Below are 72,089 nucleotides of genomic sequence, written 5' to 3'. Positions count from 1 at the left end.
GTTAATGTATTAAGATTCTGATCATGTGTGCTAATTTTTTTTTTTTTTTATAATACTAGATAATTCCCAGATGCTTCCCATAATTACATATCGTCAGTTAGTGGTAGCAGAGGAGAAAGGTTTGCAATTTTTTTTTGTATTCACATCCTGTTGAAACAAGGTCATTGGATAAACCCAAGGACAACAGCTGACAGTAAAATTTCCTCATTCCATTTGAGATTTGTTGCTAGCTAAAAAAATAATCATAACATTATTTTCTTCCTGAGAAATATCTGAAAATTGCACTGTTCTATTATTTCAGGCTCTTTCAGGATATTTGAAAAATTAGAGTTTTGCTTCTATTCTTTTTTTTTCTTTTTCTTTTTTTTCCCAAAGTCTAAAAGTGCAGTTTTTTCATGGTTTTAATGAGATATGATTCTCTATATCATCAGGAACTTGAACTCTACAAAGTAGGCCAAATATGCAGAAAGTGAAATACATCAGTAGAGAAAATGGAACTAGATAATAAAACTGATTGATTTCAAATGCACAAAGGTAACCAGAATTACTTTTTTTTTTTTTTTTTTTTTTTTTTAAAGTAGAAAGTAAATAACTTAAAGGTAATATCCCTGTCCTAGCTTTTGCAAGATGTTCTGTCTTGTCCTGAGATAGAATTGGCCACCAGACATCTAAATCTTAATTTAGTCATACATATTTAAGCAAGGAGATTTTTTCTGATCATTATGTATAGTTTTAACTTGACAGTCCTTTAAACAAAGAAGTTATGCAGTTCATTAATTATTGCAAATGGTCATTTATATGACTTATTAACATATAGTGGATGATATATGCTCTTCTTAATACTTGGAGATTAACAAGAATCAGACTCATCAGGATTAATGACAATTATGGAGGTATATCTTCTGCACTCCCTATTTTTACCTAGGTCATAATAACAGGTTATTAATACTAGGACACTAAAGGCAAGCACCTTACAGATTAATGAAGGTAATTAATATGGAAAAGAAATGGTTGCCTTTCGACCTTAAAACAACACAAAGCGTTAATATACTTAGTGCTTTAAATTCTCTGTATGTTCAGAATTCTGTGTAAAGCTTTAGTTTATTAAGTTCTTAGTTGTTCTTGTCATTCAATGGGATTCTTTTCCAACGAAAAATCAGATGAGTTGAAAATACTTTGAGATTTAAGGGAGAAAAATGGTGGGGAAAACGCTTAAAGAACAAAATAGGTTCCTTCAGTTAAAAGATGTACAGAAAATTGAGATCTGTAAGTGAGAATAAGTTGATGGATGCCCATGAGAGAGAAGGGGAAAGTGAAAGGAAAGGAATGTTGTCACATATAGTTAGGATAGGTGGAGCAGTCTGGGGTGAGAATGTCATAATTAGAAAGGTAGAAGCTATTTTGAGGTGATTTTTTTTTTTCATATTAAAATTGTGGTGAATTTGTTGATGTATCATTAATCTGTTTTATTGCTCTTGGTCCTGCCTTCTTCTAAGTTTTCTTTGTCAAGTCAACTGATGACAGAAACACTTTGTTGGCCTTACCATTAAACGTTGTCTTTTTATATCCAGGTGTGCCATTTCTCTGCTGTAATCCTTGTCTACAACTGCATTGAGACCCATATCTTGTTGCTGAAAGTTTTATCATTTTTATGTGATTGACCACATCTCCTTACCTGAGCATAATCTTGTGTCTTTACAGTTTTTATTTCTGTAAGGGCTTAAGAAAATGTGGGAAGATAAAAAATAAATTAGACACACATATTAAGAGACAAAACACAGTGAGTAAATCCTAATGCAGTGGGGTAGGATGGAGATGCAAACCATCACACTCTGTCAGCTTCCTAAGGATGCAAAAGACAAATCCAGTAGGGACACATGAATCCCAGCCAAAGAGGAACTAGGAGTGTGATGAGGACTCCATACCCTGTGTTCCTTGTTTTCCATGTCATTACAAGGACTTTTGACCAGACCACATTCTTTGGTGCTGTTGATCATGCAGATATGAGAATCTGAGACTGAAATTTGTTTAGTTTAAAAGTATATTCACCTTTCTTTTCCCAGGTTGCAAGTGAAAGGCAGGTTATACAGCTTCAAGAAAAGATTCCTTAGCATTTCAAGTTAGGGCACCTATGGCACCAGCACTACAGATTCTGGCCTCTTTCAGATCTGCCAAATGGGGGTGGATTAGTTCCTTGCACCCTGACTCTTGCAGTTTAAGATGCTTATTGTCTATAGCATGATATCCATACCGCACCTCTGTGATTCCCCTCTCCTTCCTCAGCTGTGCTGTTGTAGCGTGCTGACTGGAATCACTCTTGTTTGAAACAGTCACCCAAGCATACATTATAGACAGTCGGCCTTACTTGGCCTACTCATCACTCGTAATGTCTCTTCTGGACATTTTTATTCTAATATCATACCATTAGAGCCTTGATCGCTCACATTAGAATCCATTTGAGTGCATTTAGTATCTTTGGTATCATCTTCAGCCTCCTTTCTTGTAGCTGATGATCAGATTGCACACCCTCTTTGTGTCCAAAGGTGAAGTGAGTCATTCTCATCCAACAAGTACCATAACTTAACATACCTCCCCACTATGTTCATCAGGGTTCAATGAAAAAAAAAAAAATGCATTTTGGCTTTGCATCTGTGCTTTTTCAGAGGCTACAGCTGCTCTTCTGGACAATAAGCATTTATGTTGTCTTTGCACTCTAAAGAGTGCGTTTTCAATTTCTATTTCTATGTGTTAACTGCCTCAGGATTCACAGGTTTCTGGGTGGGTGAGGAATTAATATACATTACCAGGCCCTTTTACTCATTTTTGATACTGGTAATTCTTAAGGGATCTTAGAATACATGGAAAACCCATATATACTAGATATTGTTTCCTGCCCATTCTCATCATGCTACTGATTTCCATCTTTCTTGTTCTCTTCTTCTGCAATAAAATGAAATGTTTAAGGTTATTAGAGAATCAGTGTGCATAGAAATATGCACAAAGCCGAGGAATAAAGAGGTGAATTCAGCCATGTGTGCCAGAAATCATGTGTTCCTGTGCAGCTGACTGGACCATTTTTGTGGAGACCCTCCCTGAGTAGTAACCAAATAAGAAAGATATCTATCATCAGTTGACAACCTGTTGTGAGGGGTTTGGGCTTCAGTGTCCTTTGCAGTTTTAAGTAGTTTCGAGTTTCATACTGTTGAGTTATATCCTTCAGCTAGTTTTCCTACCACCCTGTCACCAATGATCTCCTCAGAGAGCACTGCAATGAATACAAAGATACCTCCTCCTGGCATAATTCATTAATTGCTTTTTCCATGCCCCACCCCTAGGATTAATGGGAATTGGTTTATTAGCAGTTTGGTAGCTGACACATGGGAGTTCTCCAAAATCCAGTTTGTCCTTGACCCACTGTGAAATACTAGCTTGATCCCTCACAGTGATGGATAGGGCTGGCACTGCTTTCTCCTTCTTCCCACTCCCTCTGCAGTAGGGTATTCCAGTCTTATTGCTCAGTTTTGTGTTACCAAAAGTCAAAATCCTGGATCTTCACAGCATCTTTATAAAGAGTCTGAACTTTTCTACTCAAGCCAGAATATTTAGTGTATAGCCTTCATATCTAGGGAATAGCTATGCTGGAGAAGGACAAGCAGTCCAGTGATTCCTGAGCTGTTTTTTGTTTCCCAATAACCCCACATTGCTCTCTGCGACTGTATTCATCTTACTGCCAGTGTTGTTATTTAGAAACTGGAATGTGATTTCAGTGGATTTTGTTAGCTTACCCACCTTGTTCCTGAAGCCTGGAACCCTATGCCAGTCCCGCATTTAAAAAAACAAACAAACAAAAAACAAAACAACAACAACAACAAAAAAACCACTTCATTCCTTCTCAGGACATTTCAGCTTTCTTTATGTTTTGAATCCATTTTTCTTGGACTTATTTCTTTCCTTTACTATTATCTCCCATAAACAAAAGGACAGAAAAAGAAAAGAAAAAATCCCAACTTTTTGCAAGATTTTTATATTTTAATTGCCTTTTTGTCTTTCATGTTGGAGTTTTTAATGTTTTCAAATAAGGTGTGAAAGTCAAAGCTTCTAACCTCTCCTAAAATTCTCGACTTACTGATAGGACTGACTTGTTTGTCAAGAGTCCTGTGCATTACATCTAACAACAGTCCATCCCTAATGCTGTGATCAGTGACAGGGGTTCGGCTCTTTCCCCTTTCTCCTAAATGTAAATTTAGCTCAGTTCTATATATAATTTAAATTCTTGCTTCTGCTTGCACATCTTTTTTTTTTTTTTTTTTTGCTTTAGGAATCTCATTTGTGCTTTTACCTTCATCTGGCATGATGTCTTTGTTTCTACGTACTGCCTTTTTGGGCTCTGCCTCTTACGGGGGGAAAAAAAAAAATCCTCTGTAACTGAATGCTTTCCACCACATTCTTGCTGATGGGCAGTAACAGGAGACAACTGTGTTAGGTCTAAATTCTCATCGTGTATAGTGACCACCTGCTTAATGCTGCCTATGGCAAATTCCTTTCCTGCTCCCTCCCCTAGGTTGTGTGCAGCTGCCCAGTGGTTTCTCCAGTCGTTCAGTTATCCCTTCTGCATTCCCATCATAAACTATTCAAATCTGGCCTTTAAAGTGAGGAAGTGTTGCAAAAGAAGGAATAGAGCCTATGACTTGTGGTTCTCACATATCATTTATGTTTTTGTATTTTCACCTCCCATTCATGCTCTTGCTGTTTAATTAACCTGGATAGGATGCGGTATCTATGCAGATGTCAGCAGGAGGTCTTGCGTGGGTAGAAACTGCCTGCAGGGATAATTCAAGATTAAGGGTATCTACACAAGACCTATACATTGCAGGCCACTTTTCACTTTTTTTTTTTTTTTTTCTTAAATACAAAAATCACCCAGGTCGTGTCTGATGCTATAAACTAATTCAAAATATCACTAATTAAAAGGACAAAGCTACACAATTTATCATCTTGATTTTGGGGACTGTTTGTGTATTTTTACTGCCAGATTTGTTACCTTTAGGGTAAAATCTACCCTAACACAAGAACTAGCCAGCTTCAAGAGTACATGTTCCATTTTGAAGATTTCATCAGGATGAGACTTCATAAGACTTATTCTTCCTTCCTCCTTGCTCCCCGCTGCAAATATCCTTTTTACCTGTATGACAAAATAAATAAATAAATAAAAATAAACCCACTAAAGGCTGAAGATGATCACTTGTTTTCTAGACATTGGCCATAGTAAACTGAGCAGTGAAAATTAAGCAATTGCAGTTGCTGGCAATGGTTGAATGGTTTCTCTACTCCTCACATTGCTCTTTAAAATGAATAGAAAATGTGATTGTAATGGATATATTCTCGCTTCAGTGATCTAGGTAACAATATCAATCTTAGATTGCCTGATGCAAGTAGTCCCTGGATCTTATGAGTGATGTAAGTTGTTGGAATAATTTATTCTGTTGGAATTTCTTCTGCCGAAAACCTCTAACTTGTTGGTACACCAGTTTAGCAAGAGTAGAAGTCAGGCACTATTTTTAAAAGATGCTATCTAAGGAATGGGCTGGGATAGGACTGGAGAGGAAAGTTTCTGTAGTGACAGCTCAGGGCTTCCTTCTTGTAAGTACAAGTGTTGATTAGCTAAAGGTAACTCTCCTTTGCAATTTGAGATGTTCTGCTGTGTCAAAAAACTTCACCCAAGAAGAGAATGTTCTACTGAGAACTAGCAGGATTCTCACAGCCTTCTGCACAATTGCACCTGGAGGTGCAATACCATGCCAGTCTGTAAGAACTGATGGTGATAATGGTTAGGCAATCCTTTTGCTCACATAGGCAATGCAGACATTTAGCTCTCGTTATACCTGACAATTGGATCTGGCCAGCTGAAGAGCTTCTTTTATCCTACCATCATAAACTTGGATGTCTTAATCTCTGGCTGACTCCTACAGCACCCCATCCCTAGGTTGAACATTGAACTATTGTGGTGGCCTCTCAAAACAGCTGTATCTGTCCAAAGAAAGTGTTCGAATACCAGCAGCTGACAAAAACAAGTGACACTTAGAATCAAGAATAAACAAAATATGTTTACACATTGCCCACTCAATCACATATGTGGAAGATTTCTGTTAGCCATGATGGAGAAACTAAAATGTAGAACTTCATAAATATCATTTGCAGATTTCACCCCCATCTTCATAGACTCTTTCATGGTCTGTAATGTATTTTTTTCATCTTCCACTATCAATTACTGTGTTCATACAACAAGTAAGTTTTTTTTTTTTTTTTTTTTTCTGAAAAATGCTAAGCTAAGGCATGATTATGCAGACCAACTTTGCAAGATATCTTTGTTGGTGGTTTGCATTAAAACGCATCATGCAAATTGGAGCAGAACGAGAATCTGTATAACCTAATTGCCAAAGGTAATCAAAGACTTGAGAAAATATTGAGCTTAAGTAAGGGCATGAAATTTAATAATTAAACTAATTTTAACAGTGATGTTGATGCTAAAAAAAAAAAAAAAAAAAAAAAAAAAAACAGATAGGAACCTATCATATTTTCACTTAAACAAATTCAGCTGCAGAGGTTATCTGATCATGAAATGACTTACAGTCAATGCCTGTAGCTTTTCTTGGGTGATATCTCAAATTGTTCCATCTTTGCCTTGACACAGGGTGATGTAACAGTAAAAACTGACAAACAATGCATAACATGGTAGCTTCTTTCCTTTTGGAGCCTGTCTGTATTGCAACATAAACCAAGTTATGACTCTCTAGTCATTATCTCCAATTCTCCACAAAACAGTTACAAAGTGATTCGGATGCTCGTAGGAAGCTGGCTAGTACCACAAATGATCTAGAAGAGACTTGTATGTTAAAACTTTAACCGGTGACCAGGACAAACATCTCATTTTCTATTTGTATGTGTACTTGCAAATGATTGGAAGACAGAAATAGGAATTATTCATTTAAAATTTTCATCATATGAAATAATTTCCTGTTCTCTTGCTGTCCAGCTCTCTTACACTAAAATTGCCTATTTTACTGAATTCTGGTTGAAATTAAACCAGTTAATGCATTTTGCCACTGGTTATTTGTATGGCACGCAATTCAAGCTCACTGCTCTGTTTGTGATGCTGTTAATCTTCTCAAAACAGATTTAATATCACCTAGAACACATCAAAGAGGTGGGTTTGATGTTCCCTTTTTACTAAGTGGTTGTGTGAAATGTTGCAGTTTGAAAGCCATACTGGTGGAGGCGGGGGGAAGGAGATATCAAATCAGTATCGGGTTCACGAACAGCCTGTGGACCATAGGTCCGATCACCTTCCTAGGAGCTAATCGAGTTCCCAAATAGTGTAATCACCTATAAGCTCGACCCTGGCAGTATCGGATTCATGAACAGTCTGTCAACTGTAGGTCCGATCGCCTCCCCCCAAACAAGTAGTCAAGTTCACAAACAGTATGATTTATTCAAATGCAACATTTACAAAGCAGATTTCAGATATCAGTTCAGGAAATTTTCCACTACAGCGTGGAGTTTTAGCTAGCTCTGAGGTACAAATGTGCAATCATCACTCACCCCAGAAGATGGGAGAGGGCTCTCAGTCTCAAGTTTCCTCAGGTGGTGTCCCAACCTGAGGGGAGGAAAGGGGGATTGGCGCATCGACTGATCCAAAATTTACCATAGATTCTTCCCTCTCACTCCTTAGTCTTCTCAGGCGGCATTCCAGTCCAAACGGCAACCCATAGGCTGATGCAGAGTGTGTGTATATATCGCATCCAGCCCATCAACTTCTTTGCTAGGGTTGCAATGTGCAGCATTGCAGTTTTCTATCTGCTTAAGTCAAGGTAATTGCACACTGTTGTAGAAAATCAGTGTTCTCCTCCTTTCACCCCATGAACACATGGGGAAGTGTAGATGAAGGGATCATGAATGTGGTAAACCACAGTTCACTGAAAATTAACTCAAGGAACTCATCAAGTTCAAAAAGAAGATGGCATGATCACTAGCTATTGTGTCAAAGGACACAATAAAGAGGGGAAAATGGGGATTTGGAGACTGCTGGACCATCCCATTTGGAGGCGGTTTGTTCAAGCTGCCTGTGCAGCCTCATTCTAAGGTTACACCTCTATCCTGCACAGACAAAATCCTCTCACCATGCGGCCAGCTGGCATAGCTGAATCTATGTTGCGATCTTTGTTAGGTGTTGCAATCTGTTTCATGCTTTCATTTGTCTTAATTCAGATGTTTGGGAAAAACAGAAAAACAAAACAAACTGCAGTCAGAAATTAGAGAGAAAAATGGCAAGTCACTCATATTTAAGCATTTTCTTCTTTAGGTTTTTTGTTTGTTTGTTTGTTTGTTTTTTGGGGGTGGGTCAGAAAAAGAGTAGATGGGTTTTACAGACCTACACTGCAAGTACTGAAGTGGTGAAGTGGTCCTTCATCTGCTTTCTCTTCTGCCACTTAAATGAGGAGCCCAAGGATTGTTTTACATAGCTCTTCCTAAATTCTGGCTAGCAACTTTATCAGCTTCGTATCTCTGAGTAGTGATACATGAGTGTGGTTGTTTACCTTATGGATTCTTGTTTGATTAATGGGTCTTTCTTCTGCTTAAAAATACACATCTTTTATATTCTGCAAACAACAAGTCCTGAATGGCCATCTGTATTCTGTTCTCATCACAGTTTGCATCAGGTAGTTAACTTTCCCATGACGTTCGTCCATACACATTTGCAAAAGAGAGGAATAAAAAAACACACCTTACAGGAATGGAGGGCAAAACCCCAGGCATGAAGCCCTTTATTACTAACCTAGAATAAAGCACACCTTTTGGGAACTCTCTGCTGAATTCATCCTGTTGACAGAGTGGCTTTTTAAAACAAGATAGAGGACAGCATGAAGGAAAACAGGGCTTTTCATTGCACATTTGCATACAATATTATGAATGGTTGTTTTGCAGATAGAAAAAGGCATTTAGTTCCAGCTTGAATGGACCCTGGTGAGGCCTTAGGTACCTGCCAACACCAGGATCAGAACATCTGCTGTGCGATAACGCAGCACTTTGCACTCAAGGCTCCATCTGCACACAAACACAAGGAAGTTTGCTGAATCTCCCACATTAGGATTCAAGATCTCATTTTGCTCCCAGGCCTGGAATTAGAAGAATACCAAGAGTCCCAGCAGCAGTAAACGACTTTTCCATAAGTGTTGTTTTCATTACACCTTACTGACTTGAATAATACTTTAAAAAAAAGTTCAAACATGCAACTTCTCCCAACCCAGTCCCATAAAAACATCAGAAGTTTAGAAAGACAGTAAAAAATGCACAAACTGCTTTTTTATATTAGAGTTTAGGGAAATGGGATAAATCTGACTTTGATTTCAATTTATAGATCAGGGAACAAAGGAAAATGCATAAATAAACACAGCTAAAGTTCACAAAGGTTATTAAAAATTTATACCCTGTGACAATGCTTTTAATACTGTAGCCATCTGTGCTTGTCAACCTAAGAGCTTTGGTAGACTTAGCAATTTTAAGCAGGGCTACTTTACTGTGTTTCAAAATCTAAAAAATAACTAAACTAACTAAATAAATAAGATAAATGTGTAATTTAGATTTAGCATAGCTTAAATAATGTAGCTTTCACATTTAATCATCATGAAGAGCATTATCATAATAAAGACTCATAAGCACTGAAAATATTGGTGATATCTAGTTAAGATAATTTACATAAATATTCCATTACCTCTAGTCTTCATTAATTCACTTAATAGCAATATTGACATGTGGAAATTCTGACAAAAGCTCCTTGATTAATAAAGTTGTATGCGCAGGCTGATTAAGCATATTGTGAGACATATCTTCCAATAACAGCTAAGGTTGTCACAGAAAATGTATAAGGTCACATTTTAGATATATTTAGGGGTAGTCCTTGTAATTATTATGTACTGCTTTTTTTGCATGGATTTTTGAAAATAGCAAATCATGCTGCAAAGTGGTGGTTTGGCTTTTCGGCAGTCAACTCTCCAAAACAGCTAAAACAAATTGGATGTTTTAGGTATTGGGTATTGGTTGCTATTTAAATATTTAAATCCTTTTTACAATATCTCTTTTCACCTTTCCAAGGTAGTCCTAAAGATGCAGTATATAAATGGTCTTTTTCAAACATCCTGAGCAACACTTAAGGTCCCATTTGCAATTATATTAATAACTTTTCAAAGTATGAAAGAACAGTTAGGCATGCCCTAAAGTGTTCAACATTGGTGCTTAGCACTTTATTTATCACAGCTCTTACAGTAACACTTGAAGACCTCCCTTTCCCACGGCTGATTGCTCTTTTAGTCCATGCGTAGTACATGAATTTCCTTTTTATTGATTTTTTGTGAATTTTTGTGAAATATTTACAACCAACAAAACCTGAACGTGGCTTCTTGATGAGAATTTTTGGGGTCTTTGGATGTGCAATGGATCTACCTCCCCCTAGAGAGATATTATTGGGATATTGAAGTCCTAATATGTTAGGTCTAGATTCATGAGATGTTTAGAGGAACATATCAGGAACCCCTGTAGAGGTTCAGCATTAAGATCCAACAGATATTATCAGTAACTGCAGCCAGCAATTTAAATTCCTAATGTTGGGCATTTGCAAGGCCACTTACCTCAGTCTGATGAGCAAATTAACCCTGGCTGACACTCAAGTCCCATCAGGGTTCACTAAAGTATCTTCTTGGCTTCTGCCACTGGTGCTATGCACATACACAGAGCATATCCAGCATATCCCGAAAATGAGATGGTGTCTTACTCATCCTTTTTTTTTCTCATAGTTAACCACATTGTCAGAGGTCCCATGCAGAATATGTAAGACTCACATCCTAATTTACCTCGTGTTATGGAGAATTTAACTCTGCATTTCCTGCTTCTAGATGAAGAAAATCAACAAAGATGCAAAGAGGAGATGGAAAGACATAATTTCCCAGATGCAAACAATCAATAGAATTCATTGGTCATTCCTGCCTAATACAGACAACAAATAGCAAACAAGAAATGAAATAATACACTGATAACATAGGACAGATAGATACTTTTGGCTGATGCACTGCATTATCACCTCCTTTGTCTTGGGGCAGTTATCATATAAAAGAATTGAGAATCCTGCCTTTTTTGCATTTTATTTATAGCCTTCATGATCTTGCTGCTTTAGAAGCTGTGCCGCCTTTCAGTACCCTGTATCCCTTTTCCTCTGCCTCGCAACAATGTGGCCCCTGTTGTGCAATATTTAGTTTGGTATCTCCTAAAAAAAAAGATCCGTAACTTCACACAAGGCCAGTGCAAAGTGCAGGCATCAAGAGCAGACACTAAAGATTTATGTCAGAAAAAAAAAATATTGTTGCATACTAAGCTCCTAATGTATACACACGCTCAAAGAATCAGGCATCAGTTTAAGCACTAGAAGGACCATGTTTCGTTACATTCATCCTTAGTCTCCTTCAGTCCTCAAGGGGGGACTGTTTGGGAGTGTAATCCCAAGTTACAGAGAAACAGATAGCAAGCTTTTCTAATCCCAGCAGCACCCTGCAAACCTATGCAGCTTTGCTTGAGTCTTATTTTAAAGGATACAATATTGTTTAGGAGAGCTTAGACACTTTCTGCAGGACTGTGAAATGAAGCAGACAGCGAAATCACAGAGGCTTAGAGAGGATATCTGTACAGCAAATTATCCAGAAACACAATACTCAGATTTTGGCTACTGGTCTAATGTTTGGAAGAGAACATAGCAATATATCTGTGGCATATGCTAAATCGTCTCATAACATCCAAGTAATATTGTATTTTTTGTGCCTCGAAGGTGTGGAAGAATTGTTTGAAAGCAGGAACTGAAAGGAAAACTAGGGCCTAACAGAAGTTTTGGCATTACAGAGGCCTGCTTGGGGTGCCACACAGTTGCCACTTCCAGGATGGCTGATGCACAGGGACTCAGCTCCTCCACAGTTCCCTGGGCAACACAACCTGCCCTCCTCGCAGCTGCAAAGGGGAGTAACGGAGGATGGAGCGGGGTGAAGACACCGTGGCCAACTCTGTTGCACTCCCTGTGCTGGGCTGCTGATGAGCCGCACAGTGGCTGTCTAATGAGAGATATATGATAACAAGTCCGGTGCTGAGGCAGCAGGGGTGGCAAATCACTCCTTTAGGATGAACTTTGCTTGAACTTTGCTTGTTATAAGCTCATTATAATGTGAAAATCACACCTCCATCGCCGAAGTTACCCGCCTCAGAGGTACGACCACTCCTCACTGAGCATGCGCTCTAGATTTTTGACTGTACCTTTAAATGAAAGCGAGAAACTTTCTCCCCAATCAATAACAATATTAAGTAGGACTCTAGTCACTCAAGCTCCGCCTGAGTGTAAAGAAAAATATAAAAGGTGAACTAAGGATGAAAAGTATGGGGGGAAGAAACCATCATAATTCCTGGGTCAGTCGACCGACTGATCCCCCTTTCCTCCCCTGGGACTGGAACGCCGCCTGAGGAGACTAAGGGGTGAGAGGGAAGAATCCATCATAAATTCTGGATCAGTTGATGTGCTGATCCCCCCTTTCCTCCCCTTGCATCAGGATGCCGCCTGAGGAGACTCAATGCTGAGAGCCCTCTCCCATCTTCTGGGGTGAGTGATGATTGCACACTTGTACATCAGAGCTAGCTAAAAACCCCACGCTGTAGTGGAGAATTTCCTGAACTGATATCTGAAATCTGCTTTGTAAATGTTGCATTTGAATAAATCATACTGTTTGTGAACTCGACTACTTGTTTGGGGGGAGGCGATCGGACCTACAGTTGACAGACTGTTTACGAGTCCGATACTGCCAGAGTCAGGCTTATAGCTGGTCACACTATTTGGGAACTCAATTCGCTCCTAGGAAGGCGATCGGACCTACAGTCCACAGACTGTTTGTGAATCCGATACTGATTTGATATCTCCATCCCCTCAGCCACCACTACCACTACGGCTTTTAAACTGCAACATTTCACAGAAGGCACTTTTTTTTCCAACAAAGTGAGCAAATAACAAAAATACAGGGACTCTTTTAGAAATTGCGGATTCACTAAACATATATAGTTCTAGTGAGACTCACAGAGTGATCAGAAATTATACTACTAAGCGTTTTTGGACACCTTGGCATAGCCATACCCTCTGTAGTGTTGTGTAGATACTTCATATATGCAGCCCTAAATATTTTGGTTCAGATAAAGCCAGTGGCGTAAATCAGTTTAAGCGGATTACGCTGATCAGCAGCTCCTAACAGAGGTAGGTGACAGTTCACCTCCCCCAGAAATCTTAATCTGTTTCAGCGATGCAATATCCTGGAAAACTCAGGCATTGCCTATGACATAATCCCTATTGGGATTTAAGTTCCTTATCCTTTTCTTCTCTCTTCAGTTGTTCTGAATATTGAAGCAGGGCAGATGAAATACAACATGGTCTTCTTGTGAGGTAGAAGGGATAGAAATATTTCACTACCACGCATCTGAAATGCATTATTAATGCGATATGATTAAACAAATCGCTAAAATATATTTTGTGGCGGGGAATAAATGCGCAAAGGCCATTGGCTTGCTTTGTCCTTTCCTCCTGTTCACCGACAGATGGTGGCAAAGCTCCTTCCTTATTCTGGTCTCAGGCCTGTGACTGTATCAAGGTGCTTCACTGCTTCCCCAAGGCCTTTTCTCCCTCTTTCTGTTTTCTGAATATCATCAAGTCCTCTTCTGAAACTAGTTTCACTGCTTTTTTATTTTTTTATTAGTAAAATCCACTGGAATTTTCAACTTAACTTTAATCTCCTTTTTATGTATTTCTCTGCCTTCCGCTCTTTACCAAGCAGAGCTGGGGGAAAGGTATGGTGATTAATCCCTTTAGACATCTTGAATCCATGGGGGATTGCTTCAGGGATAAGTAACACAAATTCCATGACCTAAGTATGCCAGGAGTCAGGAGAGTTAGTTTAAATATCCACTTCTGGCATTAGAAGCCTGTGTGCATCTAAAAAAAGTCTTGTTGGATTATAGCTACTGCCTTTCAAAATGAAAGCATTTTGAACAGGGTTGCAACAGAGTGAGTAGACGCCCAGATAACAGTATTACATAGCATTACACATTTTTCACATTAAAGAACAAAGCAACAGGACTTTAAAAATGAGAAATTATTCCATACAGCAATATGGTAGTCCTGTTTTCCGGAGGGAGACTCGTTGGTCTCATGCAGAATATTAAAGAATCACTGTGCAAAGTTTTACGGACATCTCTTTGGAATACATCAATATTCACTTAATCATTAAGTTTGATCATCGCTTCCTGGAATCCAATTTCCTTTATCTCTAATCCCTTTTTAATTTAACTGGACCAATATAGACTTTTGGATGCAACGTGGCAAAAACAACTTCTCACTGTTACTGTTTCACAGTAATTCAGTAACTGATGTTGTTTGAGAAGGTATTCATTCAATAAACTCAGAGGGTGGATGGATTTTCTAGGTTTTGTCAAATTAAGAAAGAACAATACTAGAGAAATAGGAATAAAGATCTTGGATATACATAATCAAACACATCAGGTAATTCAAATAGGATGGAGACTAGTACAAATAACAATAATTGCTTGATAAATATATTACATTGCAATGATAATGTCACAAATGTTACCGTGCTTTTGTACAAATCTGAGCCCTCAAATTTCTTCAAGTCTGCAAGGCAGTTATGGAGCTCTTCTATTAAAGGATAATGCAGAATCAGAAACTTCTCATTTTCCTCCTATGAGGGGAATCAGAATGATTATGTCTGATTTATTAATTTATAGAGAAGACCAATCAGTGGGAACGCCATTATACCTATTAAGTAATGAGTAGTCAAGAGAAAATAGATGTGGCAGGGCATTCCATCACTGACAGAAAAATAAATAGGCATAATGAGTTGAAAGATCACTATTCCCCTATTGCCCCCCCATCTTTTTCCCTCTCTGTCTGTGGTAGCATTATGTATTTGTTTTTGCTAATGATGAAGAAGGTAGCTGGGGATGTATAGGAATAAGCCAGTTAGAGGTTAAAAGCCTCAGTAAAAAACAGAGATTTTACAATAAAAATGCAAGATTTTATCCTACATTACTGCCATTCATTAATCTTCACAGAATAAATAAATAAATAAATAAAAGCACACACAGGAAAACACTTGTAGTAAATGTGGTCACAAGTGGCAGCTCAAACTGCAGGGACCACTGGATGATGGGATTCAGGGTCCAGAGGAAGGCTAAAGGAGCAGGAACACTGGATTTTAGAACAGTCTTAGGCTTGCTAAAGGACTTTGTAGGCAAGAAACAAACTATCTTGCTCTTAGGAAGACTGACAACATTCACAGAAAGGCTACTTGGTTAAGCAAGTTGTTTCTTAATGAACTAATATGTAAATGGAAGTGGAAACAAGAAGTGAAAACATGAGCCAGCGGGGAATGAGGAATAGAAAAGGCACAAAAGGATGAAATCAGGAAGACCCAAACCCAAATGAGCTAAAAGAGCAAGGAACACCTGGACAACATGAAAGAATTATGTAAGGAATTATGTAACATTTACAGGAGTGAGATGTATTCAGACCCATATGGATAGATGAGATTCACCCAGGGCCCTGGCGTGGTTATAAGAGACCTAGCTCCCACCTTCAAAATAATTCTTATTAGGAAAAGTGTATCATGACAAGGAGAATACTAACAGTTTGCCTATCTTCATAAAAGGTAAGCGGGAGGATCTAGGGGATACATCTGAAGAGGCTAAGAAAGCTGAATGATGTGGTCATAAGGTCAGTATAGATTTACTAAGGCTGAATTATCCTGACCAACTCAATTGCTTTCTATGGCAAAATAGAAAGAGAAGAGAGAAATCAGAGGGCCCGAAATACATCTCAGTTTTGCTAAAACTCCCACAGCAGTCTTGCTTCTAGGAGAAGTATAGATTGGCCAGACCACTAGGTGAGCTGGCAACTGCCCAGATTGCTGGGTTCGCCAAGTAGTGATCAATGACTAAACACCCTTTTTGCAGCTGGTAACAAGTGGAGCAGGACAGGGATCAATACCAAGCCCAATTTTGTTCGATATGTGCATCAACTACCTAGGTGTTTAGAAAAAGTGATTCCTCAGTAGAATTCTGGATAGTTCAAAATCTAGGCAGAAGGAGATGGTAAATGAATAGCAAACCTTCAGTTCAGTGAGACCTTCCTAAAATATAGGCTTAGGTCATGAAGGAAACCTTGAGATTTAACAGATAAAAGTGTAAAAGCCTACCTCGGGACATAAGCTTACACATTGGTACAGTCCTGGAATTAACTACTCTGCTGAAAAGGATCTGTGATAAAGTATATGTGAAGAATATGTTTTTATTGTGAATAAGGGAAGCAGGGCATGGATTTGCATTAGATGTGTGTGGCCAACAGATCAAGGGAAGCTATTCTTCTACTACCCCATTCTGCTCAGGACAAGTGAAATCATGATGAGATTATTATATGTATTTTGTGCCTCCCAGAGGGATGGTGAGATGCTGGAGGCAGTTCAGTAACACGGAGAACCTACTCCGGGGAGGTGTGGAGGAAATTCATTTCCTGCCAGCCTGATGTCTGCTTGGCCAAAGAGAAAAGATTCTTTGAGTGCTTTATTTGTATAGCGAGCACAGTCATACTTAGCCTAATAATTTGTTAAATTCTAACTTTGTTTATAGAGTTTTAGCCAATAAATAAGCACTTCGCATTTTTTAACTGTATATGTCTTTCTTGCAGATTCTGCATGCCCATTTAAAGATGCTTGAATAAAATGACTTCAGGTTCTCTGGTGGATCAAAGGATGAACAGTACCCAAAGAACTGACGTCTTGCTTCTACCAGGAAAGGTGTGTGTCACAAGGTTTGTCTCTTTAGGAGACAACTCGGTCTCTATCAACATCATCGTATGGGAAAAAAAAGATAACACACAGCAAGGACAGGGCTTAAGGGATCAAAAGAGGTCTTTTTTGTTTTGTTTTGTTTTTTTTTCATTGCAGAATTTTTAATAAACCAGAACAGATTCCCTGTAAATGGGTTCATTATCAAACCCTGGGAGAGTCTGGTATGTGACACGTGTTAATCTTCCGTTATACAATACAGATTTTATGATGGAGCAGCAGTCGGCATGGCAAGACTGGATGGAGGGAGGCATTAGACTTTCTGGAGAAGAAATGTGACATCAATCTGCTTCCTACAGTGGCATGATAATTTGTGTGCCTAAACTTACACATACTGAAAACTGTCATACGATTGTTAAATCGCATATAATGCCTATCATTATGCTATAGCCAAATGAACAAAACTACTGAGAAAAAAAAATGCATCCATGTTTTCGTAATCTTCTAAATAAAGTCCTTACTGCAATTATTTAATATAGCTCATGAGTATAACTGCAGAGAGAGCTGATGAAATCTGTATTTTTTTAAATTTATTTTCTCTTTTAATTTATTTAAGCTAGGGAAGGTTTGCTAGTTTTCAAAGGCCTGACATCCATGTATTTACTACCATTATACTCCATTAAGAGGAAGATCATATTATTTAATATCATATGCACATTTTATTTCTCCACCTTCTACATCTGTCTTCCTGCTTTTGATTTTGTGCAGACTTATTAAAGATCTGACTATCCTTGCTTATCCTGAAGATATCCTTCCAGGCCCTGTAATTTCATAAGGCTACCTGTTTTCTAAGTTTTACCATGAATGAGCAATACAAAAAGTCGTATCAGTTTTGTTCACTATTTTTTCTCACATCAGGTCCAATTTTTCTATTCAAACTATGTATAAAGAAATTATGCAGCCTCTTGACAACAGTACTTACAGTAACATTTATATAAAAGTAGCTCAGTGGAAGTCAGGATTGGGAAGGCAAATAAAGCCTATGTAGGGGGAAGAAAGTCAGGTATGCATTTTAAAATTTCTTTAAGTGTCTGAAGACAACCGAATTAATAGCAAGCATGTGTTATTATTTGTATGGAAAAGAAAATGTACATGAGTGAAAGAGCCACTGGTCATTTCACACAGATCTGTCATGATAAGATATTTTAAGAAGCATCAGAAATGTACAGCTGAATATACACCACAAGAAATTGCTGCGCTTAGGTGTTCTGCAATGTTTTGTGGCTCTCTCCCCGCAAAACCTAATGTGAACTACTTAACCTGAGGTTCACAGCATTTAATTACTGCTCCCACCTCAAGTAGCTCTAAAAGCACCAGTATTCTGCGAGCTACACCTACACATTAGAGACGTGATGAGAAAGAAAAGGTAAGCAATCTACATTTCAAGTGATGTGTAACCTGTCCCACATTTTATTTTGCAATCAGATTTTTCCCCCAACAATTAAGAAAGACTTCATGTATGAAATAGTTCTTTTGCAAGCAAATCATTTCAAGGTCTACTCTGCTTAAGTAAAGAAAAATAAAGAAAAAAAAAAGTTTATGTAGAAAGCTGTATATGTAGACATGAATCTTGCCCAAATTCTTAACATTTCTTATGATTAGACAGAAACTTATTCTTCAATGATAATAAAATAAGAGATTAAGGGTGTCTTTTGTGGTCAGTCACACAGACTGCTTGCTAATCCTTGAAAAGATGCTTGGGGCATCGAGCCCCTCTGCACTGCCAAGCTGTTGAAATCACAAAGCTGCCACAAACCCACTAGTAAAATTCAGGACTCATGTTTACATTTATATTTACCCAACTTTGCAATAGCAAAGATTTTAGCAGCACTGAGCATTCACTGCAGAGAAGTTCAATGCTTAGCACGTTCCAAAAGTCAAATACATGTATGCCTAAATAGAACCTCATTTGGACTCTTGGCCACTGTTTTCAAGTCACATTCTTGTTTTCTCAATAACGTTTAGAAGAGGAGTGAATGGGCGTCTGGCTTGTCTTAATGTCTTGCTATTATGCAGGAGAAAAAAGGTCAATATATTCATCTCTGAATCACAGCAACGGAAAAAAAATGCAGGGATTTTCTTACATGGATCTACATATGTCCTTGGGGAACAGACCTCCGTGTGCCAGCTGTAGGCTTGTCTGCTGAAACTAGCTAGCTTTGTTAAAACCCGGCTTGCTTAGAGGAAAAGGCCAAGGCAAGTTGTATTAATTGCAATTTATATTAATTACATACCCGAGGTTACATAATGGCCATTCAAAAGTAGCTGTCCATAACAACGGCTCTGAGTTGTAAAAATGGGACGATATTCCAGTGAAAGGCAATTATAATTTTTTTTTAACATAATGCTGACATTAATTAGATATACTGTCAGTAGTACTCCTCTTTTGGGTTTATTTAGCCTTCTTAGCGCAGTTTATCTGATAATCTGAAAGATGTCTAAGGCTATTAATAAATTAAACTTCACATCAGCACTTATAGCTTTTTCCTGGCTAATATTCAGATGGCTGGAAGTTGCAGAAGCTGGAATTAGTTGCAGAACTAGAAAAATGACCTCTAATGCTTCCTTCAGTAGTTATTAACCATGACTAACGAGCACATACTCCTGCATCCAACGTTGGCACCCATCTTCACTGCTCTGAGTTCAGATTGTCTTTGTAATCACCGTGTACCAAGGGAGTAGCTCCAATGGAGCAGATCCAGTCAGCAGCACTTTGCCAGACAAATCCAAACAAGATCACTGAAAAAAAAAAAAAAAAAGTCGTTAGAGCCTGATTTACTTTACACTTTTTTGGTGGGGAAATAAATATGAGACTTAAATTAAAAACTAGGAAAAATCTTTCCTTGATGTTGATTGTATCCCAGTTCTGTTAGAAAAATGCTTCTTCTAGACTCAGATGAAGCAAACAAATATACTAAGACATATAAAGACTTATATATGAATGCAAGTCACAAAGCTAGGCTAAAAACTTTCTCTCCAAGATGCTTACATTGATTTCTTCTCGCTTGTTTTTTATAACTGGACTAAATCTTTTTCTCAATCATACTGTATAAACATTTTTGTAGTAAAGGATGTTTTAGATACATAATTAGAGATCAGTTTTCAGCAGAAGATAAAAGACTGTTTTCAAATAAGATAAAAAAACTATAATGATAGTAAAGTTAATAAATTGATCTCAGTTTTGTACAAATAATATATTCCATTTTCAAAATGAAATATAATATGGATGCTGATATATCACAGGCCATAGTGTTTTATACAGTACCCGTCTGTAGAGATCAGAAATTGTTTTTGACCAAAGCATTCAGTACAAAAAGCCACCAGCATTTAATGTAAAGAAAAGCAATGATTCCACATTTGCAGCGTGTTTGAATAGCCAGTTGAATTCGCTGTTAAATTTTGTGTGTATGAAAAAAAAAAAAAAAATCTCCTTTTACCGCCCAGTAGAAGTGGCTGGAACATTTTCAGTGAGAATATCTGACTGAACTGTGCAGTTCTGTCACTGCAGAAGTAGGTCACAAGCCTGTGTCAGCTTTGATGGAGCATATCCTGAAGTCCTGCACTCTGTTCGTTTCTGTATAGTGAGATGGAGCTTTAAAGTCCCTGGGACTTTCCATGGGAACAGAATAGTTCAATAATTTTCTACTTAGGAAAGCATTCTGATAGCTATTCATCTCGATTTTGGCAGCTGTGACAGCTCTTGCTCTGCATAACATAGATGCAGTCAGCCCATACTTTCGAGTTTTTGCCATTTTCTCTTCTAGGGGAACTCCTGGAGCTCAGTGCTGGAACAAAATTTTCTTCATGTAATCAAACATTTCATTAGTAGGAATTATCCCTCCTTTAGTGATTGAAAAGTTCAAAATTTGTTTTAAAGACCTCATATTGGTTCTTATTGTAGTGAGTGGAGAAAGGCAAGTGATTCCCATAATAGATTTTTTTACATCTTTCTTTTCTCTGACCGAAAACTTGGGCAAGCAGTTTAGGAAAAACATCTCACTTGAGCTATGTGAAGTATTCTGATGCTAAATCAGGATATTGGCAGATTGATATTTTCTGGTAGAATGTGGAATGAGGCTTTCTACCTCTCAGAACATCATATTGCGGTTTTGCATTTTTTTTGCTCCTAATGGTTTTGAATTTGAGGAGCTGTGTAGTTGAATCCAGGCCTCATAAAGACAGGGGCATTGCACTGCCTATATGTGTAGGATTGGTGTATTATGCAGCAAATACTGTCCTGCTATTTTACCTGGCCACTTTGCTGCTGCAGCTGAATTAGAGCAGTAGCATGGCACACTGCTGGAAATTAATGAGCCAATGGCAGGCTACCAACTAAAAGTTGATAAATATTGTTTGTTCTGTCCAGTTTGTCGCATGGCCAGTTTAACCCATCTAAAAATATCACCAGTTGCCAAGCCCTAGCTAAGCTGTGTCTTTTCTTCATCTAACAACACCTTATCCCTATTATCACATTTTGATTAAACACAAGGTATTCAACCATCCTGTGTAAATGTGTATCCACATATGATTGGACTGAACATTCAGAGGTGATTCAATAAAACCAGACAAAGTTAGAAAATGCCAGAGAGTACCTCATCGAAATCAGTTGGCTAAAAGACTTGCTGTAGGCAAAGCCTTCGTCTCCCTCATTACCAGCAGAGTTCAAACTTACATCATGCACAACCTGTTTAAAAGCATTAATTCAAATTATGTTTAAGCTGAGGTCTGTAAAGCTGCATGGTCTGCAATTAAAATATTGTACTTGTCCAAGGCCACTGTCTGCTCCCAAAAAAATGCTCTGAATCTGTGGGCCTGTCTAACTCTGAATTGACTGTTGTCTTGCACAGTGAATACAAAGAAATGTTCTCTCTTAGTAATAAATATGATTCTAAAATCAATCAACCAACAAAAAAGTGCATATCAAAGGTTTGTCTACTGACCTTAGAGATGAGCCAATGATTGCTGAGTAAAAAGTAACAAGACATAATTTTATAATTCAGAGGGGAATAGGAAAGAATCATAGGGTATGAGGCACTTTTCAGCCTAAAATGATAGCATTTTTCACCTTATAAATAGAACAGCTTTTGTACTGTTTGGAAAAGTGTCTGAGAATATTCCTGTTTTTTTCCTTGAAGAATTAAGAATGCAAAGAAAAAAACAATCCAAAATTTATCGAATTGGTTTTATAGTAACATATAGAGGACAAAAGCTGAATGAAGATGGATTTTAATTCAGGAACTCAGATGACAGTAACATTTTTTATATTATTTGTAGACTTTGTTGTTGTTGTTGTTCTCCCTGCTAAAATCTGTGAATTTGTCCTCAATGTATTTAATTGTATTGGAAATCTTAATCCTAGATTGTATATGGTAGAAGAATCGAAGAAGTTGGAATGCCAACAAAGGAACAAGGCTAACAAAGCAAATCAAGCATTTATTTAAGAATAATTTTATTTATTTAAGAATAACTATTTTCAATATTACAAACGCAAGTGAAAATCACAGCAAGATTTTGATGTGGGAGAGAAAGGAGATCTCTTTGCTTTGTCTTCTCTGTCAGCTTGCCATTGGTATCTTGTGTACAGAGCACCCCTGTAATCGTATCTTCTCCTCCAGACTTAATCTCACCAACCTTGCCTTTCATCATAAATTCACATCAATGAATCTCTGAGAAAACAAGTCTAACCAAGACAGGCATCTTGCTTTTTGCTTCTGTTGTCTTGGTGTCTGGATTTTTTAATTCCCATTTAAGTCAAATACATTAGAGAAAACCTGGGTCAACCCATAATATGTTCTGTTTTGTCTGATAAAATACAGGCTTCTGTTGCAGAAGATTGTAGTGTCACTGTGCCCTATGGCAAATCTACTTTTTGAGTTCTTTGTGATGATACTACTCTACGGATAGACTGAAGCAATAAGATGTCCTTCTGCCATTATCCTCAGCTTGGTGGAGATTGCAGGAATTACTTCCGTGCTCCTTCTCAGCTTTAGGATGACTAGCACTTCAATAGCAATGTGCTTGCCATCAAGGAGACCCTGCATTGTAAAAACAAAAAGGACATACCAGTTCCCTAGAAGAAAAAAAAAAAAAAAAGAAAGAAAAATAATATATTTCTTAACTATAGTACAAAAATCTTTCCCTATTTTTTGTCCATTTATTCAAATGAGGACCAAACAGTTAGATCATCCTATGGGTTGCACATTTGTTAGAATGGTCAATTACATTTATTAAATTCATTTATTAAATACCCCAAAAAATCTAAAATATAAGAAATAGTAAAAAAATATATAAAAAATAAAAATATATATTTAAAATGTAAAAAATATAAAAATACATTTATTAAATAAATGTAAAAGATATAAAAATAGATTTCTTAAATAAAGAATACATTACATTTATTTTTTCCATTAAATTATTTTCCAAGTCCTTCACAAACACACACACACGTATAGGTAGCTAACAAACTGGCCTTTCTAATGGGAAAGGCACCCTAAGAAAATAGGGCAAGAAAAAGATCAAAGTCACAAAGAACAGGTTAATATTTTTTGCTTTTAGTAGAATCATCTATTACTTTCTCTCCAGCACTCCGATAGCACAGAATGATGCAACCGCAGGCCCCAGAACGGATTCCAGCATCATTGGAATCAAATTCCAGGGGGAGAAATATGGTAATGCACTTAAGAATATTCTGCACAAAGATGAGCTGAGGAGATGAGCAAGAGGCGTGAGTAACATGACCTAAATTTATAATGAAAGCCAGCACATCTACAATGCTAAAAACTTTCAGTGAGTATGACATGAATTCTAGGGCATTGAATTGCATCATCTATCTGTATTGTTTCTTCAAGAACACTTGTTAAGTTACCATCAAATGGAACAAAATTACCACATCATCTCCCATCCCAGCAAACAGAGTGGTGGAGCAACCTGTCAAAAGTCAGAATTTTAAGTTGAGAAGGAAGCACGGTTAAGTTTTGTAATAACTATCATGACGTGCGATTTGGGAGGTTTGAAATACTATTGCTTGAGAACCTGGTGCAGCACATAAGACTTGTGTGATTGTGTGCTTTCCTTGGCTACAGAGATTGCCAGGAGTCACATGAGATATAAGTGATCTAAATTCCCCCTTAATAAGCCATATTGCATCAACTACAGATTAACAAGGGGAGGAGACCAAAAAGTCTTTTTCTTTTCTTTTTTTTTTTAACCTTTTGTTAATTTGAGCTGGCAGGTTAGTATTTCCCATGTCATATGAGACTGGTGGAGGACGACAGCCCCTCTGTCCCTTATTTGACACTGGAGACTGCAACTTTTGCAGTACTCTTTCATCTCTGCGAACTAAAAAAGCAGATCTTCATCTGCATTTAGGTCAGAACAACTGCAGGAATGGCATGTCTTTGCATTAGGACTTGGTCTTCGAATTACAGCCAGTCTATCTCTCCAGAGCTTTTCTATCAGGAACGCTGATGCTTTCACTTTGAGTCAGTTCCTTCAGAGTGTCAGTGAAAAAGGAATAGAATACATGTAGGCAATGCAAAAGGATTTGGGATACACATTAATTTTCTCAAGGCTTTGTTGGAATGAACACAAAACATTTACAGAATTGCAGATAAACATGAAGAGTCAGATAAAACTAGAAACAAACACAGAGAACAAGATTCAATTAGTAGTAATTTGCAGTAGAAACTAATCTTCAGTTGTTACCATTAAACAAATCTTGGGTGAATGGCAAGAATCTGTTTAGTTTTTCTGAATTATTACCTGCAAAGTCAATAGTTGTTTATTATCCTAGCGAGAGCAGGTTTGTTATCAGTCCCCCTTCTTAACTCCTAACAGATCCAGCTGTTTATTTTGGATAATGGTGCACTTCACAGCACATACCAAACCTTCACGCTGAGTTGCAGTTACACAGATCACATGTAGCCCTGTTCAATCAAGAGTTGAGTTTGTTTAGATGCGGTGAATGATTTCTCACACAGCTGCAGAAATGAGAAGTCAGTAGGTGATAAATCAGTTCTTTCTCAAACTTTACAACTGACAAAGTGACAGGTTGTGAGGGCTTTGTATTAATTTTTTTTTTTCAATCTTGGAGAACAAAACACTATGCAGTTTGGGTGAAGGATGGGGATACTGAACATACAGAGATAAGTTATTAAGCAGAGGCATTCTGTAAATAATTGACATACATTTCATTAATATTTGATATACCAGTTAATCAGGCACTACCTACTACTCAACTTTCCTACTGGAGGTTAAGGTATACACTAGGAATTCAAGGGACACTGTCACCAGAAAAGAGCAAATTTTTGGCATTTAACCAATGAAAGATGCTTACTTAAAGCCCTCTCATTGCCAGAGGGGATCTTAAAAAAACCTGTAAAGTAGCCCTGGGCAGCCTGATGTCTCACTGGTATCAAACCATGCTGAGACATCACACTGAGCTCCTCACACTGTGACTTCAACACGCTCTTCAAGCAGACAGGGAGAAGTGTGACCCAAATGAGTCTACTGTGCTTTTCCTTAAGCAAAGATATAGGAAAACAACTAATTTCATCAACAGAGACATTACCAGGACTAAAGAAATCACATTCACTGTTTCAGTCCCAGAGTTGAGAGGTTTGCTGTTTTATTGCGAAGGAAAATCATATAGTGTCCTCCTGCTTTTTTTTCGTTTGTTTGTTTTTTGGGTTTTTTTTTTTTTTTTTTTTTTTGGTGAGGTAATGCACTCTGAATGCATGTGATGGGTGTAGGTTCAACTTTTGCTGTTTTCTCCAAGATTTACTAATCTTCAGGAAAATGTTTCCTCTGGAGATGCTTTTTCATGGACCTTATTCTGGAAACTGTCAAAACACTGTAGAAATTAACAGCTGGAGGAGCAATTAAACATGGAGGATTTCAGATTCAGACTTTCATGGCAAGAAAGAAAAAAAGCCTAAGATCAGTTTCCTTCCCTGTGTCTCTTTTTGCATCTTGTATTATTAAATCTGTGTAGGCAGTGGTATAAATGTGAACAGCTGACATTCATTAACTCTATACCAAATGCTACCTAGGAGTTACTGGTTCAAATCCTACCTTCAGAATAAACTAAAACAAGTGAATCTCAAGTAAACCTTGAAAAACTCCTTTGTTTCTATCCCAGATGATTAAATATAGTTTCTAATCCAGCTATTTTGAGCAAATAGAATTGTTTATGTAGATTAGTTGACTAGTTTACATTGCTGATTATATTCCTTTGAAAGAGAGTAGGGCAAATAACACAAACATTGGCGTTTATGTATAAATAAAAAAGATATATGCAAATGTAGATTATGCAACTGACATTTCTATGTTATTTAATTTTGTTAAGTAGGAAAAACAAACCAAATTGAGTAAAAACTCCAGCAATAGGAAATACCCTGAAATGTAGTATAGCATGACTTGTTATGACTAGCGCTTCTAGTTGTGATAATGGAAGACCACTAAACCATGCTAATTTTATTTCATAAACACCATCTATGCAAGTGCACAGATAACTGTGCATACACACTTTAAAGTACACTTAAAACTAAAAATTCTCTTCTATATAGTTTTTCTAATTCAAACAGGAAATATTGAGGATACTGTAGTGCTTGTGTAGTTCTGCTTTGTTGGTTGAAGCAGATGAAAACATTAAACATTGTTTGACTTCCATTCAACAGAAGTTAATTCTAAATGTGAGATTACTCAAGGTAGGTCCTAAGTGTATATTAGCGAAGTTTGAAATAGTTTTATTTTTAAAAAATGTTTATGTGAATACATTTCTTAATAAGAGGATTACTCTCACATCTTCTGACCATTCCAAACTCTTGAGTCCTCCAAGAAGTAACTGAAAATTTCAGGGAGTAAAAACTTACCTGAGTGAGATATGTAGTAGCAGAGCATCCTGTTCAGAGATCAGTTTACCTAAAAAATCACCCATGTGTTATTGTGCAAGTAGCAGGAGCAGTTTTCCTCTTTTTACCTCACACAAGACATAAGATCCTGACCTAGCTTATAGTTAGGCTCATCATTGACACATATGGCTCCATCTTTAGTTGTACCAACATTATTTGCCACCAATCTGTGAAAGTTAAGTAGACTGCTGCTTGATTCAACTGCTTACAGGCAATGGTTTCTTCAGGTTACAGGTACCACCTTTTTCACAGATTCTCCTCAAGACTCACAGTCCAGAAATAAAGTGCTTATAAGTAGCAAAATTGAGAGGTGGGATAGAGTGGTATTCCCAGAACCTTACAAACTCATTGGAGGCAGTGTCACGCCTGACCCATCTGGAGATGCTGTTGCAGGAACCCCTGCAACAGGAACTCTCGCCAGCATCTGGGCAGGTTTTAACCACCCCATTGAAGAGATTTGATTCCTCAAGTGAACATTACCCTGTGCAAAGATTGCCAATAAATAAATCTATTTAAAAATAAAACACTCTGTCCAGAACTGCCTGTGCAACACTCCTATCTTCATAATTAATCTTTGCTCTGCACTTTCTGCATACGAGCGGATCTACTACCTGGTGGACAAACAGTAAATATCAAATCTCCTGCCTAATGGGAAATTACTCTACTTCCCACACTGAGTTCAACAAAGTGAGCCCAGACAATCTCATTTTAACATATCTTTGAACTTTAGAACAAGTTTCAGCATAACAGAATATGATTTTTAAAAGCATCTGATATGTTGATTAATTTATTTAGTGGGCATCAAGGAAACCAAAAAAAAAAGAGTTCTTGCCAGCCATTCCTCAGAGAAAACAAATTCTAGAGGATATATCTGAAGTTTTCCACCTTTAAAGAAACATCTTCATCATAAAACTTTAGCACTCTCATTTTCTGATTTCTGCTTTATACTTATCATCTTTTGCCAATGAAGACTGCATTTCAAATGCAGCATTACAATAAAAAAAATCAAGCCCTCATGTCAAATTCTCAAAGTATGATTTTTCATGAGGATAGAGGAATGATGAAACTTCACTTCAATTTCTTTCTGAAGATAATATCTGACTTAGTCATCAATCAGCACATCAATTTAGAAATGTTTTTTCAAGACCTTATTCATTGCAAAAGAAGCTAAGGTGTGCACCCGAAACATAAAAAGCACTTTTCACCTCCCTCTCCACAATAAAATACATTCACAAATCATCTAGACTGCTAGCTAAAATATGATGACTCATATTAGAATTCACTGTATTAAAAAATAAACTGTTTTAGAAATGTGTTGTTTTCTGAAATGCATGTAACATCTACAGGAGTTTCACTTCATATTTAATGACTGTTCTTTGCTGATATCGCAACCTTTGTTTTGGACAGTTCTGAACTTCACATTCAAAGAAAAGTCCATCCTATGCCACTGCTGAAGTGCTGCTTAATCGACATGAAGGGAATCAAAGTAAAGTATTGACTACACAATAGCTATGTTTTTGTGAGGCTGTAGATACAGATTCTTCAGTTTAGTCATATCACAAGACCTTCTGAAGACAAGAAAGCTATAGAGCATTTGGTGTCTTCCTGCCCTTTATGTCTCGATTAGAAGTTGGTAGAAGTATGTAGGTACTCCTACTCAAAATAGGAGTAGTCTTTGTGTGCTTAGATTTTGCCTCACTGTTCTCAACAAACTGAGCAATTTTCTCACTAGCTTTGCTGTATTATCCAGGATTTCTTGCTCAGGCTGAACTGTGCACCATTGTGCACCATTGAATTTTACAGGTTATCAACATCCTTCAGGACAGTAGTGGGAAGAACAATGTCAACACTTTAAGAAATGTAAGATTTCAGATCTGTTTTGAAACACATATTTTTTCAGGCACATATCTATTTCTTTAAAGATAGGAATCCACAGAAAGCACTGAGATTTCCACTCAGCAGCTGAAAAGCTGCTTAAACTGATCAAAGCGTTATCCACAAGGAAACTGATGTTCTTATGCCAACTTTGCCTTTGTCTCCACATATACACTGACACATCTAGGCATATCAGATGCTGTAGACATGTACAGATACATAGTAACATATCCTTAAAAAAGGTATGTTTGGAAACAATCATGGAATATTGCCATAAATACAAGCCTCTTGCAATCCTCTCTGCTGAAGATCAAGGACAATTGCATATTTATGCATGAGAAACTTTGTCATTTCCTTCTCATCTCATTTCTAACTCTAAGAGATTGACTGGTTTTGTGGGCTGAGACTTCCGTCTCTCACCCCGCTGAGACACACACAGACACTTTAATATTCATAGTTAACACCCATTACAGACTATTCCTTACACAGATGTGTGTACACCCCAATCATACTGTGCTGTAGGTTGTGTGTCAGCTGTGACTGGTTATTTGGGACAGTTGACATACTGTCAAGGTAGTGCTTTCAGAAATAAAGTACATATATTCTTAAAAAATTATGGGAAGCAGGTGGTTCAAAAATATTCATCAGTCGTTTTTCTCAGTGTGATTTCTTTATTTTAAACAGATCTTCTAGACAGCATTTAGATCTGCTTTTCTTAACCATAGCTGAAAGGAAGCATTTTTCCCATGAAAAATAAAAACAATTTATTCTGAAATATGGGATTTTGTTACCAGTAACTGAGTGCAGTTTCTTAAGCAAAGAATCACATAAAAAGGAAATACATAAAACCAGGTCAATCATAACTGTTTCCTCAAACACTTACATATTTTTCCCATAGTAGCATACTATATTTATTTTTTATAAATTTGAATTTTAAAATGCTCATGATTTATTTACCATCTCTGTCCAGTGTCACAGCCTTATTGACTTAATTTTTTCTTTCAACAGATAACCTGGCATTTAATTTTAGATTATGATATGATCTCAAATAAGCTTAAAAAAGTTAGGCAGTAATCCATGATACCATAAAAGGAAGAGAAAATCCATGGAATTAAATGAAAGAAGGAACTTAAAAAAAAAATGTTGGGAGAGGTAGGAATAAATATGTAAATGACTTTGAATGATTTTCATTTCACCTTCTTCAGTTTGACAGACGCACACAGAATGCAAGCTTAAGAAGTTGTAATAGTTGTCCAGTGTAGGGTGAAATAGTTGAAACAGCTGGAAGGTGTATGTAAGTTCGGCTGGTCTACTCTGAGATGCTTTCAGACTGCACTTCCTGAAATCATTAAAAGACCTGGAAAGAAAAGTGTTTAGAGTGGAAGATTATTTGATTCTTTCGGTGAGGCAAATTCAAATCATCTGTGCTCATATGTCCTATGACATTCTGTGAGTGCTATGTTTGCGTTGTCATCGAATGAAAAGAGCATATTGAGGTTAGAGGGAACCAGCAACAAGACTGAGGAGTTAGGTGTCTGTCCAGCTCTTTTGAACACCGGGAAAAACTTTCCACCTTTCCATTACTCTGACAACATCCTCTCACCTTGCTCTGTAAAGGTAGGCCCCTGAATATTTTCGTTATTTCTGAAGTTTTTCCTCTCTTCTATGACGGCACACATCGAAATGGGACTAATAAAAAGAGCCTCAGTTCTCTTTGGTCCCTTCAGTGAAACCCGAACTATCTTTAGACATGGAAGAGCAGGAAATGGCTTATGACTAATAAACGATGACTATGTGGTTTTGTGGCATGGTCTACCTAAATTAATATGAAGTCAAACAATTATTCTTAAAAAGGGGACATGACCCTTTGGCAGAGGGAAGTTTGGAGATGGTAGATGTCCGTATGAATGGGACAGGAGGCGAAGCTGTCAGAAACTGTCCCACCTCTGTCCCTCCTTTCCTCAACCCACTACATTTTTTAGCTTTCTTCCTCCACCACCTTCTACCCCTGGTAAAAAAAATTCACTTTCAGGCAGCCACATGGATGTAACGCAGCCTTTTATCTCAGAGGAACAGAAAAGCTGGAAACAGAAGAGCTGAAGGAAGCCAGGATTGAGAGAGGGGTTGAAGCATGAATATACTCTAGAGATGCCTATTTCTCACCTTATCTATAGCCAGCTAAGATGACTAGCTCAAATGCACATCACATAACACAGAGATAAACATTTAGTGGGATGAGTCCTCCCATGAAAAACCACAATGCTTAAATGGCAGGAGAATACGACAGCTAAAAAAGAAAGAAACGTAACTTTCTGACATTTACTGTCTCCTTTTTTTACAAAATCCTGGTCGTCCTTCTCAAGTACAAGGAATCTCATTTTTTATGTGCCAGCTGTAACAAAGATGTATTGCATAAATCTTGCCTAAGTTGTTTGATTGGACAGCTTCCCTGACAGCTTGACAAGGTTCAGTTTGGTTGCTGAAAGGAAAGATCGAACAAAACATTCAGATAAGCTGTTGGAGCCTGCACATGGCGTGAAAGATTGTGAGTGGCCAGACGTCTCTGCATTGTTTAACAAACTCCACCAGGCTAGTTCATGCATTTCCTATTCAGAAACTACAGAGAGAAAAAAAAAAAAAAAAAGTAAATGGCTCTTATTTGCATAACTCAGATATTACCAGCCACTTTTGGATGTAGTCTCCTTTAATCTGCTAAAAATTGTATTACTTTGGCCAAAAATAGACCAACTCCCTCTCATTAGCAAAAGCATCCAAGAAAGGACATGGGAATTCAAAACTTGTGTTTTTTTTTTTTAATCCTGTTCAGCTCCAATCTCAGAGCTTGCAGCACTTATTATTTTTCTTAAAAAGTCTTTTTCAGTGTTTTTTTTTTTTTTTTTCCAGAGAATACACAGAGCTTTCTGACTGTTCGAGAAGGTGGAAGCTTTAGTGCCATTCCCAGTCATGCAAACTATTTAATGATTAGCACACTACTTATGACAGTCTGGGGCTGTGTTTTCTTTCTCCTAGATAGCCCCTAAACATGTTTTGGGTCTGGCATGAGTTGAGACCAGTAAGCAGTATAGATAATATTGCATCATATCTGTCTTCTTCCACCATAGCCCTGAGCAGGATTCTTTAGTGAAATCATTTAGCAAAATCACAATGTTGTTTTAATGAAAAAGTGTTTGAGGATCAACACATATTAGGACTAATAGTAAATCTTGGAAAGTCCCTAACTACTGTGAGGTGCTAGCTCTGAATAAAGTATTTAAGAGGCAATCAGCAGATAATTTCTAACCATAGGCAACCTATTTGTTCATATTTAATTGAAAGGGATGGGAATCAATGACAATCACTTCATGTGCTCATCTCTTCTGTTCTTAGACACCCTCAGCTTAATTTACAAGTCCTCTATATTAAGGTTTAATGTGCTATTTCCAAGCTGCTGACATCTGGCTATATGCGATCAGCTTTCTTACCATTTTTGAATTGTTCATCTGCGCAGATTAAACTGATAGCGCTTTTTTTTCAGATTCAGAATTCATCTTACTGACTGAAAAAGTTACTCCCTCTGCATCACTTTATTAAATCAACACCATAAACCTTTTCTTTAATCGGGTATCTTGGTGAAACATTTTGGAGCAAGTTTCTTCTTTTGTTTTAATTTTAAAAATGCATTATTTCTTTGTCTAACCTCCTTAAATTACTGGGCAATCGTTGCCATGCAGTGTGGTGCTGTATTCAAATATCAAAAAAATACAGTCTCCACCCCGCCAACTACCATATTGACTGAGTGACTGATCACAAGTAAGGCATAGCAGAAGGCTCAATGTTGCAACATGATCAAAGAGTAAATAGTTGGGCATATAAGCCAATCAGGATAACAAAGTAAATATTTGAGAGCAATAAAAGCACCTTTTATGAAGGTGCAACAAATAATAATAATGAGCTGAACAAAATAAATTATATGATGATAGCTGCTGAATGCTTAGAAATACACGTAGCTATCTGGTGTATAAAAAGGATCATAATCAGCAATACAGTCCATGGCACAACACTTTAACTAGATGGAGCAGTGCTGTTACCCGCTTCCTGCCTCTAATGGGTGGGAGCCCTTAATGACTTTCAGCACACAAAATCATGGTAGATATTAATGGTCTCTAGACAGCTTTTGAAGGGAAGGTACCATTTCTCACTAGGACAAGTATTTAATGGGCACAGAAAATACTGAAGACAGTATATATCATCATAAAAGGAATCCTAAATGCTTGCAATCCTTTTTCTTAAGTAATAACACTAGCCATTTTTTTTTCTTTTTCAGAAATAGAGTATACACTGGTGTTCCTCAAGGAATATCTCTCATTTCACTACTGCTACAGACAGAAATGTACATTTAGATACACAATTTAAAGACATGTTTGAAATTCTGAGCTTCTAGTTGCCTAGATGTTGCATTTATACTGAGTGCTTATCCTGAACTTTTGAAACATGGCTGCATTTTGGTCCCCGCCAAAACCTCCAGTTACAGTAAATCAATAGTCCAGGCTTTACATAGGAGGGAGGGAATTGTGAAGATTTAAATGTGGAGCTGGGTACCTAACACAGAGGTAGATGCCTCAGGGTGGTCTTGGGTATCTGTAGCCCCAGATGCTTGTCCATTAGGCACTATCCATCCCAGTTTGAAACTCCTCTGTCTGAGGAATGCAAACAGGTCTCCTGCCACCACTAGCTTAGGTGAGCGCTTTAGACCATGGATTTGTCATTCTTTTACAAAGTCTTTCAAAATTAGGGCTGAGGTCATTTCACATATCTATTTACTTTATTTCTCAAATCCAGTAACTCAGTGTGAAGGGCTTCAAAGCACAAGATAAATGTGGCTAGGCCACAGAACTAATCATGTCAACTGGAAAATAACTGTAACTGCATCATTACCACTTAATGTGCTGGGTAACTCCGAATGTACCTGAAAGATAATAAAGAGGTGTCAGTATTATTCATATCTTTTAATTGTTTCCATTAGCATATTTTTTATCCTCAGGGCAAAATAATATCACTTCATTGGTTATATAGTGGATACAGGAGACATAATTGTACAGAATCAAATATACTCTTAACCACCTATTGCCATCTTATAGCTATAAGAAAAAACCTGGCAATAAAACCTATTTACTGTTAAAATTAAAATTGCTTTTAACAGTTTTATAGCATGCAAACAATTAAAATAATTATATCAGGCAGCAGCTGTTCTTTCACACTTGTGGAAAAGAAATAAAAAGAATGAAGGAAAAGATAAAAGTCAGATAACTTCTTCCTCCAATAGCTGGGATGAGAATGACAAGTTCATTCTCTGTGAGGGGCAGTTAAAATAGGAATGGAGGTAAATAATTCAATCAATTTTGCAATGCATGTGTATTAATTCTATGCAAATAAGTCTTGTGGGATCATCAAAAATATAGCTTCCTGTGAATAAGCTGTTAAATAGATGGACATGATGGTACCATGCAACATCTTGATTCCAATTATCTGTTTTATTCTGTGTCTCCTGGTATGATTTTCCTCACAGAACAAGATTAGTTCCTAAGAGATTAAGGATGGGGCACAAAATTCCCATCTCTTAATCTATCCTGTGCCTGCCACTGGCCACTGTTAAACTTAAGAAAACATAAAGGGCAAGGGTAAACATTTAGCAATGTTTCTCTCTGACACCATACATACAATGATCATAGTACACTGTACTAAAAATGGATCACACTGGCAGGTTCAAGTAGCTTTTTCATTGCTGAAGGACACATGTAGATAAAGCTGCCTGTGTCTAAACTGAGATATTTGAATCCAAGCTGAACAAGCAGGGTATAGGGATCCCTGCAACTTCACATTTGTTAGAGCAATGCCAGACGATTTCACTGGTTACTTGAAAATCTGCAAGTTAATGAGCACCTACATGACGGAAATATATTTAGAGTAGGGGGTGAGAATGTAATCCTGACCTCTTCCAAACATACAAGTATAGATTGTTGTTGTTGTTGTTGTTAGGAAAGGGACACAAGGGAAAAAATCCTACCAAGAAAGTCAAAAATCATTTGAGTCTTTGGCCTATTTAAATGACCATTTGTCTCATTGCTTCCGTAAGTAAAGCTGCTGCAAGGTGAGGGATGAAAATTATTTGCATCTCTCAGTCCCAAACCCAGCATGAAGTTTCAACATTTTACTTGCTAGAACCTGCAGTGGGAGACCACATTAATATCACACTCTGAAGTTACAGCAAGCTAATTCCTTGTTTTTTTTTTTTTTTTTTTTTTTTTTTTTGCTTTTTCTCCCTCTGCCTGACTCAAAGGAATGATTAGAGACCGTAGGTCCCTTCTATGTTGCTGCCTGGGGGATTGCTTTCATCCTAGTTCTTACCAAGATTGTTTTCACAAGTTCCAAATTCCTACCAAATTCCTACTGTGATCCCACTGCTTTATGCACATGTGTGATGAAAATGGGCTGAGTAATACTACTTTTGTGTAGCATCTTGGGAAACGTTCAAATTGGCACCTCTGACTCAGAACTGTATCCAAGTACCAATTTCTTCTGTTGCTGATGAGCTAAGATGTAGAGATCTTGTGCTGGAGCCCTGGACAAAAGCGAGCTCCTTGGGAAGAGGCAATTGGATTTGCCTCATTGGAGTGGTACCTGCTCATGTTAGTGCTGTCCCAGTGCTCCCGGTTTTCAATGACTATCCATGGTGTGTCCTCCTACCCTAAATTATTTACATTATCTTATCTATTCAATCTATCTTAACTGTAGACATATTAAACACAAGCAAATTTGTTTTCATCAGTTATTTTGTTAAACCAACTATCTGCACCTGGCTCTTTCTTAAAATAGCACTTATATAATGATTTTCTTTTTCTTACACACAGTAGGGTGAAATAGTTTGAATTATGTGAAATAAATGTATGGCCATAAAATGTAATAATCCATTACCAAACACTTTCATTTTTCATTTTATTACCATGTTCAAATAATTATTGACTTTTTTGCTAGCCTGAACAAATAGATATTCATTGAATTATTGTATTCTTTTTTTATTATGATTAAAATAATGAAGAAGGCTATATCATCTTCCTTGTATTGTATTTGCATTAAATATTACAGTTGCAGAAGATTGAAGATGTGAGCAGAAATCCTATTGTAGATACCACTGCTTTATGAATTATAGTAGTTAATAATGTGGAATTCCAATTTTGGGGAAGATATACTACAATTGCCCAGTGCAAAGACTAGAACAACTGATGCTTGTTTTGGATATTCATAGATGTGTGTGTGCTTGATCACCATTGACCAAACACTTCATGATTGCAAACTACATAACTATGGCTTTGTGTTCAATGTATATATCAAACTGATTTACCTTCATATAATTGGCTCCTTTTCCTCTTCTGTTGTTTTTTTTTCCTTCCATTATATTAGTTGTTAACATGTCCTTTCAACTTCAGATTATCAAAAGTATTGTGACTCAGTAACGTTTTAGCTCCCAGAGATCACAATGCATTAAAAATGACATAAATTGCTTTAGTTCTAGTTGCTATCAGATTACACAAGAATTAAAATAAAAATAGCTCCACATGTCAAACAAATTGTCTACCTACCTAAAATCTGACAGTATACAATAACAGGAAATTGGAAAAGAATAGAACAGGGTAACTTAATAACAGTATTCTGATCAACCCTTTCAAATTATGAAAAGCTGCATTTGTTTTAATTCAGTATTCCCTCTATAAACTTATTTGCGATTGTCAAAATCACAAATTTATGTTCACCTAAATACACATAAAAATTTGACATGAACTGGAATGGCCTTTTGGAGCCATGTCTAGTGTTACGCTGCTGTACTCTGAGGAAACTCCATTTTAAAATCTCATAGATCTCCACCCATTTCATTTCTAGCTTTCAAAGTAATAATAATAATAATAATAATAAAAAGATTCAAGATTACTCATAGTAAACTTTCAGTTGCTTTTACACTAGTACCAATCTTCAGCTATAAAAGCTGAGCTCTACCCTTGCCATCCCTCTTCAGCTTCTGTTTCATTAGCCAGATAAGATACATTTTTTTTTTTTAAGTCTACTCTATCAAGGTGAGTTTTTTGTTCCTTTGACCTTCTACTTCTATCTTCGCTGAACAGGGGTATACAGAGTGTTCCAGCAAGTCCTTGTATAAAGGAAGCAGCACCTTCCTGTTTCACTAGAAAGACCTCACTTGAGCCCTGGACCAACACTACATGAGATTAATTGTTTCATTGGATTAGGGTAAAAATCTCCTCTATCAAAATTAGTTAAAAATAACTAGTGTCCTTTACAATACATGTGCTCACTGTTCAGACTGGTTGGAGTTCCAGACATAAGACTGGCAACAAAAGAATCAGCATAAAGCTGAGGACAGGTACCTTATATATTGTGCTGCTAGAGGGATCTATTTCTAGTCCTGCGTCATTAATTATCTTCATTAGAGTGTTGGCAGAAGTGTAAGTATAAAGGAAATGATCGCAAATCGGGAACTGTTGATAGTATCACTGAGAACTGAAAGAGAAAGAAGATAATATAGATAAATCATAGGGAAGAAATCACAGAAATTATAGGGAAGGAATAACAACAACAACAAAGATAACAGATAGGTGAGCCGGAAAGAAGAGGAAATATATAAATAAAAAGCTGTAATACAGAAAGCATTTCATAGCTGGGTAAAAAATTTCCCTAGTGCAGTTGTAATAATCAAACCAAACCTGAGATAAAAACTCCCAGGAGTTGGAACAATCATTTTACTAGACCCTTCGAAAGTACCATGCAAGACTATAGAAGCAGGATCCTTTTTGTACAGCTAGCTGGTCATGAAGTCATATCTAAAGAAACAAAGAGGCTCCTTAACAAGAAAAGAATTTGTCATTGCACTGAGTTTTGAAATTAAGACACTCTCCTGAGTGAGTGAGACCTGAGACTTAGATGAAACTGCACTTCAACATTTTATAGGAAAAAGAAGGACCTATGCAGTTTAGCTTCAGGGACCGAGTCCAGATGCTGGGTCCCAGGGACAGAAATGCTTTTTCTAGCACAAGCCACCACCACGTAGTGCTACTAAGGGGAAATAATTTCACATAGTTTTAAAATTACTTTTCAGCTGTGTCAGCTCTGCCTATGCCTTCTGTAAGAAAATCCAATAGATATGTTTTTACAGCCCCTGTATTGTTTAATCTTTTTTAAGCAATCTTATGCTAAAATTCAGATCTCAATAAATTTACTTTTGGAGGATCTGAAATATTACTTAAAGGTATTAAGCCTGAAAAGCATATTACTTTGATTGCATAGAGTAACAGTTTTATCAAATCGAAGTGCATTAACATTACTTGAAAAAATCTGCTCAGAAGCCCATCTTATTTCTCTTACCCAACATGGACCATTACTTCAGATTAGCATCTCTTTAGCCTTGACAAACCCCCAAACCCTAGCTCTTACAGCCCTGCTTCTCTTGTCAGGCTTTATTACAAAAGGTTACCAGGAAATCAAGGAGCAGTTTATATAGCTGCTACAAGCCACCTGTTAGGTGTTGGCTGCTGCAGTCCATTTGGTCTTGGTGCCTGCCGAGAAGATAAGAACTCGAGTCACCAATTGCCCTCTTCTCCCTCCACACCCCTTTTAATTTTTCTTCTTTGCAAAAAAGGCTGAATAATATCTGTGTTTCATTTCAGGATTTTAATTTCACTCATTTCATTATTTCTCATTCTTTAGGAGCCTGGCTCTTCAACATAGTGAAAAAACTTCTGCTAGAAGATTACCTAATGAAAAGTGGGACTACGCAGCCAGGGACATTTGAGTTACAGCATTCTAGATCTCCTCTCCAATACTAGATATAGCACCAATTAATCAATAAAATTGTACAGTTTTTGCAGTGATTGATATGTCAAAACATATTTGGAAGGATGAATTTACCCCCAAGAAATTAAGGTAATGAGTTTCTAAAGAAAAATGTAAAGGTATAAAAATAGATTAGAACACCATAATTAGGTTCAGCACATCTTTCAAATACAAGTTATCCATTTCTTTAAAATAGCCCTTTCTTTGCTGTTTTTTTTCTTTTAAGAATCAGAAAAAGAAATAAGCTGAGTACTCTTTATCTTCTTTGTTTTATCATCCATTGCTGACAGAAATCATAAAATCACTGAACTGACAGAAGAAGCAGAGCAGTGCTTGCACATCACTCAAAATTAATGTTCATACCACTTTAATGCAATTAATTACTTATCATTTTGCTGCAGTATTAATTAGAGGTTTTCTATCAAAATATGTCAAACTTGAGAGTGGAAAAAAATTAAGAAGAAGAAGAAGAAGAAGAAGAAGAAGAAGAAGGCTATTCTGCTTTCCCTTGAGGTGAAATTATGGCCTCATTTACGGGAACAGGAGTTTTGTTAGTCTTGCCCTTTGTATCAGAATTATGCACATTTGAAGTAAACAGCTTACTTGAATGATGGGCAGAAGTGTTTTAGAGACTGAGTAAATGAGCAAAGGCAATGCCTTAAAATATTAGAAAATGATTTAGAGAGCCTAAAGGCCTTTTCAGTTCTAGAAACAATAAATAGGTGTCTTTCCATACCAAAGGGTTTAGAAGGAGGGTGACTACATATTTTCTTCTCCTAGGTGAGGTGCAAGGTTTTCTTAGATATTTCCAGTGTTTTGAATTTCAAACTTTGCAATAAATAGACATTTCTTGTGCGAAGCTATCCTCTTCCTCCTAACAAAAAATGTTGCTTCTGTTACTCTCAGTCTACTAAGGAACAACCTTATATCTAAAACACTGCTTAATTTTGCAAGATTGTGCACAATGGCAAACTCAAGACTCTAATCTAATCTGATACCAGGTTAGACTGAGAATTTGTCTTTTTTTTTTTTGAACACTTAAGAATTGTTTTTTCAGATTCCTTTAGATTTTAAATATCCAGATCCTCCTAATTTTTTTTCCCTGTATCTTGTTCAATATTTTCTTGGTAGGCTAAATTTCAAAAGCAAAAATATCTCTCTGAGCTATATTTGCATATTAATATAAGTTGAGAAACACTAGTCTGTTAGCTGTCGGTTTTGGTCCATTAGCCATGTTATGTCTTATCTGCTGTAGATAGATTAATGCTTCATGCATTATTAAAAAGTTAATATTTTATATCTGAAAAAATGAAGCTTTCTTTCCTGACCCAAAATCTTTTCTAAACATATCTTGTTGACTTGACATCATCAAACCAATTTCCATGGCTTGAATTTCAAAGTTTGGTATGGGGAAAATGACTGAAGATATATTAGAAAAATTGCTAAAGGCCCCCTGAGGAAAGCAAATGTTGAAATCTGAAGGCTTAACCAAAAATGTTGTCATCATCTCTTATCTTAACATTTTGAGCCTTGAAATTGGAGAACTGAAATAACTGAGCATTGTGATGAATGCTTCAAAACTTTCCTCAACTTTCTAGAAGGCATCATCCTTTCAGAATACAAAGAAGGATTTTGACAACCCTAATGACAAAAACATGGCCTTATTTTCATGGTATTGGTCATCGATTCTTTTGTGACTCTGACTTAATTTGTCACCCATTTCTTATTTCATATGAAATATAGCCCAAAGGCATATAGCTGTGATGTATTCACTAGAAATCTTCTGACATATGTATATCATTAAATTAAAAAGTGGTGCTTTGGTATTTGTAAATCATTTTAGTTCTAATGTAAATACAGATCACTCATTCGTGGAAGGTCTGTTGGACAACCATAGCCATTACTCTTGATATTTATCAGCTCATAACTCAAAATGTTTATAGTGTCAGATCTTTTAAACTGAGTTGTGTGTTCTGCAGTTCCAGTAGTGGCAAAGCGGTTGAGGACTTTTGAATCAGTTATGGTATGGTTTAGATATGTTAGGATAAACAGCTGCACTTCAGTATACAGCAAATTCTTCTCATCATTTGAACTGATTAGTTAGCCAACACTTGTCTTTTACAAATGGATATTGCCTGCACAAAAATTGCTGAAGTTATAGCCCAAGTTATATTTAAAACACAACAAGTATTCACTATGTGATATAAAGACTTACTGATTTCTTCTCTAAATTAGGATTAATTTAAAATCTAGTCTCTCTTGAGTGGCATATGTGTAGGTTTTGACCTCATTTGGTCAACTACATTTTGTGCAAGTTTTCTAGGCACTCAAGCATATGTATGGATGGGTGTAGTGAAGACAGAGACAGGCTCTTCTCAGGGGTCCCCAGTGGAAGGATGAGATTCAGGTTATAACAATGGAAGTTTCAGTTCAGCAAACAGGGAAAATGGAGGCTGTACGATCTCCATCTTTGAAGATGTTTCAACCCTGATGGGAAAAAATGCTGAGCGCTGTGATGAGTCCTTAAAAACTTTCCTCATGTCTCCAGAAGCCAACATCCTTTCAGATTACAAAGAAGAATCTGGACAATCATAATGATGCAGACATGATCTTATTTTATTTGCACACGCTTTGCACAGGCAGTTGGACTAGACTTCCAAAGGTTTTATGAATCTGTGGGATGCCTCTGCACCAGTGGCTGCCAGAGGCAGAGAGGGTGTACAAGGAAAATGATCATCATAGACAGGCTGTTTTTGTACTATTTTCCCAAAAAGCATTTCTCACCAGTCACTTCAGAAGGAAGATTATTTTGTCCTGACCCTTGTGTCTTTATTTATCTGCCTCTTCTAACTTTTTCCAGCAGAATTCAAGTTTACTTCCTATATATATGTGAAGAGGGTATTTTCCTTTGTTTTTCATTACTATGAAAAGAATATACTCTCTGACATTTACTTAAAAGAAAATTATTCAGAATCAAGAAATGGTAACTTAAATTCAAAGACAAGTTGCAAACAACAAAACCTGGTGACACATCCATTCTGTGAAAAAACAAGAAACCACAGTGACTTTAATGACTTTAAGTTTCAGGGACTCCTGAGAACTTCTAGTTAGGGTAGCTAAACAGGTTTAAATCTGTGGCACTTAATATCTATTTTATAAGCACCTCCATTCATTGTATAGTATGTGAATAAAAAGAGATACACTCTAAAGACTCAAGGGATTTCAAAGTCGTGTCTGACTAAACAATGGAACTTTTTTACTTATTCTCATTTATACATCTTGAGTCTTCTCACTGCAATCATTGCAATTACAGCTATGGAGGAAAAGAAAAAAAAAAAAAAAAGATTTCACCTAAATTGTTTTAGTCCATTAGGATTCAGAAAACTAGAGCATTGCATATTTAACTAGAGTGACAGTGGGAAGGGAAAGGAAAAACATAGGAACAAATTGCAGCACTTTATGTGTGACAGCCAAAGGAACAAATAATTTACTTGGGAACATGGGCTATGTATGTTAAACTCTCTTGACAAAGGGTAAAATCTGAAGGATGAGAAAATACCTTTGATATGTGGATATTTGTAAGTCTCTTAAAACATTGCAAAGAGAAGCATGGACAAATCAGAGTAGGAAGAAAAGCCTAAGGTATACCTTACACTGTAATTCCATGAACAGAACACCCTTCCACAGTAAGAAAATTCTGAGTTCTGGTTCATGGTCCCTAAATTATGCAATTGAAAAATGATGCAACATGTTCTGCAATATGCAGAACAGGAACCAGAGCTCCATACTTTGAGTCATACAAAAAGATTGAACAAACATAGATTCTTGTTATTTTTGGTGTGTGTTTCTCGTGTATTCAGCAGAAGTAAGGATTCCCTATCTACTTCCAGCTATAAATAACAACAGATTTACAGTGGTTTTTTTTTTCTGTTTTTTCCTTTCTTTCTTTTTTTTTTTTCTGTTTCACAGTATGTAACTATTTACAATATTAATGCATGTTTTCTGTTTTGCTCTTGCACTCATATTTCTACCTTCCCTACATTTTTATTGGGTATCAGCAGGTCTCATTAAAAATGGCAGGAGATTAATAGGGCAAGATTGTGCTATAACACACTAAATATTCCATCATTACCTAGGGAAAATATGCATTGATTTTAGTTTGCACATTTTTTTCTAGATGTTATAATAATTATTAAAACTGTTCACAAAATCCACGGCTTTTTAATAAACTGCTTGAGCTTTCATAGCTAATTGCTACAAAGACACATACATCCACCAAAATACCTAATAACTTGGGTTGATAGTGAAATATTATAGGCCAGATTCTTACCAGTGCCTAATGCCTACTAAAAATCAGTAGGTATCAGAAACCTGAACACTTTTATAAATGTAATGTTCTTTGGTGACACAGTAATAACTCCTGACCAGGGATGACACATAACTGGGCCACCTTTCATTTTTTCCCTATTCCTCCTCAAGTCAACATTCTCCTTCCATCACTTGTGTAGACTGAGCAAAACTAAGTTTGCTTCTTGATGTTCTAAAACATGTTACATGGCAAGTGTGGTCACACTTAGCATTTTAAGCAAGAGGAAAACTATTGGGAAATGATGACTCCCAGTGCTTCCGGTTGAGGGGTTGCAGATTCTCAGTGACTATGCTAGCCGGCAATGACAGCACACTGAGGAAAGCAACATGCTCTTCCATCCCAGAACTGTTATCCTTACCATGGTAGGCAGTCTGGACTATGCATTTCCACCGCATATGCAGTACAGTGTGTTCCTTTGGGTTGTTTTCCCAAGAGGTTTCACTGGGTGGTGAGTTATTCAGAAGTATATGTGTTTTTATTATAGAAAGGTATCAGAAACAATCCACTATTGATGAAGACAATACTTTTAAGAAGTGGTAAAGTTGAAGGAAACATGTGATGTTGTTGGGTATTCCTAACCGTGTTTATATAGACAGTATTTTTTATAGGGTAGTGGGAAGTGCTTTGATAAATCCATTTCCATCTTGACTAACTACAGTGAGGAATGAGAGACGTTCAACTTTGAATAGTGGTCCTTCAGAAAAAAACAGAAACCAAAACAGAAAATGGAACAGAGTACTTCAAAGAATTTGAGCTTGTTTAGGAGGCCGAGGTACAACCTTGAAGGGAATGATGGAGCTGCTCTGGAAAAGGCCTCTTTAAGTAGGAGAGCAACCTTCTCCACGTTCAGGAAGCAAAGGAGGGGGAACTGTTCTGCTGAAAAAAATGGGTGATCCTTGAAACAGGAGCATGCTATCCTTATGACCAGGATTCCCTCTTTTTTTTTTTTTTTTTTTTCTGTCTGAGTAGCAACGGGTTTAGAGGCAGCAAGACGTTCAAATGGTACCAGGGAATTGGGGGACCCTCCTTCCATTAGACCCAAGTCAATACCATGTAGGTTGCCTGTGAACAAGGCTGTGTGCAGAAACACAAATGGGAGCTCAGAGTGGCATACTTTGCTATAAGGGTTGTATAGCTCATTACAGTTGCCATCCCGGTAATTATCAACTACTGGAATACCTATGCATAAGTCTACCTACAACACCAGGTACAGCTGAATTTTCAATGAGATTTGCACCTTCACTCACCCCACTCACCCCTCTTCCCTTTTCCCTCCTGCATTTCAGGGAAAGGCAGCCTGAGATTACCAATGTATTTCTCCTCCAACCTCTAGCTGTTCTTGAACCACCGTCCTTTTTCTAATTAACGGATTTAATTAAAGATTTAATTAAAAACTTCCTGATTAAGACACAGCATTAATGGTCTTGTGGAGACCAGCAGGGGAAAAAAGCACATCTGTGATATTTAAACATGAACAAAGTGAGCTCTTTTCTGTAGGAGAGGAAAAAAGTTGTAGAGGGTGCAGGAAAGGCCTTCTGCATGGGTACCTGTAGTGGAGCATGCAGGCACAGAATGCTGCATATGTTGATTTTGCTGGACCTACATGCAAAGGAGAAAATAGTCCTGTACACAGAGGTCTGTAAACTCATCAGTTGCTATGCAGAAGGCATCTTCCGCAAATCATGGTTTCAACTCCAATGCTTTGATTAGTGCTACCATGATATATTCTTAGCTTAAGCTGTTGTTTTCCCTGTTCCATAAAAAGTTTTAAATAAAGCCATCTGACAAATCACCCTATAATCATGTCAATAAGCAGCCTGATGTAGTCAAAACCTTTGCTATGCTGAAGGATTTCACCAAGGAGCAAAGGAGCACCCCCCTAATAAAACAGCAACCATCTGTAGAGCATCTCTTTACTGTAAATAGTCCTTCATAGGCTACTTCACTGACTACTGTTCTGGAAAGAAGGCAAAAGAGATGCCAGAATCCAAGGTATTCTTCTGATTCTTCTGTTGTAAGACTCTCCAGACTTTTGTCATGAGGTGCTATATCCATTGAACCCTCCAAGACCAAAGCCTTCATTAGATCTCACATATTTCTATATGATGCTGAAAGACTCCTTTCTATCACCCACTATGCGATGTGGATTTTCTGTTATGCATAAGGATACACCTTGTGCTGCAGCTATTAGCCTAGTGTTTGCATAACGCTTGGTTAACATTTTTGGGGGAATTTCCGCTGATTGTCAAAAATGATCACTTTTATCAAAAGTAAGAAAAAAATTCCTAAAAAAATTCCTTAAAAAAATTCCTTAAAAATTCCTTAAAAATTCCTAAACTGCACATGCAGGTGAGCAATCACAAACATGAAGTAGGATTACATATTTATTTCACTAGGAACGCTTCAAGCTAACTCAAAATTCTACAGGCAATTACATTCTACTCTACATTCTGTAATCATTATAGGAAATTATAAAGGCATCCCAATTAAAGATTTACCAAGCTACCTAAAAATGTAATTTGGAGTGTGTGGATCACCTGTCCATCGAAGCTCGATTGATTTTTGAGAGTTAGCCACCTAACTTTTATAGATGCTTTCACAAACACTAGACCATTGTTTAGATTCAGCTCCTAAATAGATATGCACCCTTTGCCCAGAAGATCTGTAATGACATATAAATATTACATAATGCTGTCTTAATTTAAGCAGTCTCTGTCTTCATACTTTTTCAGAAAGTCATTCATCTCTAATGTGCAAGCTTCACACTTTCTTTCCCTCAGTCCCCATTCTCTCAAATGGAGTAGTGAACCTTTTTGATATATAAGTGAGAGCATCACAATTATATTTTTGCTGAGCTGTTGCGCAGCAAATAACTGTACATTAGGAAAAAGCAAAGGAAAATAAATCTCCACTATGCTGTTATTTTTACTTGCATAAATCGTAGGAGTGTGTGCAGGAGGGAAGAAGGAGTGCACAATAAACTAAACAGTGATGGGTCCTTCTGGACCCTTGGTCTATAAGTTACTGAAGAACCTTATTTTGCATTAATGTTAATGTGAGGAAAGAGAATGCTTTGCACTTTGCAGGATTTAATGGTTAATCACCTGGTGTAGTCCAAGGAGACTGCTTTAAATTTACACATTCCCTTCCCTAATCTAATTTTGTTGGTCTAAATCTTTCAGCTGTTTTCATTTTGGATTATCTGTCACAGTGCAAAACTCACGGGTCCACAGATGTTCTGAAACACAAAAATTAGGTAAAAGAACCATAATTAAGTTTCCGAATTCTCATTTGTTAAGTAATACTTTAGAGAAGTTCAATAACTTTTTTGTTTCTTTCTTTTTTCCTTTTTTTACTCACTATTCAGAACAGGAAGGAATTTGGGTAATGTAATAGTGTCATAAACTTTAATGAAAAGACTCCACTCTGATTATGTCTATAAATGTGTGGTTATGTATTCAAAACGCTGAGCAGTCAGTAGCTCATGTTGACTTCATAAGACATGTGGGACTGTGTTTTCTTTTGCAGAAGTTTCATCCAAAGTAGCTTTATGGAATTAAACAATAGAAGACCATATATGCCATAAATCACAGAAAGCAGCAGTGTGTAGATATTATATGGAGAATAAATTAAAGCATTCAGTCGTAAAGGCAATAACTTATGGAGAGAGAAATTAAGAAACAGTCAATAGGTTTTAAAATGAGATGAGAAGAAAAGAGGAAGTCAATGAGGCGGGATGCTCAATGAAGCCTCTTTAAGGTGATGAGAGCTTAGGAGAAGACTTCTACATCAATAGCCTGAAGAAGGATAAAAAGACCCTAGTTAAACAAGGAGAATAAAGGGAAAGAAGAAAGAGAAATACATTCAGAGTTGTTATGTTTCTTGGATTTCCTAAAACTTTTGAGGACCAGAGTTTTTGATTGTACTTGTCTTCAGACATATTTACAAAGTCTGATGCAGATACACCGGGTCTGCTCTGCGATGATATTTGGTTTATTTAGAATTAATTGATGTATTATGAGAAATTTACCTGCTTTAGTATGTCTCTGCCTGGACTAGCTTATTGTATTGATTTACAAAGTGACCCTGAATGTGTCAAAAAAATTATTTAATTGAGAGGATTAAAAGCAACAGAATGCAAACTTTTTCATTAAGTATGGCATTGTGATGCTACCAAAATGGAAAGGATCCCACGGGAGAAAGAGAACATTTTAGAAGAACAGAAAGCAGACTTGTGATTTTTTTTTTTTTTAATGAAATGGTTTACCACATTTACCTACCTGAAGGTATTCTATGGAAAATATATACAGAAGTGTTTAGATAATACATTAAAGAGGATCAAGCAGGACCCAAAATAAATTCAGCTGTGTTCTAGCAGTGCAGGGGTGAAATAATGTCAGTAAGTCCACTGATGATGCTATGGATTTAGACTAATTTTTTCTCTTTCTGATCTTCTTCTGACACATTGTATAATGGACTTCTCTGATCTAATGTACTATTTTTATCATTATTTTTCATTAAAAGACAATATGTAACTCTTTGAAGGTATTACCGAATTAACCATTCAAGACAAGAGTATTGTCTGGGTTATGAAGAATCAACTAATTGCCTATTAAAAACCATGCATTACACCTAAAAGATAAAATGACACCAGCAACCAAATTACTTGCAACTCATTTATAAGTGCATGTTGTTTTAATTAGGAAATTAGCTGATTTCTTTTTAATACTTGTTTCTTAATTAAAGTCTTCACGGTGTTTGAGTGCTCATTAAGTCCATTTGGAATGGATGTGCTAGCCATATTTTGGACTACATTTTAAATTGCCTGCAGACTTTTCCTCGACTCATACTTTCATTCATATTCATAACATAAATATTATAGAAATCTCACTCCATTTGTTATAAGCTCCTATTTCAATAAATATGAAAATTAAGTTAAGGGGTGTTTGTCTTCGACAATGAGAAATGGAGAAAGAAGCAAAAAGATCCTTCCAGGTAATTATTTGATAGACATGCATACCATCACTTGTCAGAGGTCTAACCTGAACATATTTTTGGGTGAGTAATAACTTGTACTGATTCATAGTTTCACAGTTAACACAGATAGGCCCTTAGCACTCATTTGATCTGACTTTCTGTGTTACACTGGGTATAGATGTTCACTGAGTTAGTTCTAATTTGAATTAGAATAATATTTAGCCAAACATCTAGTTTTAAGTTTGAAGTTGAGTTTAAAATCAAGGCCAAGATTAATGGAAAAAAGAAAAAAAAGTAGGAGGGATATACAGCCACAGATGTGTCTACCTCTACATGTCATTACTGTCATGATTCTAGTAAAAATTAGGTTTTGTGACAGGTTTTTGTCACTCTGGCTCATCTCAAAATCAATACTTACTGTGTGAAAATATCTGTTACAGATAGAATTAGGCAATATACTCTCCAAAAATGATTGACAACATCTCTTTAGCATTCTTAAACATCCTTAGATGTACCTCTAAAACTGACTTTTGAGATATATGTGTGCAAAATCAAATCTGCTAGGAAGACTATTGTACAGAGTAAAAAGATGTAAGTGCACCATCCCTGACTTTTGCTCCGTAATAGATCAGCTCCTCAGCTTCTTTGTGCTAATAGTTATATATGGTATATAGTTAAGACAAATCCCTAATTATAAAATTATCGTCTCCACATAGGGTTTCAATCAGGTCAAATTTTTGTTTATTGGGGCAATAGTGACTGCAAGAAAGTATTAGTGATAAATTACTCATATTACACTGTGATAATGATAATGTAAATTATTTTAGAAAACTAATTTAATATTTTAATAGTAACATAACTGAGATTTATATGAACAAATTTTACACTCTTGACTAGTAACCTTTTTATTGATGAGTTAAGAGACAGCTAGATTTATTAAGCTCTGTCAGCTTACCCAATGCCTTATAACAACTCACATTGGTCATTAACTGGTTGACTGGTAAAGTGTTTTATTATTACTTTGGAAATATTACCTAAAATGAAGCACAGTAATTTCTGATTCTTTATCATTTTTATTTAGATGTCTTGACTTATTTTTAATCAAAAAAAAAAAAAAAGTGATGTTCATTGAGAACCAAAATCTAAGAAGTTAATGTGATTTAAACTGAAACAACCATCAAGGATACTTTGCAAAGACATTTGCACTTGAAATAGTAGCCCACTTATGCCCTGTAAAAACATCAGGATATATATAGAAATTAAATCTGTTTTAAAGAGTGCCACATGTACTGTCTTGAAGAAAGACTGGGTACATTATATAAGACAGAGATTTTTACACAGTATTTTCCAATTAAGCTAATGAAACTTTTTGTCTTAGCACCCACATAGGTTCAAAATGTGCTTATCCGTCCCTGAGATTCATGAGTTGTGTATAGGGCAACTGTTACCTTCTCAAACATTTGATTTTTAAAAGTCATATTTTACTTTCTATTGGCATTTCCACACATAAACCCATTATAGCCAAATTCATGAATCAGAACAAATTTCTGTTCTTTTAATTAAGTGAATAACTCACAGGGAACAGCATACTCTTCTAATTAAAGAGAATTGCACTGTTTTCAGGATGTATTGTATATTAATGTTTTGTCAAAATCTTTTTTAAATTTACGCTTTTAGGGGGATTGTTATTTTCTCATTCTTTCCATTCTAAAACCAATTACTGTTTTGATTTCTTATTATTTAAAGTAATCTCTGCTGTTGTTTAAATGTGAAGGTTAACAGTCACAAGGTCTTGCTGCATTTGGTAGAAGACTTCCAATGACTATGTAATTACTCAAAAAGCTTTTTTCTCTATTTGATATTTCCTCATGAAATATGAGAAGGAAGGAAGGAAGGAAGGAAGGAAGGAAGGAAGGAAGGAAGGAAGGAAGGAAGGAAGGAAGGAAGGAAGGAAGGAAGGAAGGAAGGAAGGAAGGAAGGAAGGAAGGAAGGAAGGAAGAGAGAGAGAGAAAGAGAGAAAGAGAGAAAGAAAGAGAAAGAGAAAGAGAAAAAGAGAGAGAGAAAGAGAGAGAGAGAGAGAGAAAGAAAGAAAGAAAGAAAGAAAGAAAGAAAGAAAGAAAGAAAGAAAGAAAGAAAGAAAGAAAGAAAGAAAGAAAGAAAGAAAGAAAGAAAGAAAGAAAGAAAGAAAGAAAGAAAGAAAGAAAGAAAGAAAGAAAGAAAGAAAGAAAGAAAGAAAGAAAGAAAGAAAGAAAGAAAGAAAGAAAGAAAGAAAGAAAGAAAGAAAGAAAGAAAGAAAGAAAGAAAGAAAGAAAGAAAGAAAGAAAGAAAGAAAGAAAGAAAGAAAGAAAGAAAGAAAGAAAGAAAGAAAGAAAGAAAGAAAGAAAGAAAGAAAGAAAGAAAGAAAGAAAGAAAGAAAGAAAGAAAGAAAGAAAGAAAGAAAGAAAGAAAGAAAGACGGACTGTGAATAAAGATAAGCAAATTCGATTGTCCTTTCCCACTCGCAGGCTTTTTTGTGTCTGATCTTTCTTGCAGGGTACAGGAAGATCACTGTAGAACTCATTAAGCTATGATTGTAGGAATTTTGCCTTCCTTCATGTATTAAATTATGCTCATCCTTAATTAAATATTTTTTCATAACTTGCATGGGGTGATTTACAACATGTTTTCCCTAAGGAACTCCAGAGTTCTCATCACCATTCTGTTCACCTTATCACCTTAATAGAACCCTTAATACATCCATTCCCAGTACAATTCATACTGTCTTCGCCTGAGTGTAGGTGAAGGATTGAGAATGAGCAGGGTGGAACCATTAGGGATTTAACTTTTGCTTTGTCAGGACTCTAACAGAAGAATAATGGATTCCTCTGATTTCTCATCATGTCAGTTTGTGTTCAATCACTTGAAAAGCCTTCTAGCATTACTGTGCATCCATAAAAGATCAGATCTAGTTTTTCAATGGTTTTCAAGAATGTAAGATTAAGCTAGCTCTCTGAGTGTGTACACAAGGAAATCTTGGTTGTTCAAATGTCCTGGAGTAAGAATAGATGGACAAATTGAATTAATTAAAGTTCCTATGCTCCAGCTTGGATTTTTTGTCTCTCATCCTTCTGCTGTGTGCTTCTGAGAAGTCTTGTTCTGTCTTCTGAAGATCTGTCGTTACCTATCTTATAACATTCTCCCGCTTTGGCCAGGCTGAACAAATGCAGCTCTTTCAACCCTTCTTCATACATCATGCACCAGCCCTGGACCATGCTGTTGGCACTCTACTGGACTTGTTCTAGTATGTCTTGTATTTGGGGAACCCAAAATGAGGCACAGCATTCCATATTGCCATACTGCAAGTGTCAAATACAGAAGAATCAGCTGCGTCAAAGAGATGGCTATGCTCTTGATAATACAGCTCTTCGTGTGGTTGATTTTCTTTGCTAGAAGTCTGTCTCCCATGCAATTTGTTGCCTGCTAGGCCTCTCAGGTCCTTTTCTACAAAGTTTTATATGCATTTGGTCCACAGCTTTTCCTGTTGCAGAAGATGATTTTATCTCAAATGTAGGATTCTGCATTTGCCTTTGTTGAACATCAGAAAGTTCCCATGAGACAGTCAAAGTCCTCCTGACTTGTAGCTTTGCCCTCCAGAGCATCGACCACTCCCCATCATTGCTATCACTGCAAGCTTGCATTCTGTCTCATGATACATGTCACTAATAATATTAAACAGTGTTGGCCCTGCTATTGATTCCTGAAATACAATACTGGTAAGTGGCTGCCTGTTGGGCTCTATACTAATCAACCCTCTTTGACCTTGCAGTTTAGCCAATTACCCATTCAGATTATCATCTGCTTCTTCCCAGTTTGCCTACAAGAACATCCAGGAAGTCTGTGTTAAAGGCCTCGTCAAAGCTAAGATATACGCGCTCACTCCTCTCCCACTGCTCACAACCAGTCATCTCATCACACTGGGAAATCGGGTTGATCAGGCATCCTGTGCCTATCAAATCAGTGCTGGCTGTTCTGAGTCACCTTCTTATCCTTCATGTTCTTGGGAATGGCTTCCAGAAGAATTTTTGTCATAACTTTACCAGTCATTAGGAACCTTCTCTGGTTGCCACAAGCTTGAAAAGATGATAGAAAACAACCTCACAATGATATCAACCACCTCCCTCTGCATCCTTAGATGCATCCCAGTGTGTCTAAATGGCTTGTGTGGTCTCCAATTCTACCTTTCTCCACCATAGGCAGTGGTTCACTCTCACAGGTGCTGCACAGGGACCTCGAAGCGTAGATCTTACCAGTGAAAATGAATGAAAAACATTTACTAGCTTGTCCTTTTCTGTACCTTGCTTTCTAGGTCTCTTGCTCCATTGAGCAATGGATGGACATTTTACTTACCCTTAGTGGTACTCAGTAAAAGGATGATTTAAACAGAAGAAACAGTATTTACTGTGAGGGTAGTCAGACTCTGGAATAAGTTGCCTAGAGGGGTTGTGGAATCTCTGTCCTTGCAGATATTCAGAATATGTATCCTGAGCATCTTGGTCTATGTAACTTGCCTAGAGGGGGACTGGACTAGATAATCTTCAGAGATGCTTTCCAACACAACCATTCAGTGATTCTCTGTTTTCTTTGGCTGTCAGTGTGTTTCTAGAAAGCCTTCTCATTGCCCTCCAGCTTTCCAAACTCCAACCCTGCACTCTTGGTCAATATATCTCTTCTGCATAGCCCAACACTGCTTCTACCTTCTGCATGCTTCCATTTTGCATCTGAGCTCAGGCAGATCTTCTTCCTTTAGCAGTGCTTCTGAACAAGTCCCTAGGATAGTTTACAGCTAGCGAGTATACAACTATACATCCCAACAAATCATAATATTTTTGTATTTTTATTTAGGCTGCTAGGGTTAATGAAAGAGATCCTTAAAAATTCACAGGGCATATTAAGATGGATGGGGGATATCTTTATTTGTAAGTATGTTATGGCAGAATTTTTTTTCTACTTTTTTTTTAACACTCATTAACTTAGAAAAATTGTATTCAGTGCTAGCTGACCCTAGGAGCACATTTGTATTTGCTCAGGCAGCAAAAATGTAGACAAGAAAATGTCTTTTTCAGCAACATAAAGACAGATGAGGCATACGCAGAAAGCCTTCAGAATAATAATTATATAACTAACTTAATTAGTCTCTGTTTCAATCAAAAGACAGTGTGATAACACCAGCAAGTTGTTTTATATCTACAGAGACTAAAGCACTAAAAAATACATACAGACTTCTCTAGGGTGCTCTATTATGTTCATGGTCTTTGGAACAGAGAAGCTTGATGAAATAGAAATTTATGGCCAAATGTAAGACTGATTTTTATGAAGCAGTTCGGAAATGAAACAGGAGCAGAAAAAAACCACTGAAATCTGGTAAAACACACACACACACACAAGAAAAAAAGAAAAAGAAAAAGAAAAAAAGAAAAACATTGAAGTACTGCTGAGACTGACATAGGCTCCCTATTGTAGGAGGACATTTCCAAGCCCTAAGTTAGCATTGCTACAATGCAACTGGACAAGATAAAGAAGAATAGAATAGGAGACAATGTCCTTATCTTACAGGTAAAGAAAAGAGGTAAGAATAAATTAAACAGCTTCTATAAGTGACCCACCTGTGAAAGCTGCTGGCTGAAACTTGAGTGTCTAACTTCATAATTCATTAAAAAAGAGAACTGAACATAAGAGAGATTTAATTTAAATGAGCATGCAAAAGTACTTAGGAAACCTCAGAGAAATAGAGGCAAATGTTCACAGCTGTCTACATATATTGGTTCATTCCTGTGACTACTGATTCATTCACACGAGTCTCAGAAGGTTCCTGGAAGCAACAGGACTTTTCCCACTTTTCTTTGCATGGTCGGAGTTGTCATTGAAATTTTTCAAACTTTCTTTATCTGCTCAGGAAGCAGAATATCTACACCTGCTTTGTGAGCTGTGATAAAAATACCAGCCCCTATGTATTCTACAGGATCTCATTGCAAACTTCAAAATATAAAGGGTCACAAAATACCAGTGAGGCTGCCCTTGGCGATGATGGTGCTTTTCCTCTCTGTCCTAACCAAACAAAGGTAAAGGCTGATGTTGAGCAGAAAACCAATAAGTGGTAAATCCCTGTCTTTGCATGATGTATCAGCAGAGGATACTGAAGTATCTGTTACATTAATGGTACCAAAATTTTCTCACCAAGAAGGAAGAGCAATGAGCAACAACATGTGATTATATAATCCTGTCCTTGTGAGGGATTAAGCCCTGTTAATTTATAAGGATACTTTTGTGGAAAATTTTCTTTGGATAAAAGGAATCTTTTTCACTTCTTGATTTGGCTTTTGCTGTGCCCTTCTCTTGTCACTTATTACTTTCTTTCTCTAACATTTCTACAATACCCTCAAAGAGCAAAAAAAAAAAAGTAAGATCTTTTAAAAAATATTTTAATATAGCTGTTTTGTTGTTGAAAACTACTGTTTTTCTTTTTCCTTTTTTTTTTTTCTGTCAACTTGATAAATTCCACCTACAAAGAGCTTACAGGATAATGAACTTAAAAGCATGTGGTATTTTATTCTATTCTTGCATTATGGAAGAGTGAAAATGGGAGTAAATGGGAGTAAAAAATGAGCACTATCACCCATAACCTAGTCTTACGTGATGATTAACTTGTAAATGGGATTATCTTTATCTTAAAAATAAAGAAAAACTAAACAAAGCTGAATGTAGCAGTAACAATTTCATAAAACTGTGTGTGGAAACAGATGAAAAATGATTAATAATGCATTCCTTGACATGCCTTAAGAATCAATGAATTGCAAAAAAGGTTAAGAGAGTGTATGACAAAACAGGTCTCTCCTTTGTCTCTCTCACGAGCGCGCGCACACACACCATTTAACAGCCACAGCCACAAGAAGGTAAAAGACAATGGGGAAAAATGGATTTAAATTTCAGTTTGATAGTTTGTATCTTATTTTCAAAGAAAATCTAGGAAAAGAAAAACTGTCATATTATGTTAACATTTCCTTCCATGTTTCCCATTCCCTTCTCAATAGAAAATAGCAAAAGTGAACTCTTCAGTGAAAGGAATTGGTTAAAACTTATATACACACATGCACATCCACATTTAAAATCCTTTCATCGCAAGTTAGAAATATTAATATTTTCTATTTTTTAACAGGCAGAAATATATATATATATACATATATATGTAGCTTTAAAAAGATATATTGTGTTCAGCTATATGAAATGTTTTTTATTTTTAAACCTAGAGGGCTCCATGTTTGCAGGCTGGTGAATACTGAAGGATAGAATAATCATGCTCTGGAGGATGTCCCGAAGATACATGAAGGTACCCCATCAGTGTCCTTTTAGATGATCAAAGAATTCAAAGGTTATATCTATTTTCTCTCTGTGTTTTGCAGCTTGATGAATTGATAAAAAAAATCTCATTTTAATACATATATTTCTTTAGGACTTCTGGTATATATACTTCTTTTCTCTGACTTCAGTAGGACCAACTTCATGTAAATTTACACATAGAGACACAAAGCAGATGTTACTTGGATGTTATTGATGAAATCAACTGAATCATTCACGCCAGCAGTATTCTTGCAGACGGATCAATGTAGAAAATTCACTTCCACTGGATAGTCCAGTCAATGGAGGTGTCCAAGGAAACAATGATGTGACTTGATATATTTAGCATGTTAATTAGGAAACATCTTAGCTTTGGACCTAATTAGTATTTTCAGAATAGCTGGAACCTCGACATTTCATGAGGCCGTAAACCGATAAAGCTTACTTGCAACCATTTAAATTAATTTTCTAACAGAATATTGTTTAGCATCAATAAAGATATGTTTTGCAATCAAAAATAAATGGTATGTGAAGGTGATTAAAGACCATGCTATTGAGAAGAGCCATGAGCAAGTGACAAATAAACTCTGAATGACTAATATGTGAAGTATTGAATGGAAGCAGACTAAAGATTTTGTATATGTTTTGAAAAATTTTAACTATTGAAATTGAGGATTTTAATGGAAAAAGCTTCCTGATTTGATGTTTTCCCATGAATTTATCAACATGAAAGAGCCTGGAGAAAAAAAAATGTCTAGTTGTCAGATTTTCTACAGGGAGAGAAGAGAGTTTTCTTGTTGAGTATAGCCAATTGACATTGACAGCGTGCCGACCTTGACATAGATTGGCACACTGAAACCTATTTTAAAGACTACCTACAGTTTTTTTTTTTTTCCTTCGAAGGGCTTATTTATAGAAACTTAGAGTCCTTAAGTCCTCACAACAAAAACTCTACAAAGAGTTGTGTTTTAACTAACTGCAGGCAGATCCAGTGTCAATTGCTTCAGAATTCCCTATGTTCAGTGGGCATATTTTGCAGCCCAAAAGTGTTATTAGTTGTTAAGTTTGCTTTTTCTTCTTCTAGCCTTGCTTCTTATCATTCACACTGGAAGTTTGACTCAGCTAAGGGCACAGGAGCTCAGGATATGGGCCTTGCATCTCAGCCCTTATCTGTATAATATGTTCTATTATACTATCATCAATTTCCTGGATTATGATACTGACATGTCATTCCTGTCCAGGAGCATAGCAGTTACTGTGTATAAAATATCTCTTCTGGCATACAGATGGTTGTGCATTTTCTTGAGGCACAAATTGAACTGGAACAACACCTGGAAAACAAGCTGTGAAGAGAATTTCTTATATAAGGTGAAGGTAAAATTTTCATACATTAGAGTTATTTCTCAGACTAAGCTAAATAACAATAGATGGAAAGAAAGTTGCTGTTTTTTAATCTATTTTACATTTATTAAACACATGCTATATTTATAAGCCATACTTTTCTGTTGCTGAAAACACATTTTCATTACATGACTGAAGTTGCCAATATGGAAAATACTAATTGTTATTTAGCTTCATATAAAGTGTTTCAAGAAGTGTAATAAGATATGAATTTCTTGTTAATTTAAATTGAATTAAGAATAAGGGAATTATATTGTTATCATATTTAAGAGTACCTCTTTGTGAATGAAAAGTGAATGAAATAAATAGATGTTACTCTGGAAGTCATAGAGATGCCTTTGTTTTCTCACAGTACATTTAATTAGTGTAAAATTATAAGGTTAATATGTTAATTTTACAGTATGTAATTGAGAAATGGCTTCACAAGTATTAAGTTCAGTCCCTATTTAGGACTTGTCTACACAGCAATTTAGTAGACTATACTTAAAGATTCTGTTTATAAACTCAATTAGAGACTGTAATTCCCAAAACTGTACAATAGATGACTTGCACATACCCTCTATTCTCAAATAATGCCCAGATGAATCTTAACAAAACTGTGGAGAGGAAATCTGATGCAATATCAGAGGGAGAAACAGGGGCAGGCACCAAGAAGCGCCCTACAAAGAGTTATTGCAGACTCCATTCCCCAGCTAAGACAAGGCAGGAGAAACCAGCATAGTAATGTATACATAAAAGTCCAGGCTAGTGGTGGCAGAAAACCTTCTCCCATCTCACCCTAACAGGTACCCTTAGCCAATAGGTACGAGATCCTGGAGGAGGAAGAGCAATCAGTAAATAGTGTAGGTGAGAGTCCCTCTCCTCCAAAAATAGTAATACAGTCAGAAAGCCAAACCCCGCATATTGTTACCACAGGCATGAGGGAGAAAAGGAGGGTTATAGTCGTGGGAGATTTCTAAATTCACGGAACGCAATATGTAGGCACAATCCTCCTCTAAGAGAAGTCTGCTGTCTTCCTGGGGCCCAGGTGAAGGATGTCTCCTGGAAACTTTCCAGCCTGGTTAGACCTACCGACTGTTACAGATATTATGCGGGAGGAGAAGAAGCGGCAATGCATAGCCTGAGCACGATCAAAAGGGACTTCAGGGAATTGGGGCACACAATTAGGAACTCAGGTGCGCAGGTCATATCCCCTTCCATTCTTCCCAGTGCTGGCAGCAATATAGAAAGAAATAGGACGATATGCTCCATTAACATGTGGCTCTGTGGCTGGTGTCATCACCACAACTTTGATTTTTTCAGCAACAGGAAGCCATACATAGCAGCAGCCATGATGGAGTCTAATGGGATCCATCTTTCTTAAAGCAGGAAGAGAGCCCTGGGATATGAGCTAGCAGGGCTCATCGAGAGGGCTTTAAACTAGATTCGAAGGGGAAGGAGGGTATCATTGGGGAAGCAGGTTATGGGGTAGGCGATGGCCTGTCATGCCATTCGCAGCAGTCTAACTCCATTGCTTGTGCAGGGTGCCCTAAGACTGAAGAGGCTAAATAGGAATATGAGAGACCTCCTGAAGGCCCGCATGGTCAAGTTCCAGCTGCCCCAGCTAGAAAGAGAGGCACATTGGGTGCCCAACTCAAATACCTCTATGTAAATGCACACAGCATGGGGAATAAACAAGGGGAACTGGAGATGCGTGTGCTTTTGCAGGGCCATGATCTCATTGCAATTACTGAGACATGGTGGGATATCTCTCATTACTGGAAGATGGCCGTGGATGGCTTTAGGCTTTTCAGGAAGGACAGGCCAGGAAGGCGAGGTGGCGGAGTTGCTCTTTATATGAGAGAGCAACTGGAATGTATGGAGCTCAGCATAGGTGAGAACGAAGCGCGGGTCGAGAGCCTGTGGGTGAGGATTAAAGGGCAGGCCAACAAGAGCCACATGGTTGTAGGAGTTTACTACAGGCCTCCTGACCAGGGAGAGGAAGTGGATGAGGCCTTCTACAGGCAACTGCAAGAAGCCTTACAATCCCAGGCCCTGGTCCTTATGGGGGCCTTCAACCATCCTGATATCTGCTGGCATAATCACACAGCTAGGAGCAGACTGTCCAGGAGGTTCCTGCAGAACACTGCAGAAAACTTCTTGACGCAGGTGGTTGATGAACCAACAAGGCAAGGGGCACTACTAGACCCAGTACTAACAAACAGAGATGGTCTAGTGGGAAGTGTGAAGGTTGGGGGCAGTCTTGACTGCAGTGACCATGAGATGCTGGAATTCACAATCCTGCGAGGAGGAAGCTGGGCAAGAAGTAGGGTTGCAACCCTGGTCTTTAAGAGAACTAACTTTGACCTCTTCATGGAACTCCTTGGAGGAATCCCCCGGGCAAGGATCACCCAAGAGTGCTGACGGAACTGTCAGGGATTATTGCTCAGTTGCTCTCCATCATCTTTGAGAGGTCATGGAGAGAGGGGCAGGTGCCTGAGGACTGGAAGAAATCCAACGTCACTCCAGTCTTCCAAAAAGGCAAGAGGGAGGAGCCAGGAAACTGCAGGCCAGTCAGCCTCACCTCCATCCCTGGAAAAGTCATGGAGCAGCTCATCTTAGAGACCATCTCTAGCTATGTCAAGGAAAAGAAGGTGATCAGGAGTAGTCAGCATGAATTCACCAAGGGAAAGTTTGTTTGAGGAACCTAATGGCCTTAAATGATGAGGTGACTGGCTGGCTGGATGATGGCAGAGCTGTAGGTGTGGTCTATCTTGACTTCAGCAAGGCTTTCGACACTGTCTCCCATAACATCCTCATAGGAAAGCTTAGGAAATGTGGACTGGATGAGTGGACAGTGAAGTGGATTGAGGACTGGCTGGATCGCAGAGCCGAGAGGGTGGTGATAAACAGGACCAAGTCTGGTTGGAGGCCTGTGGCCAGTGGTGTCCCACAGGGGTCAGTATGGGGCCCAGTGCTGTTCAACTTGTTCTGCAATGACTTGGACGAGGGCACAGAGTGCACCCTCAGCAAGTTTGCAGATGACACCAAACTGGGAGGAGTGGCCGAGACTCTCAAGGGCTATGCTGCCATTCAGAGGGACCTAGACAGGTTGGAGAGTTGGGCAGAGAGGAACCTTGTGACGTTCCACAAGGACAAGTGTAGGGTCCTGCACCTGGGAAGGAGTAACTCCAAATACCAGTACAGATTAGGGGTTGACCTAAAAGCGGCTCCAAGGAGAGGGATTTGGGAGTCCTGGTTGACAACAAGTTAACCATGAGTCAGCCATGTGCCCTGGTGGCCAAGAAAGCCAATAGAATCCTGGCCTGCATGAGGAGTGTTGCCAGCAGATCGAGGGAGGGGATCCTACGAGGAGAGGCTGAGGGAGCTGGGCCTCTTCAGCCAGCCTGGAGAAGAGAAGGCTGAGAGGGGATCTAATCAGTGTATATAAGTACCTAGAGGAAATGGCCGGAAACTGAAGCGCCAAAAGTTCCACAGGAACTTAAGGAAAAATTTCTTAACAGTGAGGGTGCCAGAGCACTGGAACAGGCTCAGAGATGTTGTGGAGTCTCCTTCTCTGGAGATCTTTAAAACCCGCTTGGATGCAGTTCTGTGCCACGTGCTTTAGGTGGCCCTGCGTATGCAGGGGGGTTGGACTAGATGATCTCTAGAGGTCCCTTCCAACCCTAAGCATTCTATGATTCTATAATTCTATGATCCTGTCCCTCTGCTCAGCTCTGGTGAGGCTGCACCTGGAGTATTGTGTGCAGTTCTGGGCTCCCCAGGACAAGAAGGACATTGAACTTCTAAAGGGGTGCAGTGTAGAGCGACAAAGATGAGCAAGGGACTGGAGCATCTATCATATGAGGAAAGACTATGTGAGCTAGTCATGTTTAGGCTGGAGAAGGCTGAGAGGAAATTTGACCAACACGTTCAAATATCTGGGGGCTGAATGTAGGGAGGATGGGGCCAGACTCTTCTCCATGGTGGCCAGTGACAAGACATGGGGATAATGTGTGTAAATTGAAACATAAAAGAAGTTTAATCTCCATGTGAGGAAGAACTTCTTTGCTGTGAGGGTGCCAGAGCCCTGGCACAGGCTGCCCAGAGAGGCTGTGGAGGCTCCTTCTCTGGAGATCTTTAAACTCGCCTGGATGCCACCCTGTGCCCCGTGCCCTGGGTGTCCCTGCTGGAGCAGGGGTTTGGACTAGATGATCTCTAGATGTCCCTTCCAACCTTAACCATTCTGTGATTCTGTGATTCTGTGAAAATCAGTTAAATGATACATAAATATACATGTTGAAATTTTCAAAATAACTTATCTATCTTTTCCTTCACTAGCACATGGATTTAATTTTTTTGATATTTGAGATATGGAATAATATTCTTAATGAATTTTTTCTTCTATCCAAAAACTCATTTTTATTTTTTTTAAAGTCTATCAATATTAATGAAAAATGAGAAATGCAAATATTCCAGCTAATTTCATAAATAGCTTTTTTTTTCTTTTTATTTATTGAAATATTTGTAGAAACAAGTAAACTTGAAAGACTTTTCCATCCCACCACTGACTGTGGGCAGTGTTTCATATTGGATATTGTTATGGGTTGCACCAGGATAGAGCTATGAAAGATATAAGAAGCCCTCAGGTGACTCAAACAAACAGCTTTTCTGTGGAGGCCTGTAAGTCTCTTTTTATTTTTTTAATGTTTAATCTTGCCATAACGTCTAGTTTGTGTTAATGCCTGAAGTGGAAAATATTTTAAAATATCAATTAATAGACGAAAAACTACTTTACTGCCAGGAATTCTCTCTTTCTGGTCATTCATAAAACTTTTTTAAGTGGTGTTAGAAACTTATTCAGCAACAACGTAGGTGGAATACAACATTATCATCCTCTTGTGAGTACAATTAAATAATGAATCTTCCTTCAATAAACGAAACAAAGCTTGTAAGCTACAATGTCCTGATTTATCTGATGAAGGGAAAACATGATGTGCCTAGCAGATAACACACTTAGGCATCCTTCTGATCCAAAAACATTATCAATCATGCATCCTTTATATTTATTTTTGTATTTCAGCTTGCATGATATATAGAATATAAACAGGAGAACAGGGCATACTATGCCAGTGTTTTTCTCCAGACAATAATTTTACTGTCCTCTTGTGCAACATTTAATCATATGTCAGAATATTTGCTGGGAATGAGAATAGTCACAAAAATAGGTCAAGATCAGACATTAAGCAGTGAGCTTTGGATTATGGTGATGCTTATAGCTGGCCTGATATTTGAGTAGTAGACAGCAACAAAGTTGTAACTTCTCTCTCTGTGTAGGTTGTTATGTTTTATATACCATCTGTCTTTCTAAGCGCTTTCTGCATGCTAGGATCTAATTAAACATAAGATTGGACTCCACACAAGTGTTGGACATTCAGTAGCCACTGTCATCAAAGAAACAAAATACAGAAATTCATAATGACACCAAAAGTAAGATCAAAACATAAATGACTTTTTTTTTGGCTACCTGAGCCTCTACCAAGAATATTGATGATAACAGTGATGTTTTCTTCATCTGAAATAATTAATTTTTACAGATTCAGAACATAAAACATAAGACTTGGAAGTGATCTGTAGAAGTCAGTTCCAAGTAGACACATCCAAATCCACATCCTCCTTCATCAGAGAATTCCATCTAATTGAGGCATCCCATGTAAACGCCACCAAGCGAAGGCAGCACCACTTAGACCTCCTACAGGTTCTTTCCTGCTCTATCATTGGATCAGCGTTTTTGTAATTAACTTTTTAGATCTCAGGACACCCACCTGATTCAAGGCACAGCTACACTGCAGGATCTCCCACATTGTGACAAGTGGGTGAGGACCATAAAAATCTGCACTTAAGGAGGAAGTACTGCCTAACTGACATAGTATTTCTGACAAAAAAAGGAAAAACAAAAACTAATTCACTAATTAAAGGCTTTTTATAATATAAAAGGACACAAAATAAAAGTTTCAAAATTACCACACTGACAGTTTGTGGTTATGGCCTAATTGTTATGCTGCATTGGTCTGCCATTAGTCTGTGTGACTTTGCAATGGCTGCCTCTCGCAAAGCAAATGTTGCTTAGGGGTGTTATCAGAGTGACTATCACTGCAGAGTACAAAATCTAATGCCTTGCAAAGAGGATCAGATAAATTGTTACAGAATTACATGAACATGTACTTTCCTGTAAGCTTCCCAAGCTTCTAACAATTTCAAACCCCTATTACTATCCTACCTTACCAGTTCTGCCGTAACATATGGAAGGGAATAAGGACCTTCCTGTAATGTAGAAGCATGAATGGGACAGTAACTTCATTATTTCACATTTTTATCCCTAACTGGATAATGTACTAAGCAATAACAGACAAAACTGTAAGTTTTGATACTCTACTGTAAAGGTTGCATGATTTCTACATGTAAGAACTCTTTCCCCTTAAGAGCCTCAAAAAGCAGTGAACAATTTCTCTTTTCATAAAAGTATAGTTTTTTATGCTCTTTCAAGTGAACGCCAGTTGAAATACAGGCTTTTGAGATGGGTATAATCCATACCATTGCTTCTGTTGTTTGGTTACCATCTGGACAATTGCTCTGTTTCAAATTTTAGTACTTGTCAGCTATCTACATTTAGCCTGCTCGCTCTTGCTCGATAATAATGCTGGTGATAACAATGCTGTTGTGTGGCGTGCAGATCTGTGAGTTTGTAGGAGGTCTGTGCTAAAAGCTTTTCCTTTCAGCTTAGCAGTCTGTGAACTTCCTCCCACAGTTCAACTAAAGAATCTGATTTCTCCACTGAGTTGACAGAAGCATATTGATGGTTTTCGGTGTATGCTGTTTCTCTCTCCCTTTGAAGAAAAGCTTGATGTTGAGGGAGCTAACTGGTGATGTTTTGTTTAATGCTAACATTTCTTAGATCACCTTCTCTGCTTAAAATTGTAGATAGGCAAATGATTACTGTAGCAGATGTGACTTGTGACGTCAGTGCTATTTCTGGCCCACTTAATGGAATAATCCATCAGAGTGCCAGCGTAATGACAGGCAAGTGATGCATGAGCAAACAGCCCATATGATGTCAGTCAAACTTTTCCTGTGTTGTATCAGGTAAAGGTTTTTTGTGCCAATGCGTGAGTCACTTTTGTCTTGTCATTAGACTGGTGACCAGTAAGGGCCTCTTGAGTATTTTCAGTTAAAGTCTCTGATCCTGGCTGTCTTCATGGATCTTACATTTCCTTCTTCATTCTGACAGCTTCTTGATATGTATCATGAGACAGGACTGTACACTTGGCCTGCATTTTGTCTACAATAACAAGTCAAAGGGTATCTTGTATGATGTGCAAAAAGTTCATTTTGTAGTCTAAAACTTGCCTGGAATGCTAGAGTAAGATACTTGAAGTTGCTGGGTCAGGTTGTTTTGAGGGAGCTGTGTGTAGGTTTGCGTTGTTTTTCAAAACTAGGTAAATTAAACAAGTAGCTTTATCTTGTTTTCCTGCTACCATGGGGGTTTGCATTCCTTGCAAATTTCCTCTTCACTAGCAGCTGTTTAGATGTTTGGTGAAAGTAAGAGTTTTCATATTTTCAGCTCCTGGGATTCTTCCTCATCTGCATAGATTAATTTAACTGATCACCAGGCAATTTCATTCCCTTCATGCAAATTCTCCATTATTACCACTGTCAACAGAAAGTTTCACACAGCTGAGGATTCCATCAAACAAAATTTTGAATAGTTATATATGAAAGCAAAGTTAGGCATAAACTTTCTATGAGGTGGCACAGAGCTGAGATGGAGAGCAACACGTGGCATTGAGATGCCATTGGGTGGATCAGACTTCAGTCCAGTTAGAAAGCTTGGGCTCAAGAAAAGACTGCCCTGTTTTTAAATGCTATTTCAACAAGGTTACTTTCACTACTTTTTTTTGAAGGATTGCTGTATGTGAGAAAAAAAAAATCTTTTTGAAAAGAATCAGGTACTAGTTCAAATCTGTACAGTATTTATTTGAAACAGAAAAGTCCACAGTGTGGAAGAACTAGTTGAAGGTCTTTGATGGCATCATGCATCGATAAACTTAGGTAGATCAGCAGTAAAAGATGTAGTTTTCACCATTAAGTTCTTCAATATGTGGGAGTAGCTGATTGTCAAGTATTTTGTTGTTCTTTGACTCCTTTAAATTAACACGAAGGTGGATATGATACTTGTCTGTAATATGGATTTCTACTATTGTCATGAAGAAATTCCTCTAGAATCCTGTTATTATTAATCTACTGTAATACGGATATTTCTAGTGTAGAATTCATCTCATCCTGAAGTAGATATCCAAGATAGAACAGATAAGATGCCTACAAGGTTACCATATCTATCAGTTATTCATAAAGGAAATCAAATTCAAATTGCAAATATTTAAAATAAGAAAAAGTGAATCTCATCTTTCCAAAGTCTTTGTTGCAACTATCAGTGAAAGCCATGTTTTTTCCCTATTGTTATGAGGTTTTCTATTTCTGGTTACTCGGAGTGTCTCACTGAAAATGGCAGATAGTTTACATTAGCGCAAAATTTAAGTTGTTAATACAAGATTTCCACATATCTAAGTGCTCCTCTGGTGCTCTGTTGTTTGTAATAGCTGTAATTACAGTGGTCTGCGTTATAGTCATGTGGTTCCATATATGGAGACACTGAAGCAGTTTTCTGGTAAACTATTTGAATATCCCGTTCAGTAAGCAGATCTCTGCCTGGTACAGGAGTAGGCTATGTAGCATGCAGACTTTAGCATGTATAATTGTCATATTTACATGTATGTCACCAGACATAAAAGTTGTGTTCTGCATGTAGCTCACTGCATAAGGCTCATAATTTCAGTGCTGTGCAAATGCTGTCCTTTTTGCTACTTGAGAAATAAGGAGGAATTAAATATACTGTCAAGAAAAAGCCAGGAAGTAATCACTTCTTTGACTTTACCCACTGGCAACTTTTAGCCGTGCTGTCTATAGTAATCATTGCAATTTAAAATATTCTCTTTGTCGGTCCATTTAATTTGAGATTCAAACCATTTCCAAACTTTTCACCGTGGTCAAATCATCTCACATGACTTAAGGCACCCAGCAGAGGTGGGTAAGCAATTTCCTTATCCTTTCTCTATGTCAAGTAGAAAGAGAGAGGAAAATACAGATGGAAACTCAGATGGATTAGATAAGGTCCTAAGTAAGTGCATCCTTCCTACTTTCATGCTCTGTTCTGATTACAGAAGGAGTTTACAGATGCTGTGTTCCTTATTGAGGCTTATCAGGCAAGTGTTCAGGTTTCTGGGGTGTTTTGAGACTCGCAGTTTAAATTCTCTCCATTCCTGTGACACACAATAATAGAGATAAAAGAGCTACTGTCAGGACAACATATTTCACAACATTTTCATATTTTCATATTTCACAAACATGGTACATCATATCAACCATTTACAATATGCCTTTTTGCTGTCAAGTTTGGTGTAAGAGTCTGGGTCATCTGCTTGCAATGAAGAATAGCAGGACTGACTCCAGCATTTTGATCATTAGAAATGTTTGATTGTTGTTGTAAGAAGGTAAAGCTACATCTTAGCAGAAGACATTTTTATTGATTCTTTGCAATGGAAATTTTAAGCACTGTCTACCAAACATTCACAGGTGATTTTATGACATAACCTAGAGTTCTGACTGTGTTTCAGTCTCCTACAAATGCGCACTTCTGTATCCCCCCCAAAAAAAAAAAAAAGAGAAAAAAAAAAGAAAAAGAAAAGAAAAAAAAAGTACTGCTTATCAAGAACTTGGTGCTCAAATTATTCTTTTCGCTGCTCCCTAAAAGTATTAGAGTATCTGTTTTAATCTTACAGAAGCTGGAACATCTCCTGATCTTTTCCTCGCTGGAGGCCCCAACAAAGTCCTCACCTGAAGGCCTCACCAGACACGATGTGCTGAAGATGCAAGCTGTTCTTGAGGCTCCCACATGATTCAGTGGCCACCGGGATGGTTGCCTCCTGGGTGCCTTACAGAAGGAGTTTACTGTGTTTCTTTTTGGGGCACATGCTTGCATTTCTTTTATAGGAACATGGGAAAGAGAATAGTTTGCACCTAGTGCTTCCTCAGGACAGAGCTGGGTTAGGATGTTCTCTTGAACCAGATAGACAAGGTGAAATTGGTCAATTACCCTTGATCTAGCATTGGTTTTGTGATTCAAAAGGGAATCAGTAACTCTTCTGCAGTTATACACTGTTTTCTACAAGGTCTACCCATGCCAGTCACCCTTAATCAAAGCCACACTGTTTATCATAGGAATACATGTTCTTTAGACAGCCCTGGTCAGACTAGTGTCATTTTGCTGTCAATTTTGAAAATATATGCCTAGAAAAAAAAAAAAAAAAGAGAGCAGAGAAGTTTTGTATAGTTGTGCCTTAATTTATACAATTTCAAGTATTGAAATAAGAGCAAAACATCAGAGTTAAACCTGCTGGGAAATGCTGACGCAATGAAACAAACCTGCTTCTCCCACGATGTTTCTTCTCCCAGTTGCACTCAGGAGATGCAATTGAACATAGGCCAAAACTTTGCATATGCTCTAGGCAACTGCTAGGTACTGCTCTAAGATTTTTTTAATAGTATAGATGAATGTACCCAGACATGACTTATTACATTAGTGCAGGCCTATCTAGTAAATTCTGTGCATATCCAGCAGCATATGTCAGTGACCTCCCAGTTAGTGCCCACAGGTCTTTCAGCTCTTCTTAATATACAAGCATATTAATTCCTTTGTTGGTAACAACTTTTCCCCTTGATCCCTCTACATTAGAATAAAAAGAAATTATATCCCTTTTCCCGAATTATGTAATCTTTTGGCCAGGACCTTGAGAGTATGCAGGCAGGAAAGTCCTGGTCCTGGATTTGACCTTTAGATTATATTTCTGTTACATAAGTGTTGAGTTATATTCACTTCCCCTAAAATCTTCAGTTACAGAGTTGTCTTTTTTTTTTTTAAAAAAAAAAAAAAAGATTCCTCCCATAGAAACTATGGATTTCAAATTTTCAACTTTATAGAAACTGATAATCTGGAGAATATTGCTTTTGATTGAGCCAAACTTTGAGAATTTATTCAAATTTGCTCATTTCCTTTTTCTCTTACCTTTTACATTCTTGCTTCTGAACTTTGATTTTTTAATGTGTTTTAAAGTGCTAAAATGGAACATTTGAACAACTTCAGAATGTTCTTTTTCAAAAGAGAATTAAACGGGTATTTAGAATTAAATGCAGTAAATTTCTCTATGATCAATAGACAGTAACAAAACTGCAAGATATGAGAACAATTTTGGCTGCAGTGAGTCATCTGTGAAATATTTCCACAGACCTTGATGAATATTCATGTTAGTTAAATTTTTATATTGCTTGACTTTTGGGAAAATCAAGGGCGTATTACTATGAAAACTTGCATTTAATTTATTTAAATTAAGGGGTTTTTTTTGTCTTTGTTTTGCCTCAATGCATTTTGTGTCATGCCTACTAGACACTAAAGAGAGAGGGCAGTGGTTGTCTATAGAGGAAACAATCTGTATGTAAGACAGTGAACTCTTTCTGCTTAAATCTTCCTTAATCTGTTCTAATACTCCCAGTTCACAAGTGTGGAATTCCTTCCCACAAAAGAGATTAAAAGATAGTCACAACCTCTACTTCATTGCTACATTTTCTTATCTTCCAAGAATGGGGTTCTACAAAATGCTGCTTTTTAGTAGCATGTTCTCAGTTTCGGTGCTTCTGACATCTTTTTAGATAAAAAATATTGCATAAGGGATATAATAATATGTACACATGTACAAACAGTCTGAAAATGTCAGCAAATTGCAAGTGCATTGCCATGTGAATAATCCAGAAAAAAACTTAAGAAAGATCTTTACATTACATAAGCCATTCAATTATGTTGTTCATTGACTTTAAATGGACTACTGTCATGATGTGGTAAATAGAAACTGCATAAAGCACTTATATTTTATTTAAATGTTAGTTACTTAATTTCCTTTTTCATTATGCATCAACGTAATGATCGTCCTGTTTATTAGTGTTAAATATTTCATGGACTTCACAACATTGTATAACTTACTGTAAATTAATAGAGGTCATTACATTACCCATTGTATAAGATTGTATCAGCAGCATAAACATAGATAGAAAGCAGGAGAAAAACTAGCCTGGAAAAAAAAAGCATGGATGATCTTATCTGTTTGAGGAATCTGTGTTACCTCTCAGTTGTCTAATAAAAAAACAAGTGCTAAAATAAAACAGGAATTGCACCATTATTATTATGAGCTACATATGTAACAACTTGCATCTGGAAATGTCCTAAAGTGGTTTCCAAGTGCATTTGCAAACTATATGAAGAATAAAGGAACCATTATGTGTACTGGTAAAGTACACATAACTGTGTGATGAAATGTGATTGCAGTTGAAGAGAACAGACCAATGTTACACAGCAGTTGAGGCAAACACTTTGGCCTGCAAATGAATATCATGAAAAATAGAGTCAGAATTTAAAATAATTCCAGATGAAAATTAAATTAAGTTTGAACAACAAAATCAGCAAGGATAGTGCTGTGTGGACACTATATCTGGTCTCAGCAGCAAATATTGAAATGGTCAAAATTTGCTCCAGTTTTCATGATTTTTTTCATTTCAGATAAGAACATTCATGTAAGATATTTGGGATGTATTACTCAATTGTCAAGAATTAGATTTTCCAAATCAGTTATTTTAATTAATCCAAGACAGGTAAAAAGACAAAAAAGAATGAAAGAAAAAAAAAAAAAAAACTCTCAGTAACACTGTTAATTATCTCCCTTGGAGGAACAGAGTGAATCAAAACTTGTCCCTATACACAAATGCCAGCGACAGCCCTTCTCTCCTTTGTCCCTCATGCCAAAATGGCACCTTGAATGCTCTTATGGAGCACTTGCTTAAGTGGTAATGCTCACTAGCATTGCTGTAACAGACATTTTCCATACAATTTATTTAAACAAGTCATACTAATATTAGTGAGTATTTTAATCACACAAATAAGTATATATTATGCAAGTATGTACTCTGATTTCCATATTATGCAAGTATGTACTCTGATTTCCAAACATAGCTTGCTTAAGTACGCTGGAGAATGTACTTGCCAATACACTGCAAGCATTCAAATTGGAAAGGATTTCATAGGTCATTTAATTTGATTTCTTATTATTGCATGGTACCTTGATGTTTTATCCTTTTTGTACGGTATTTTAAAAGTAGACATTTTCTTAGTAGTCAGTTTTGGGTTTTGACTCCATCATCTCATATAGAGAAGAAAGATCATGGAGGAACAGGAACAAATAATTTATTATCAAACACCATGGTTTCAATTTATGACTGTGAAAATCAGATAAGAATTAGGGATAACATCAAATATGAAATCCTATTTGTTATTCCTTATAGAGGTTATTTTCAATTTGCATACAAATATCTTCTATATATGATGAAACATCTGTTGGCTTCCTCAGTGGTCACTGTCATAGGGAGAAGAGAATGTACATGAGTCTTTTTCACAGGATGTGGCCAAGATCTCACCAAGACAAGACAATATCTCCAGGAGTTCCTTTCCCTCAGTCTCCCAAATTACCCAAGTGATGCAGCGCAGCATTTTGAAAACTAGCAGAACCACTAGGTTTTGCTCTAAATAACCACTGGAGCTCAACCTCTGCATTTCTGTAGGATATATAAAAAGCATCAGTATAATTAGTTTAAATGAAAAAAAAATTGAAGACTTCTGTTATCTGTATTTCATGGTAAACATATCATACGCCAAATATCATATGTGTAACTGCGCATTTCCAAGCGTGCAAACATATGCAGATATCTGTGTAGCCAGATGTAGAGGATGTTGCATTAATTACACCGTGCAGAGTGTGTCTTTATCTGTACTCTGATTCTTTTCTAAAACCTTTTTAGTGATAAGATTTTCAGATATGATCATGTCTAATACAAATCTGTTGAAAGATAAGGTAAAATAGCAAACATCTTCAATAGGCATTTTACCTTTTCCTCAGCCTAACATAATTCTGAAAATGACATTACTATTTAATTTTCTGAATATCTAGAAAAATATATATATATTGAGAGCAGAATGTTAATCTTTTGTATCTTCAAGGTGAGGAATCGGGGTTCAGCTCCAAGCATTGCCCTTGATGTAAGGATGTGGGGATGCTGTTTAATCTTTGTGCCTGGGATTCTTCTGGACAGGGCTGTGGTCAATGGAGTAAACATCTGATGTGTTTCAGATGCCTTCTGTAGGAGCTGATGAGATGAATCATACTTATAAAGGCAGCCTGGGTGTCTGTCTCAGAGTTCAATAGCTGTTCTGCAGTCACAGGAGCTAGCCACCAGTGAATATACTCAATTTCACATATATATGTCATTTCACACACTGTGATCTCTGTGCTGCTGCACGGCCAGGGAAGCAAAGCCGACTCTTTTCAGATTATTTGGAACATGAGTTTCATGGGCTGCTTGAAATTTGCTGCATGGAATTTGATCCTCATTTGTAAAACAGGGGCAATCTCATTTCCTTAGATAGCAGGTCTTTTCCTATATGCTGAGGTCACTGGTACTTTAAAAAAATAATATTAATTATAGATTATGCAACACAACTAAATAAAATACCAAAATATTTAATGGATGATTTAAATTTGTGGGATAACAATGCTCCCCTGTGAACTAAGGTAGATGATTTTTACTGCATGGACTGCTGATCTTATCCATACTTTAGATAGCTTCATCCCTGATAAACTAATGGATTCTAGTAGAAATCATCTCCTGTTAATCCTATTTTTTAGACAGTTTAAGATAGATTGAACCCTAAGAAAGTTTTCCAGGTGCTTTAAGTTATCTTTCCTTGAAATACAGTAGCAATACAATTTTACTTAGCTTGAATCTAGGGGCTTGAAAATGCCAGAAATTTCACACAAGAAGGCTTTGCAGCTCAGTGTTTAGATGTCATTGGCTATTTCTGGCTATCACCAATGTTTTTTTCACTGATGTGTTTAATGCACTGGAATATCAGTGCCCAGCAGAACAATTAAGGCCAACAAACAGGATGAGAAACACATGTTCTGTGGACACAGAATATTCATGGTTGTGTGCTTTATCTCCCCTTCTAATTTTAAGGTAAAGACAAGTCCAAGAAAGATAAAGATAACAACAGTGGCTAGCAAAGAAAAGAGATTTTATTATGTTCAGATATAACCGGAACACCAGCAGGTT

This window comes from Tinamus guttatus, unplaced genomic scaffold, assembly GCF_059628265.1.
Source record: "Tinamus guttatus ecotype Peru unplaced genomic scaffold, ASM5962826v1 Tinamus_guttatus_pri_ptg000670l, whole genome shotgun sequence".
Lineage (NCBI taxonomy): Eukaryota > Metazoa > Chordata > Aves > Tinamiformes > Tinamidae > Tinamus > Tinamus guttatus.
This window is presented reverse-complemented; position numbering follows the sequence as displayed.